The sequence below is a fragment of the Grampus griseus genome (genome assembly GCF_964374135.1).
Source record: "Grampus griseus genome assembly, chromosome: 10".
NCBI lineage: Eukaryota > Metazoa > Chordata > Mammalia > Artiodactyla > Delphinidae > Grampus > Grampus griseus.
The window spans coordinates 22,901,167-22,969,459 of record NC_139004.1 but is presented as its reverse complement, the minus strand read 5'-3'; the positions used below and the strand labels follow the sequence as shown (position 1 = coordinate 22,969,459).

Genomic DNA, 68,293 nt, shown 5'->3' with positions numbered 1-68,293 from the left:
GCAGTTTCCACTGCTGTGAGTTGGGGTGAACCCACCAACAACTTGCTAATTCTCTCCTGAGGCCTCTGTCCCCGGTGGAAGTCGTGTCACTGGCCTCATGGATTCAGAGCAACCCAGCCTTTCAAAGCAGCTCGCCTCTGTCCTCCAAGACCTGTAGGATCAGAGAGCCTTCTATCCTAGACCATGAAAGGGGTATGTGCAGCCTTTGTGGGAGGGGAATTCATGAGAATCTCAGGCTTTACCCCAGGTGTCTCTGCCATGACCCTCTTGAAAGGAAATCTTAGCAGGCTAGGAAGTGTTTCCCTTGATAAAAACAGGAAGCACTTTCTCTCTGCTTCCAAAGGCAGCACTGAGAGTGAGAGTTATCAACCAACACCTTCATTCTTACAAGTAACCCAGGTCTAGAGCAAATGTAAACGGCCTGGAAACTGTGGCTTTGAGTGACCTCCCTCCCCGCCCCTCCCCCCACCCAACAGCATACCTCCTCCTGTCATGCTCTGGGTTCTGCATGTGCTACAACATAATCTCTACCTACCACAGGCTTAATCCATGAGCCTGTAGGATCTGGGCACCTGCCCTCCCTTCTCATCTCTCCCAATTCAATTCCCCTCTCAGTCTGGGAGATTCTTGGGGGCACAGGGTTCCTGCTTGGGGCAAGAAGCATTAGAAAAAGGGGACAGATATGGATGACGTCTCTGGATTTTACTGTGGAGATTCTGAATGCCAAGTGGATTCTAGCATGGGGTTCTCTCATACAACCGGGAAATTCAGCTCGGCGCAGCAGACACCACTCGTGTGCACACACAGCTTCTCTCTGTGATAGTTTGTATGTGTTTATTTCTTAGCTAAATGACCAGCAGAGTCTCCTCTTTCCAGTGTCTGGCAAAAGCAAGAGAGAGGGAGGAAGTGTCTTTCCCAATACTGGCAGAGACCCAAACAAAGCTGGGAGGGGACTCCTGGGGACGAATGAAAGGACACTCAGATCTCTGGTCCCCCAGGCTGGCTTCCTCTGTGAGAAATGTGGCTCTCTGGCTTCAGCAGCCACTTAGAGCCCATTGTGGCTCTCTCTCAGCTCCATGGCCACTGAGGATACCGGTCTCCTCCAGAATCCATTAGGGCTCCACCTAGAGCGGTGGTGGACTGTGTGATTCCCTCCAGGGCCTGGGCCGAGGTTTGGGCCATGGAGTGGATAGACAGCTGTGTCAAAGACATTTCTCAGGGACAGGGAGTTTCTCTAGAAAAAGAAGGCAGGATCATTTCAGAAGTGGATTCTCCTCCACTCCCGAGAAGCCTTCACCAGGGACTCCTTCTGGAATCTTCTCCCCCTTTAAACCATTTCCCTCATTCAGCAGTCCTTCCACCAGTCTTTATTTCTTCTTTTGCTCCCCTTTCCCACAAGTCAATAGCTTCCTCTGCACATTGATTGGCTCCTCTGGTTCTAACTTGCTATGTCTCTTTCGTAACCTTCTCCTGATTTTTCTTTCCTCCCTACTCATCCCTAACTTGGTGGCCCTACTATTCATACCTTATTTCCCTATGTTCCCTATTCCTTCCCCCCAGGCAATTTCCTATATATTAGGCACTCACCACACAGAAGTAGAGCCCAACAAAGAATCCCACAGCCACTGTAACCGAGACCAGAGAGATGAGGAAGATTTCCCATGGCTTCAGGGACCCACTGGGCCCTTCATTCACTGTAGTTCCAGCACTTGTGCTAGTACTGTTGGAAGTTGTGATTATTCCAGTTGTCAAGGGTGTACCAGAGCCTCCTGCAGTTGCACTGGGTCCAGTGTTGGAGGCCGTGGTGGTCCCACTGGAGGTTGTGCTGGATCCAGTACTGGAGGTTATGCTGGTCTCACTGGAGGTCATACTGGAACCAATATTGGCAGGTGTGCTGGTCTCACCAGAGGTCACGCTGGATCCAGTATTGAAGGCTGTACTGGTCCCCCCAGGGGTTGTGCTGGATCCAGTGTTGGAGGTTGCGCTGCTCCCTCCAGAGGTCAGGCTGGATCCAGTATTGGAGGCTGTGCTGGTCCCCCCAGAGGTTGCGCTGGATCCAGTGTTGACAGGTGTGCTGGTTCCTCCAGAGGTCAGGCTGGATCCAGTATTGGAGGTTGTGCTGCTCCCTCCAGAGGTCAGGCTGGATCCAGTATTGGAGGCTGTGCTGGTCCCCCCAGGGGTTGTGCTGGATCCAGTGTTGGAGGTTGCGCTGCTCCCTCCAGAGGTCAGGCTGGATCCAGTATTGGAGGCTGTGCTGGTCCCCCCAGAGGTTGCGCTGGATCCAGTGTTGACAGGTGTGCTGGTCCCTCCAGAGGTCAGGCTGGATCCAGTATTGGAAGTTGCGCTGGTGCCTCCAGAGGTCATGCTGGTTTCAGTATTGGAGGTTGTGCTGGATCCACTGGAGGTCACTTGGGATCCAGAGTTGGTGGTTGTGCTGGTACCACCATAGGTCGTGCTGGCTATAGTGTTGGAGGCTGTCCTAGTCCCACTGGAGGTTGTGCTGGATCCAGTGTTGACAGGTGTGCTGGTCCCTCCAGAGGTCAGGCTAGATCCAGTATTGGAGGTTGTGCTGCTCCCTCCAGAGATCATGCTGGATCCAGTATTGGAGGCTGTGCTGGTCCCCCCAGGGGTTGTGCTGGATCCAGTGTTGGAGGTTGCGCTGCTCCCTCCAGAGGTCAGGCTGGATCCAGTATTGGAGGCTGTGCTGGTCCCCCCAGAGGTTGCGCTGGATCCAGTGTTGACAGGTGTGCTGGTTCCTCCAGAGGTCAGGCTGGATCCAGTATTGGAGGTTGTGCTGCTCCCTCCAGAGGTCAGGCTGGATCCAGTATTGGAGGCTGTGCTGGTCCCCCCAGGGGTTGTGCTGGATCCAGTGTTGGAGGTTGCGCTGCTCCCTCCAGAGGTCAGGCTGGATCCAGTATTGGAGGCTGTGCTGGTCCCCCCAGAGGTTGCACTGGATCCAGTGTTGACAGGTGTGCTGGTTCCTCCAGAGGTCAGGCTGGATCCAGTATTGGAAGTTGCGCTGGTGCCTCCAGAGGTCATGCTGGTTTCAGTATTGGAGGTTGTGCTGGATCCACTGGAGGTCACTTGGGATCCAGAGTTGGTGGCTGTGCTGGTACCACCATAGGTCGTGCTGGCTATAGTGTTGGAGGCTGTCCTAGTCCCACTGGAGGTTGCACTGGATCCAGTGTTGACAGGTGTGCTGGTCCCTCCAGAGGTCATGCTGGTTTCAGTATTGGAGGTTGTGCTGGATCCACTGGAGGTCACTTGGGATCCAGAGTTGGTGGCTGTGCTGGTACCACCATAGGTCGTGCTGGCTATAGTGTTGGAGGCTGTCCTAGTCCCACTGGAGGTTGTGCTGGATCCAGTGTTGACAGGTGTGCTGGTCCCTCCAGAGGTCAGGCTAGATCCAGTATTGGAGGTTGTGCTGCTCCCTCCAGAGATCATACTGGATCCAGTATTGGAGGCTGTGCTGGTCCCCCCAGGGGTTGCGCTGGATCCAGTGTTGACAGGTATGCTGGTTCCTCCAGAGGTCAGGCTGGATCCGGTATTGGAAGTTGCGCTGGTCCCTCCAGAGGTCATGCTGGTTTCAGTATTGGAGGTTGTGCTGGATCCACTGGAGGTCACTTGAGATCCAGAGTTGGTGGCTGTGCTGGTACCACCATAGGTCGTGCTGGCTATAGTGTTGGAGGCTGTCCTAGTCCCACTGGAGGTTGCACTGGGTCCAGTGTTGGCTGTGGTGGGTTCACTGGAAGTTGGGCTAGGTGTGCTCCCACTAATGGAGATTATGCCTAATGATAATCATAGATGATGACATATATTGAGCATATCTACTTTCTGTTCAATGGTTGGTTAAACTCATTACATGGATAATTCTATTTAACGCTCACTACAGCCCAATGAAATAGATATTATTATTATCAACAGCTAAGATGAAAAAATTGAGGCTTAGAAATGTTGACACTTGCCCAAGTTTGTACAGCTAGTAAGTAGTAGAACAGGAATTTGAACCCAGGCCATTGAATCTGCACTTTTAGCTACCATGCTAAGTCACCCTCCACATCCACCCCCAACACCAGGGTTACATGACCTAATTTCACTGATAGTAAGCTTATTCCATCATCTGCTGTACAATATTCAACACAGATAAAAAGTATTATAAAGGAGTTGTAGAACCCAGGTGAAACTAGTGTATATTGATTAATTCATTATTAAAGTGGTATTGCTTCTTTCTTGGAAAATATTTCTGAGTGTTATTCAGAAAACACCTATATTAGAATTATCTGGGGACCTTGTTGAAAATAAAGATTTCTAGGCAAACAACTCCAGACTAAATGAATCAGAGTCTGAGATAGGCCTAGGTATCTGGGTGATTACATATGCATTAAAGTTCCACGGGCTCCTGATTACAAGGCAAAGGTTAGAAAAGAGCAAGTTATATGTAACTTAAATATAGAAGATCTCCCAGGATTAAGGTCTGCAAATCAAGATCTACAGGTATAGGGAAGCGTTTCCCCCTTCTTGAAGGCTCAGCTAGAGTTAAGGTTGTGCCTATTTTTTGCCTCTCACTACCTTGAAGGGCAAAGATGCTTAGCCTCCCCAGATCAACAAAATTTATCTCATTTGTGGCTCATTTTACTATTAATTTGGACATGAGCGCCTAGCACCTCACCACACACGTGTGTAGCTTATTTGAACTAACATAGTATTAGAGTTTAGCTCTATTTGGGGAAGGCCCCCTAAAATCTGCAATGGGGTACAAATTGGAGTTAAGGTTAGAATCATGAGTAAAACTAAATAAGAAACTGAGATGAACAACAGTAAGGGTGATGTGAAAGAGGGAGTGGATTTGATTTGAGAAGTTTTGGAGAATAGAATAGTTGAGTCAAAATTGTATGAGGGTGGGGCTTCCCTGGTGGCGCCGTGGTTGAGAGTCCGCCTGCCGATGCAGGGGACACGGGTTCATGCCCCAGTCCAGGAAGATCCCACATGCTGCAGCTGGGCCTGTGAGCCATGAGCCATGGCCGCTGAGCCTGCGCGTCCGGAGCCTGTGCTCCGCAACGAGAGAGACCACAACAGTGAGAGGCCCGCGTGCCACAAAAAAAAAAAAAAAAAATTCTATGAGGGCTAATTTTGATTCAAAATGATGAATTCTCGGGGAAGTACCCTGATGGCCTAGTGGCTAGGATTTGGCACTTTCACTCTCGTGGCCCGGGTTCAATCCCTGGTTGGGGAATTGAGATTGTGCCAGCCGTGTGGCACTGCGCCCCCCAAAAAGAAAAAGAATTCTCTAAGAAGTCATGCTTCCTAGTTGCACAATAGGAGACGGCCCGAGGAGTGTTTAATAGAGTGTCAGAGGTGCGGAGCAGAGTGGGAGTTAGTTTTGACTTAAATCCTTTTCTCCTTGGCCTGAGGCTGACTGAGGCTGATTGTGGAATAGGGGTTAAGGACACGAGAAAAATTAAGATTTTATAATATAGAAGAGTGATATTTTAAAATAACAGTCAACTCTTCTTGTTATTAATATTTAAACCCCAGCCATATCTCACAGGTTATTACCATTTTATAGATGCAGAAATGGAGGCACAGAGAAGTTAACTCACCCAAAGTGTACCAGTAACAGATGGAGCCATGATTCAAACGTAGGCAATTGGAGACCAGAGTCCACAGTTTTAACCACTGTGCTCTGACTGCCTCCCAGGTGATACCTTATTAGACTGAAGCGATTGGGGTGAAATGATGACCCTCACTCTATGGCAGAGAACCAGTTATTCCTAGTGCCGGTCATCATCTCCCACAATCCCTCAAAAGTTCACAGACCATCCACCTTTAAAGAAAAGCACTCACCATATTCCAAAAGTAGGAGATGCAACAGCAACCAGTACATAAGGCAAATGTTTCTTTTCTGCATCTTGATCTGCCTCTTTGTGGCTGGTAAAAAAGACGCTTGGATCCCAAATGTGGCCAAGACCTAGAAGGCAAAGAACAATATTCTTGAGAAAGGAGAGTTCAAGGTGAAGAGGTAAAGGCTGGAGCTTCCAGGAGCTTGGTTCTCCTACGTATGTGTTCTTGGAAAGAATCTGGAGCCTAGCGGGGTGGGAGACTGGATGCCTGGCTTCTTGAGCTTCTTCCACACAATGTTGTTGCCTCTTTCTTTATCATGGAAGAGCTGCAGGAGCCTTTATAGCTTCATAAAAGGGAGGGGTTGGGAAGTTGCCTTCTTCTTCTGCCAACTATGAGCAGGTAACAAAACAATAATGAGCCTGGGAAGGAATAGACTGGGGTTCAACAGGAAGGTGAGAAAGGAGAATGACATGATCATACTAGGCAGGGCACTGGGATGGGTTTGAGCAGGAAGTAGAATGTGATAAGGGGATCAAGGTTGTCAGAGTGGAAGAGACCCACCCTTGAGGCAAAAATAGGGCCAGAAACCTGTTCCAGTTCAAGACTTTGTTTCCTGGTCAGGAAGTCCTGTGTGCCTGCTTTTAGTATGGAAGAAGCCCTAATAGACTGAGCTGAAGGGTAGGACCTGACATCTTTAAATCAAAAAAAAAAAAGAAAAAAGAAAAAGAAAAAGAGACCTCAAAGAGAGCAGTAACTAGGGATCTGGGCTCCTGGGATATGGGCAGAAGACAGACGGTATATTGCTGAGCATGCAGTAGACACTCAACAATGCACAATGACTGAACAGGAAAAGAGAGATCCATGGGTAGTGTAGCCATCTTTGAGGTCTCTGGCACATGGGGGATGAGGGTGGGGGAGAGTGTTGAATATGCAGGAACAAGCCACCTGTCACACTCATAGCAGGTAAAGCGGTGGTATAGGGCCCCCCTTTTAAAAAATTTTATTGAAGTATACTTGATTTACAATGTTGTGTTCCTTTCTGCTGCACAGCAAAGTGATTCAGTTATATATATATATATATATGTATATATATTCTTTTTTATATTCTTTTCCATTATGGTTTATCACAGGATATTGAATATAGTTCCCTGTGCTATACAGTAGGACTTTGTTGTTTATCCATCTTATATATAATAGTTTGCATCTGCTAATCCCAAAGTCCCAATCCTTCCCTCCCCCACTCCCACAAGGGCCACCTTTTGATTCTCAACCATAAGGATTCCTGTCTTGTTTGTTTTCGGAGTAATTCATAGGACCTTTTCTTCCCTGAGATCCTTCAGATGTTCCTTCTCATCAGCCTTAATGAAACATCTCTCAGCAAGGTATACCACGGGCACCACATTAGGAGACTTCAGGTCTGTTGGGGGAGGGAGATACTTACTTAGTCCAAGTCCTCTTGGAACTTCGAGTTGGGTCTGGATGCAGATATAGCAGCAGAAAGGACACACAGTCAGCTAAATGAGCATGACTGAAGAGACCCAAATGAGTGGAGGGTTGGGGAGTTTATGGGGAAAGCTTCTTGTGACCAGGGTAAGGGGAGTGGGATTGAAGGGAGTTCCAGTGCATAGTCTGTATGACCGAAGTCAGCTGTCTCCATTCCCTGTCAATGAGGAGAAGCTTCGTGGAAGAAACGACATCTCAGGTAGTTTATTTATAGGTGAATGGGTATCCCCGACATGTAAGACCTGCTAGAAAGAAGCTGCAAGCAGGAGGTGGCTGGAGGCATGAAGGAGCTTGGAATAAGTCAGTCTGAGAGTCCGGAGGGACAGAGTGTGCTAAGAAAGGCTTACATGCCTAGCGGCTGCAATGGGTGGTTCCTGAGGTTGAGGTGTGAGGGGCCAGTCAGTGACAGATGGGGTCTTGAACTCCCAGCAATCCTAATCTGTGGCTGTAAAGCCAATAGCACTCTAAGAAAGAAAACTTTTCTTCCCTCTAGAATTAATTGGAGGCAGAGGTCCTGAATTCAAATCCAGATTTCACCTTTTAGAGATATCCTAAAAAAATTTTACATGCATACTTATCAGTCTAAATGTAATTAATATCTTTATGCTCCTTCAAAACAATACAAGGACCTTGGAACTCTTTCATTCTTGTTACCTGTCTCCCAGCTCAAACCCTAACATTATCAAGTATGTTAATTCTATCTTGTTTTTTAACTTCATGAGAAGTTATTGCTATCTGCTAACACACCATAAGAATATAGTCACACAGCTACAGTAAGCTGCAAGAGAGACTGGGAAATATAGTCCTTTGCTGGGTGGACATGTGCTCAACTAAAACTTGAGAATTCTATTTTCAAAGATGGATAATGGATATTAGTAGACAACCATAAAGCTATGACAATATCTATAGTTTTTGCGGATCTGATCCTGTTGTCTATTTGTTTTGTTTTGTTTCTTGCTGGCTTTCACTCATGGTGCCTCATTTGTGATTTGAGATTTATGACTGTAAATTTATTTTTCTTGGGTTGTTATCTATATAAGTCCTTTGAAACCCAAGGTGAGTTCTGATCTTCCACAGTGAATTTGCATGTTTTTGCCAAGCATAGGGAGGCAATACCACTTGTAGATTCCTTTAAATTAAATTATAGGCTTGAGCTCTTTTGAATTACCTAGGTTACATGATTTTGGGCTGCAAACCATGTAAAGTATTGTGGTTACAAGTTATTTCTCAAGAGGTACTTCCCCCATCCTCCCTTCCCTTGCACTGAGTTTAGAGACAGGCAATTTTGCTTGCATTTCCTTAGAGGAGGGGTGGGTTTGTTTTTGTTTGTGTTTTTTAATATTTATTTGGCTGCGCCAGGTCTTAGTTGCAGCACGCGGGATCTTCGTTGCGGCATGCAGGATCTTTAATTGTGATATGCAGAATCTTTAGTTGCGGCACTTGGGATCTAGTTCCCTGACCAGGGATTGAACCTGGGCCCCCTGTATTGGGAGCGTGGAATCTTAGCCACTGTACCAGCAGGGAAGTCCCGGGGTGGGTTTGGTTTTAGTTTACACTCTCCCTGAAGGTTTCAGATTTATGTGAAGGTCTACTACAAGAGTCCTCACCTGGGTTGGTCTGACTGAGGTTGTGCTACCTGAAGCTTAAATTCACTGGTTGGGCAAAAGTTGGCTTGAGTACTCTTACCTCCTTAAGTTCCTACCTTAACTTAGTCTTTACTTTTAGCATTCCTTACTGTCCTGCTGAATCAATGATACTTTTAAGAAGAATTTTTAGTACACCATTTTTAGTTTTTCAGCATATTTTAAGACACCTAGCCCATTATAGAGCCAGAAATTTAAGTCCTCATTGGATTGTTCTGAGAAATAAATGATCGTGTATTTAAAGGCACAGCACAGTGTTTGGTGCATAATAAGCATGCAACAATAAAGGACAAAGGAAGAGCATAAATATATAGATGCCAAGTGTATTTTGCGATTTTAATAGTAGCACGTTGCAGTGATTTTCTCCTTACTTGTCATATAGCATTTGGAAGAGACAAAGAAGTGGGGAGGGAGAATCTTCCCAAAGATGAAGGAGACCTGGAGGACATGTGTAGGTCAAAGATGGCTTTCTGTCTACCTAGTTTGTATGATTTGAAGCTACAAACCCAAATGAAGAATGTTATGCAATTACAAATTCTCAAGGGAGGTTTTTACTCCCCTCCACTCAGTGTCAAGTTTAGAGACAGACATTTGTCTCAGTCGCCAATGTGCAAGGTGGGCAATACAATTTCATTCTAGTTTAACCACTGAAACCTTAACCCTTTTAGGTCCCAGCTTTCTTTAGTCTCCTATTAGACTCCACCCCTTATGCAGGTCCTGGACTTTGTCTCCTGTACCCTAAGTGCTAAGAGGCTGTGAGAAGGTAAGCTTAAATTCACCAGATACGGCAAATGCCCTCAGTGTGACAGCTGGTTCAGAGCTCTCCTTCAGCCTCTCTGAGTCTCTGCCTTCTTTTGGTTGTTGATCTAAATATTACCTACTATCTACCCAGCTAATTGATACTATCTACCCAGCTGATTGATATAGTTACAAAGATTTTTTTCAATATTTTATCCAGTAATTTTTGTTGCTTTCATTAAGAGGGGTGGTTAATGCATCTTGTCCACTATGTTGCCAGAAAAGTAGAAATTCTCAAAAGATTGTTTTAAGATTACAAATTTCAAAATTGTTAAATGATAGTGCATTTAAAATTACGTAGTACAATGCTTAACACATAGCAAGCACTCAGTAACAAAGGGGAAAAGGGGGGGAAAGAATGCTCAAACAGATAAACAAGGAAGCAAGTCATCTTGCCACCACAAATAGTATGAGCTGTGCTTTTTAAGGCTGTAATCATATCTTCCTTCTTCCTACTGGTCACACTGCGTCATGAGGAAATAAAAAAGAATTCCAAAGTGAAAGGGCACAGGTTATTACTTGTGCATTAGGAGAGCAAAGAGAAATTGTTGTGCAGTTGGTCACTATGACTTCCTAAGAGGTTCTGAACTATGGTTAAGCTTAGGGAGAATCTTTACTTGAGCTCAGGTCCAAATCTGATGAGGCTGCAGGCCTCCTCCAGAAACACTCTCTGTTTTTCTGGCTGCCCTGTTGGTCAAACTCTATGATCTCTACCTTGCTCATGACCGTCTCCATGGCCAATTCCCTAAAGACCTTTTGGAAGCCCATCTTGACCCACTTTATGGCCACTGCCTTCTCCTCCATGATCGCCTTCTTCTGCGATATTTCCTTTGCCAGAGTGCCCTGCATTATCCAGTCTATGTCCATACTCCCCCTTCCTCTGTGTCTTCCTTGGCAGCCTCTTCTGTGATCTACTTCATGGCTCTTGTCATGGCATCCTCCATGTCCATGACTCCTGCCAGGATTCATGCCATAACCACGCCCTTGGCTGTGGCTTAATTCATGGTGCACTCCACGGCTTACCCTGTGTCCAGAGCCATATGCTCCTCCATGAACCAGTTCATATTCTAGGCTATAGAACATTCCAGAGCCCAATCCTGAGTCCAGGTCCAGACCATGGAGGTTATAAATGGCTCTGTTTATCAGGGGAAAAGAAAAGTCATTCTAAAAGAGAAAAAAATATATTTTTAGAGTTAAATCCTTTTCTTTCAGATCATTAAAACTTGGATTGTCAAAAATCACAAAATTTCGCTTTTCGTCCATTCTTTGTGTGTGTCTCTCTTCCTCTCATTTATTTATTTATTCACGTCTCTGAGAAAACAGACTTCCTGATTATTGCACTTGCATACTCTCTACGTGAATGCTACGATCATTGCTCTGTACGTTGGCAAATCCACATCCTGTACCTAGAGTAGAGTCTCCCAGAAATAGGGAGTCTTTCATTGAGTTAATCAGCCAAGAAAGTTGCATGTCTATGAGGAAAGGTAAAAACAAGAAACTTATGAAAGTTCATAAAATAGAAGTCAAAATAGTAGTTACCTTTGGCTGGGCAGGTATTGACAGGGAGAGGACACCAGAAACTACTCAGATGATAGGAATGTTCAATATTTTGAACGGGATGGTGGTTATTTGGGTGTGTACACATTTTTAAATGAATCAAGCTGTACACTTGAGATCTGTGTACTTCTTATAAGTTATACTTCAAATATGTTTTTTTTTTAAGATAAAGGAAGCCCCATTAAGAACTAGAGGTTGGAGAACCAGCTTTAAACACTGTGGCTAAGAGAACAGGCTCTCCTGTGAAGCAGACTTGGATTAGAGCCCCAGTTCTGTCACTACCTGACCCTGTGATCTTCAGCAAGCTACTTCAGTCTCTGACTCCAGTGTCCTAGCCTGTAAAATGGGATAATAAGAGTACATGCCCCAAAGGTGGTTAAGCAGAGTTAAGGAGAAACAATGCTCTCTTGCACTTTTAGTTCTGGACCTTGCACCTAGTAAACAGTTAATAAAATGCAAGTTATTATAATTACATGTTTATCTTAAACAATTAGAGGATTGTTCATGGCTGGTGAGTCACATTTTATTCTTGCCACAGGGAGGGATCAGAAGATCTGAAATAAGAAACACAAGTAAGTTGATTATAAATTATGCCAGCCATGGGGCTTCCCTGGTGGCGCAGTGGTTGAGAGTCCGCCTGCCGGTGCAGGGGACACGGGTTCGTGCCCCGGTCCGGGAAGACCCCACATGCCGCGGAGCGGCTGGGCCCGTGAGCCATGGCCGCTGAGCCTGCGCGTCCGGAGCCTGTGCTCCGCAACGGGAGAGGCCACAACAGTGAGAGGCCCGCGTACCGCAACAAACAAACAAACAAACAAATTATGCCAGCCGTTTGTGGCTCGTGTGTGAATTTTTCATTGATTTATTGTGTATTTACTCGGGCTTATCCTACACATGCTGAAGACCACTTCTGGAATACATACTGCCAAAATGGGAAAGTATAAGTATATGTTTTAAAAATAGAACAAGAAAGATATATTAGAATAGGAGATTAAGACCAGGATGTAGAATAGAATGCAGAAATGAAGTCTGCTGCTGGCATGTGGCTGTCACCCCTCCCCTGTCCCCAGAGAACTGCGGGGGGCTTTAGGCCTTGAAACAGGCGAGCTCTCAGAGCATCAGAAGCCTCGCCTACTCAAGGGCAGGAGTTTCTGGGGCTTCTGTCCTTGCTAAGGGTATTTTCTTGTTATCCTCCCTTACTGCGTAGTCGAGTATTTTGAAATGGCCAGCCTATCTGAGCTGTGCTAAGGGGTACCTACAAAAGTGAATTTCTTTTCACTTGGGTAAAATCATAAAAAGAGGGGGAAAGAGCCCCGTACTCTCACCCCAGGAAGTAGCATGTGGTAATATCTATGATCGTGAAAAATCTGTTGGGGGCCCGAATGATCATCACTTTCTAGAGATCCTTTTTCTGGTGCTATATAGTTCCAGCTGTTTTATAATAGATATGCTTTCCCTTATCCTTGCCTCTATCCACACCACATAGACCCATACACGTACCTCTCTCTTGGGCCCCCACCTCACATTTGTTTTCTTTTTTTTCCATTTCTTGCTATATAATCTATTGTTTATATTTTCTGTTTTGCTCCCTCTCGCGGTCTTTGTATTATGCTATGTGAGAAAGTAAAAATCAGACTGAGAAAGTAACAATCTACCCTGCTGTTCACCAGGCTGGGATATAACAATGTGGATCAAACCAGATGCAAAGATTACTGGGAAGAATATTTTCCCCAAGGACACGCTGCAGCCGTAAAACATCAAAACAGCCCCCTTCGTTGAGTGACTTACTCACTTCCAGTGATTTCGTCAGTGAAAAATTTGGTTCTCTAAATAATAGACTATAGCAAATTTGCTGTTTGAAATTGTATCAGTAAGAAGGAAATATCCCATTCTTGTCTGGAGAATCTAAGTTACTTTGGCACAGAGAAGCAGCCTGGATTTCCTACCCAGAGGCAGATGAGTTTCTGAATAACATTCCACATCTCTTGTAACTTTGTACTTTCCAAGGAAACCAGGTCCACGTCACAGTCTAGAGCTGCTGTGGATCCTTGTACACACAGCCCTGCTTTGTTCTGAGCTTATTAAAACTCTGCTTCATTTAACTTTCGCCCAAACTCCACACTTCCCTCAATACTGTAATGACTCTTTTCCTTAGTTGGTAAGAAGCTCCTTAGTCCCTCTAGTGTACAGTCTCCTTTGGTGCAACAAGCCAATAAATCTGACTTTGTGAGACTGCGACTTTACCCCTGCTGCTCTTATGTCGATTGGGTTAGCATATGTGTGACTCGCCACGCACTGACTGCTTTCTCGTTCTGAATATCTTGCTGGTCCCATTCCCATTATTCTATTCCCATTCATGATCCATCTTCTAGGTGGGTTCCCCCCATCTCCATGTACAGTAACTCACCAGGCAAAACTCAGTCTACTAACAGTCCAACGCCAACCATGACTGCAGCCCAAGAGATGAGGATGATGCCTCAGAGCTGCAAATATCCACTTGGTTTAATCACATGTGCTGGTGTGTGGCTCACGCTAACTGTGCTTGTGCCCACGGAGACTGGGCTTGTTTTACGGGAGATGGTGCTGGTTCCAGGAGTGGTGGTTGGCTCATGGGTAGATCCTGTCCTGGTGGTCCTAGTACCTGGCACTGATGTGGTGGATGATGTGCCAATAATGGATGTGCCCAGGGCAGAGGTATTTGGGGCTCTCCCAGGGACAATATTCCTGGCAGCAGGGGATGTGGAGTCCGTTCCAGGAGCTGTGGAGACAGAGATGGGGGTAGTTGGTTTGGTACCAGTGATCCTAGTGTCTAGGAAACATGTCACACAATATGATGCATTGGTAGTGGAGATAATTAACAGGGAGGCAGGTGTCCTTAGAGCAGAGGGGTTGATCTAACACATCTCTGGTGCTGGTGGTTTGAGGAGAGGTGTTGTGGTGGGACGAGAGATGGTAGAAAGTGATTCGCCTGAGGCCACGGTCCCCAGAATAAAGGTGAGTGTCTTACAGAAGAGGAGGTAGAATACGTGCATGGATGGTGCTGTTGATGGTGGAAGCAGAAGATTGAGGAAATGGAACCATGACGCATGTGGACGTGGGAGATCTATTCAATTATGGAAGTGGTCACCCACAGAGAAGAGCGTGGGTTGGGATGAAAGGAATAGGGTCTGACAGTCTTGTGATGTAGTCACTGGGTATAAGGATGGTGCTGGAGGAAGAGATGACAGAATAAGGTTTTTCCATGGATGAGGCAGTGCTCATGGCTTGGAGCAGAGGTGACATAAGCTAACACAATCGTGGTGATCAACAAAGTCGAGCTGAGTGTGCTCGGAACAGATGACCCACGTGAAGAGGCTGGCGACCCCAGGGATGGAGGCGGGGTGGGGGTGGGGGACTCAGACAAGGTGGGAGGACAGGAGAGGCAGTAGAGATGGTGCTGTTGCCAGCAATGGTTGTGTTTAGATGAGACGTGGCTACACTGATACAAGAACAGTGTCCGTCACTGGAATAGCAGAGGGTGGCTCAGAACAAAGTGGGTAGAATCAGTTCCAGTACAACTGCTGATGGCAAGTGCAGAGGTGGTTTTATTCAGAGCAAGTGCCAGAGTATGAAACAAAAATAGTTTGGTCTTGGACTAGAGCAAGGATTGGCAAACTTTTCCTGTAAAGGGCCAGGTGGTAAAATTTTAAGCTGTTTGGTCACAGTCTCTGTTACAGTTACGCAAAGTACCTGGAAAGCAGCTATAGATGTAAACAAACAGGTGTGACTGTGTTCCAACAGCACTTTATTTGGAAAGACAGGTAACAGGCCAGAGCTGTCTTGTGAATTACCGTTTGCATCCCCTGGACCAGGGGTCGGTACGTTGAGGCCACAGTAGTTTCAGAGGCTTTGGTGGGCACAGACTCCACAGTGGTTCCTGAGGCTGTGGTAGAAGCTATGGTGAGTGGTCTCAAAGCCTGTGGTGGTTTCATTGGTGGAGACTGTGGTGGGCACAGATGTCATCATGGAGGCTGAGGTGCTATCAGAGGCTGTGGTGGTCTCAGCGGGCACTGTGGTAGCTGTGGAGGGCACAGAGCTGTAGCTGTCACAGAGATTTTAGTGGAGACTGTTGTGGTATCAGAGGCTAGGCTGTGCTGGCAGCTGTCCTGGTCTCAGAGTTGGTGGTGGAGACCATGGTGGTCTCAGAAGACGTTGTCGTACTCCTAGAGCCAGTGGTGGACGCTGTGGTGGACACATATGCAATTGCTGAGGACGGGTAGTCTCAGACGCTTTGGTGGAGGCCTCGGTGGACTCAGAGATCAAAGTAGAGGGTGTTGTGGGCACGGATGTTATCGTGGAGGTTGTGATGCTCTCAGAGACTGTGGCTGAGGCCAGGACGGGGGACTCGCCCAAAACTCTGCCCCCGCATCAGAGTGGCTTCAGGGTGGGAGGAGGGCATCGGCCGGGGCCCAGGCGGGCCGCTCCTCGGGGGGACGTGGGGACCTGGTGGGATCCTCAGATGAGCCTACTGTCGCCCTCAGCCAGACTCTGCTCTGTTAGGGAGTGAGATTCAGGAGCCACAGGTCAAGTGGAGCCTCCAGGGAGGGAGGGCCACGGACTGGGGAACCCAGAGCCCCCGCTGCCCGGCCCCGGGCCGCCCTGCTCAGGCTTCCCCTCTGCTCTTGCACCTGGAGCCTGCTCTAGCCCTAGGGATCTTGGGTGCCTGCTGCTAGGACGTGCTCTCTCTTCCCCGGGAAGGTGGCCGGGGAGCATTCCCTGCCTTGCCACTCACTCATTAAGTAATTTTTCCTAATGAGAGCCCAGCTCCAGAGCTCGTTAAAGGATTTCCCCTTAGATATCAAAGTGATCACTAGCCCGGGAGAGAGAAGTGGGAAGGGAGGCATTCAGGGCCGTGCCCTGGGGCCCATGGCACCCGCTGTCCCCGTTTGCTTTGGGGAGATGTAGAACCTCCCCCACTCCCCCAAGCACACGCTCTTTGACCCCCAGTGCTCCCTTTTGGTGCCTTGGCAGGGAGGCGTTGGTCGAGTTGGATGTTTTGCTTCATTTTGTTTTGGTTTTTTAATTAGGGTCCAGGCTGGGGAAATTCATGGTTAGAGGGTTAGGGGGTTAGGGGGTATCTGCTTTCCTCCCGGAGCGAGAGACTCTCCTGTCATGGCAGCTGCCACATGCTGCGTCACCATCTGCCCAGAGACTAAAAGCCGGGCAGCTTCCTCCTGTGTCCTATGGCACTCCAGCCCTCTTCCAGAGCCCAGGTGTCCTTCTCTGCCTCAAGGCTCTCTCCAGGGACCTAAGTCTGGGGTCCCTCTGGCACCTGGCTTGCCTCCTTTCTGGCACTCACGCTACAATTCTGCCCTTAGCAGAGCAGATCTGCAGCGGAAGATTCAGAGAGCCCCTCAGGCCTCAGGGCCCTCCCAGCCCAGGGCTGGGTCCTGGCAGATAATCCACTGACATGAGTGTCCGGGTTCGGATCACTGTCCGTGATGGGCTTCCAGCTTCCTGCAAATGGAGATGCCAAAAGTGGCAAAAAGCTGCTCGCGGCCCTGCTGTTTGATTCTGGATAGAGTCAAGGTTAGAAGGCCTGTGGCAAACTGGAGTGCCTTTCTGGTCAGCAGAGATGCTGATGCTATCCTCTTCCACTAAGAGTGAGACCCAAGGCTACGTGGATGATGGGTGGTGGTTCGGTTGGGACTGACATTTGGGCACGGAATGGTTTTGGAGCAGGGCTGCTCTCCTACCATGCGTATGGAACATGGCAGATGTGTATAAGTATTGGGCTTAATTCGTTAGAGTCTTGTTTTATTCTGTGTAGTGCTGCCTTGTGATAACTCGTACTGAATTATTTAATTTTCCTGTATTTGTGTCTCAGATGAGAACTATGTCTTATACTTCTTTGTAATCCTCAACAGAATGTATAATAGGTGCTTAGAAATACTTGCTTATTAATTAACCCATTTTCTCCTCATTTTGTCACCATGCAAATGAGCCAGGCATGAACTCAGGCTGGCTCTTCTGGAAATCCAGGAACGAGCCATTTTAGGAACAGTGGAAATTCAGCCTCCTCTTCCTCGACCCTCCAAAGAATTCCTGTCTTCCAGCCACTCCTGCTCAAGGTCATCTGTAAGGTCACAGCCAGAGCCAGGAACACCAGTCAGGACTTTCTCCCAACTGATAGCCCAGTAATTATGATGCCTTACTTTATAAATATTTTACACTTTATTGTAAAAAGGCCAATAGATAGAAAGAAGTTATCTGCCATCAGCTAACTCTCCCTTACTCCCTCTGCCCAATCAGTAATAAGTGAAAGGGCTTTAGTAAATTGGAGAGAAAATCCAGAAAACATACACAGATGAAATGTCTGCAAGGAGAAAAATCAGAATCTGGGGTGAAGGTGTGGAGAGAATAGGGGCAGTAGAGAAGATGGATGACTCCTACAGAAAAAAAGCCAAGACTCTGGGGCTTTGCAGGGAGAGAGGAAAATAAATGATGAGTGGGGAACACCGTCAAGGAGGGTCTGGGGTGGGGATCCATGAATGAGACTGCAGCCAAACAAAAATCCCTCCCTGTGTGCCCACACACAGTCCAGCAAGGCAAGCCAACAGGATGCCCACTGCAGACGTTTAGGAAAACTAAGGGACACAGGAGGGAGCGGGAAGAGCCGTCTGGGTGACAGATATTTATGATCTTTTCTGGAATTTTTCTGAGAATGGAGAGGGTGGAGAAGGAAATCCTCTTTTCTTCTCAGATCCTATATTTTCATTAAAAAAAAAAACAAAAACAGTCAAGGGCCCTGGGAACTCAGAGACAAGCCAGTTTCCCACAAACTCTAAGTAATAGTAGATGGAAATAATATAGGTTGGTCCTGAAACCCAGAAACTCTGTCTTTCGACTCGCCCTGCCCATAACCCTGACTCACAGTCAGTCTGGAGCATTGCCTTCTAAGGCTCCCGAACTTCCCTTCACTGTGCTGTCCCTCCCAAAACTCAGAGTCCTATATTGATCCCCACTCTGTACATCCATCAGACGCCTTTTCATTTTCAGATCATCATCTTCTCTAGAGAACACTTGCCTGTATTATTCGTTCTTTCTTTTCTATACCCCAAACTCATATCCTTTTTGCTTATCACTTCACCCCTTGACCAGTTTCAATAACACAGCAGTTGAAGGGTTGAAGTGTTAACCATCAGTACTTTGCCCTTCCTGGAGTCCAGGAAATAGGAATTGTGGGTTTCATTTTCCATCCAGGAAAGGGGTAAGGCATGGAAGAGCTGGGGGTTGGCGAGTTCTGAAAGATCATTGTGGGGAAGAGATCTGGGTCATGCCGAGAGTCCGTTGCTCCATCAGGTGGACTGGATAGGAAATGGGGCCCCCATCATCCTCTGGGTCATTGTCCTCAGTGTTCTGGGTCAGTGCACGGTGTGTTCGTGCCAAATAGGAGACCTGTGATTGGGAAGAGAAAGGAGGAGTGAGTACCATCTGCCATGCCATTTACTTTCCTCGACACCCATATCTCAGGTCCTTTGATTCTATTCTCCCTGACCCTGGACGTTGGCTTGCTCCTTTCCCAAGATTCCGTTCAAACCCTAATCCTTATTCCAGCCCCAGATCCAGTACATTGAGTTCCAGACTTCATCTCCAGTTCCTTCCTCTGTCTTATTTTCCTTATTCTAATATCCCCCATTCTCACACCCCAGACTCTATCTCCAACTCCAAAATTTTCCCTACTTTACACCCTTTTGTTCTCAGCCACTGCTTTCTTCCCAATTCCACTTTTCATGTCGCACGCATCTATTTTCTTTTTCCATAGTTTCCACCACCACAATCCCTCTATTACCATCCTCCACACTATGCCTCTTTTCCTAGACTTATTAGTCCCTCCAGTTCTGATCCATAACATCTCCTCAACTCCTTATCCCATGGGTTCACTCCCCTGGGCGTCACTCTCCCTTACCAAGAAAATCAGGCCAAGGAACACCAGGAGGAGAATCACTATCAACAGGACCACGATAACTATGGCCCATGCAGGGAAGGAATCATTCTCCCCCCTCTCTCCAGCATGGAAATCTCCTTGTGAGCCAGCTTTGTTCTGGTGTGGATGGCTCTTGTCAGGGGCTTCCGACATGATCGACCTGGTGGCTGTCGAAGAACCAACTGACACATGACGGGAAACCTCAGGTTTTTTTGGACAAGGAGAGGTAGTACTGATAGACGTGTCTCCTGTGACCTTCACTGGAGGTCTTATACTCTCTGTGGCTGCTGTGACTTTTGTTGAATTTTCTGTGTGTTTAATTGGGGATTTTATGGTCTCAGTGGCCAATGTGGTCTTTCCTTGGTGTCTAGTAGATTCTGCTGGAGCTCCTGAGTTCTTGTAATGGGTCCATTTGGTCTTTCCTCCATGTCCTGTGGGCTTTGCAGGGGCTCCAGTGCTTCCCTCATGGATCGATGTGGTCTTTCCTTCATATCCCATGGGTTTTCCTGGGGCTCCACTGGTCCTCTCATGGCCTGATGTGGTGCTTCCTCCAGGTGCTGAGGGCCTTTCTGTGGCCCCTGAGGTCCTCTCGTGGCCTGACAAGGTGCTTCCCCTGTGTCCCATGGGTGTTTCTGGGGCCCCTGTGGTCCTCTCATGGCCTGATGTGGTCTTTCCTCCATGTCCCGTGGGTGTTTCTGGGGGGCCCGTGGTCCTCTCATGGCCTGATGTGGTCTTTCCTCCATGTCCCGTGGGTGTTTCTGGGTGGCCCGTGGTCCTCTCGTGGCCTGATGTGGTCTTTCCTCCATGTCCTGTGGGTGTTTCTGGGGGCCCCGTGGTCCTCTCGTGGCCTGACAAGGTGCTTCCCCTGTGTCCCATGGGCATTTCTGTGGCCCCTGAGGTCCTCTCGTGGCCTGATGTTGTCTTTCCTCCATGTCCTATGGGTGTTTCTGGGGGGCCCGTGGTCCTCTCATGGCCTGATGTGGTCTTTCCTCCATGTCCCGTGGGTGTTTCTGGGGGCCCCGTGGTCCTCTCGTGGCCTGACAAGGTGCTTCCCCTGTGTCCCATGGGTGTTTCTGGGGCCCCCGTGGTCCTCTCATGGCCTGATGTGGTCTTTCCTCCATGTCCCGTGGGTGTTTCTGGGGGGCCCGTGGTCCTCTCATGGCCTGATGTGGTCTTTCCTCCATGTCTCGTGGGTGTTTCTGGGTGGCCCGTGGTCCTCTCGTGGCCTGATGTGGTCTTTCCTCCATGTCCTGTGGGTGTTTCCGGGGGCCCCGTGGTCCTCTCGTGGCCTGACAAGGTGCTTCCCCTGTGTCCCATGGGCATTTCTGTAGCCCCTGAGGTCCTCTCGTGGCCTGATGTGGTCTTTCCTCCATGTCCCGTGGGTGTTTCTGGGGGCCCCGTGGTCCTCTCGTGGCCTAATATGGTCTTTCCTCCATGTCCTGTGGGTGTTTCTGGGGGCCCCGTGGTCCACTCGTGGCCTGACAAGGTGCTTCCCCTGTGTCCTATGGGTGTTTCTGGGGCCCCCGTGGTCCTCTCATGACCTGATGTGGTCTTTCCTCCATGTCCCGTGGGTGTTTCTGGGGGCCCTGTGGTCCTCTCGTGGCCTGATGTGGTCTTTCCTCCATGTCCTGTGGGTGTTTCTGGGGGCCCCGTGGTCCTCTCGTGGCCTGACAAGGTGCTTCCCCTGTGTCCCATGGGCATTTCTGTGGCCCCTGAGGTCCTCTCGTGGCCTGATGTGGTCTTTCCTCCATGTCCTGTGGGTGTTTCTGGGGACCCCGTGGTCCTCTCATGGCCTGATGTGGTCTTTCCTCCATGTCCCGTGGGTGTTTCTGGGGGGCCCGTGGTCCTCTCATGGCCTGATGTGGTCTTTCCTCCATGTCCCGTGGGTGTTTCTAGGTGGCCCGTGGTCCTCTCGTGGCCTGATGTGGTCTTTCCTCCATGTCCTGTGGGTGTTTCTGGGGGCCCCGTGGTCCTCTCGTGGCCTGACAGGGTGCTTCCCCTGTGTCCCATGGGCATTTCTGTGGCCCCTGAGGTCCTCTCGTGGCCTGATGTGGTCTTTCCTCCATGTCCCGTGGGTGTTTCTGGGGGCCCTGTGGTCCTCTCGTGGCCTGACAAGGTGCTTCCCCTGTGTCCCATGGGCATTTCTGTGGCCCCTGAGGTCCTCTCGTGGCCTGTTGTGGTCTTTCCTCCATGTCCCGTGGGTGTTTCTGGGGGCCCGGTGGTCCTCTCGTGGCCTGACAAGGTGCTTCCCCTGTGTTCTATGGGTGTTTCTGGGGCCCCCGTGGTCCTCTCATGACCTGATGTGGTCTTTCCTCCATGTCCCGTGGGTGTTTCTGGGGGCCCCGTGGTCCTCTCGTGGCCTGATATGGTCTTTCCTCCATGTCCTGTGGGTGTTTCTGGGGCCCCCGTGGTCCTCTCATGGCCTGACAAGGTGCTTCCCCTGTGTCCCATGGGCATTTCTGTGGCCCCTGAGGTCCTCTCGTGGCCTGATGTGGTCTTTCCTCCATGTCCCGTGGGTGTTTCTGGGGGCCCAGTGGTCCTCTCGTGGCCTGACAAGGTGGTTCCCCTGTGTCCTATGGGTGTTTCTGGGGCCCCCGTGGTCCTCTCATGGCCTGATGTGGTCTTTCCTCCATGTCCTGTGGGTGTTTCTGTGGACCCCGTGGTCCTCTCATGGCCTGATGTGGTCTTTCCTCCATGTCCTGTGGGTGTTTCTGTGGACCCCATGGTCCTCTCGTGGCCTGACAAGGTGCTTCCCCTGTGTCCCATGGGTGTTTCTGGGGCCCCCGTGGTCCTCTCGTGGCCTGATGTGGTCTTTCCTCCATGTCCCATGGGTGTTTCTGGGGGGCCCGTGGTCCTCTCATGGCCTGATGTGGTCTTTCCTCCATGTCCCATGGGTGTTTCTGGGTGGCCCGTGGTCCTCTCGTGGCCTGACAAGGTGCTTCCCCTGTGTCCCATGGGCATTTCTGTGGCCCCTGAGGTCCTCTCGTGGCCTGTTGTGGTCTTTCCTCCATGTCCCGTGGGTGTTTCTGGGGGCCCGGTGGTCCTCTCGTGGCCTGACAAGGTGCTTCCCCTGTGTCCTGATGTGGTCTTTCCTCCATGTCCCGTGGGTGTTTCTGGGGGCCCCGTGGTCCTCTCGTGGCCTGATATGGTCTTTCCTCCATGTCCTGTGGGTGTTTCTGGGGCCCCCGTGGTCCTCTCATGGCCTGACAAGGTGCTTCCCCTGTGTCCCATGGGCATTTCTGTGGCCCCTGAGGTCCTCTCGTGGCCTGATGTGGTCTTTCCTCCATGTCCCGTGGGTGTTTCTGGGGGCCCTGTGGTCCTCTCGTGGCCTGACAAGGTGCTTCCCCTGTGTCCCATGGGCATTTCTGTGGCCCCTGAGGTCCTCTCGTGGCCTGTTGTGGTCTTTCCTCCATGTCTCGTGGGTGTTTCTGGGGGCCCGGTGGTCCTCTCGTGGCCTGACAAGGTGCTTCCCCTGTGTCCTGATGTGGTCTTTCCTCCATGTCCCGTGGGTGTTTCTGGGGGCCCCGTGGTCCTCTCGTGGCCTGATATGGTCTTTCCTCCATGTCCTGTGGGTGTTTCTGGGGCCCCCGTGGTCCTCTCATGGCCTGACAAGGTGCTTCCCCTGTGTCCCATGGGCATTTCTGTGGCCCCTGAGGTCCTCTCGTGGCCTGATGTGGTCTTTCCTCCATGTCCCGTGGGTGTTTCTGGGGGCCCAGTGGTCCTCTCGTGGCCTGACAAGGTGGTTCCCCTGTGTCCTATGGGTGTTTCTGGGGCCCCCGTGGTCCTCTCATGGCCTGATGTGGTCTTTCCTCCATGTCCTGTGGGTGTTTCTGTGGACCCCGTGGTCCTCTCATGGCCTGATGTGGTCTTTCCTCCATGTCCTGTGGGTGTTTCTGTGGACCCCGTGGTCCTCTCGTGGCCTGACAAGGTGCTTCCCCTGTGTCCCATGGGTGTTTCTGGGGCCCCCGTGGTCCTCTCATGGCCTGATGTGGTCTTTCCTCCATGTCCCGTGGGTGTTTCTGGGGGCCCCGTGGTCCTCTTGTGGCACGATGTGGTCTTTACTCCGTGTCCTGTGGGTGTTTCTGGGGGCCCCGTGGTCCTCTTGTGGCCCGACAAGGTGCTTCGCCTGTGTCCCCTGGGCATTTCTGTGGCCCCTGAGGTCCTCTTGTGGCCTGATACGGTGCTTCCCCTGTGTCCCATGGGTGTTTCTGGGTGGCCCGTGGTCCTCTCGTGGCCTGATGTGGTCTTTCCTCCATGTCCTGTGGGTGTTTCCGGGGGCCCCGTGGTCCTCTCGTGGCCTGACAAGGTGCTTCCCCTGTGTCCCATGGGCATTTCTGTAGCCCCTGAGGTCCTCTCGTGGCCTGATGTGGTCTTTCCTCCATGTCCCGTGGGTGTTTCTGGGGGCCCCGTGGTCCTCTCGTGGCCTGATATGGTCTTTCCTCCATGTCCTGTGGGTGTTTCTGGGGCCCCCGTGGTCCTCTCATGGCCTGACAAGGTGCTTCCCCTGTGTCCCATGGGCATTTCTGTGGCCCCTGAGGTCCTCTCGTGGCCTGATGTGGTCTTTCCTCCATGTCCCGTGGGTGTTTCTGGGGGCCCAGTGGTCCTCTCGTGGCCTGACAAGGTGGTTCCCCTGTGTCCTATGGGTGTTTCTGGGGCCCCCGTGGTCCTCTCATGGCCTGATGTGGTCTTTCCTCCATGTCCTGTGGGTGTTTCTGTGGACCCCGTGGTCCTCTCATGGCCTGATGTGGTCTTTCCTCCATGTCCTGTGGGTGTTTCTGTGGACCCCGTGGTCCTCTCGTGGCCTGACAAGGTGCTTCCCCTGTGTCCCATGGGTGTTTCTGGGGCCCCCGTGGTCCTCTCATGGCCTGATGTGGTCTTTCCTCCATGTCCCGTGGGTGTTTCTGGGGGCCCCGTGGTCCTCTTGTGGCACGATGTGGTCTTTACTCCGTGTCCTGTGGGTGTTTCTGGGGGCCCCGTGGTCCTCTTGTGGCCCGACAAGGTGCTTCGCCTGTGTCCCCTGGGCATTTCTGTGGCCCCTGAGGTCCTCTTGTGGCCTGATACGGTGCTTCCCCTGTGTCCCATGGGTGTTTCTGGGGCCCCCGTGGTCCTCTCATGGCCTGATGTGGTCTTTCCTCCATGTCCTGTGGGTGTTTCTGGGGGTCCCATGGTCCTCTTGTGGCACGATGTGGTCTTTACTCCGTGTCCTGTGGGTGTTTCTGGGGGCCCCGTGGTCCTCTTGTGGCCTGACAAGGTGCTTCCCCTGTGTCCGCTGGGCATTTCTGTGGCCCCTGAGGTCCTCTTGTGGCCTGACACGGTGCTTCCCCTGTGTCCCATGGGTGTTTCTGGGGCCCCCGTGGTCCTCTCGTGGCACGATGTGGTCTTTCCTCCATGTCTTGTGGGATTTTCTGAGGCTCCTGTGGTCCTCTCATGACTTGACGTGGTTGTTTGTTTTTGTTCTTTAGGTTTTCCTGGCTTTTGTGTGGTCTTTTCAGTGGTTTTGTCTGAGGTGGTACATGGTGTTGTAGTTTTAGCTGGGTTACTTGTTACTGTTGGTCTCTTTTTTGTGCTCTTAAGACAAGTTGTCTTGCTCTTGGGCGCTGGGGTTGGATGTTTTTTGTGAACCGATCCTTTATCTGTGTTAGTGGAGTCATTAGTATTGTTGTGTTTGTTCCCGGTAATTAGGTCTTTTCCTTGAATGCTGGGTGTTTGTTCAGATGTGTGAGGAGGATCTTGAGTTGCAGAGCTTTGGGAGTTATCTACATCCTGGTGAAGCAGCTTGGAGGGGTGTGTGGTATTGCATTGGTGTTTTTGCTTATGGGTTTCTGTAGATTTTGAGCGGTCTGGGGAGCTGTGTTCTGAATGAAGAGCAGTGTGGTCAGAGCGGTTAATAGAAACAGGGCCTTGAGCCAGAGAGGAAAAATGAACAGATGTTGGGTGTTCACGAGTTTTCTGGTGTTCTTGAAGTGTGGTAGCACCTGTGAAGGGAGAGAGGCAAATAAGAAACTTCTTCCATGCTCTTCCCTGCTTCCCTTCTCACCTCATCTCTCGGGGTCCCTTTGTTACCCAAGATGTATCTCCCCAGCCAGTCTCTTCAGAATACTCCGGTATCTAATCCCCATTCTCACCTCCAGTCTCTGGACCTTTGTTGAGGCTGTCCTTTCAGCAACAATGCCACCTCTCTCCTCTCCACCTCTACTCCTCAGTTCTCAAGTTCAGATCTTTCTAGCTGTATGGCATCTTTCCTGATCTTTCTAAGCAGATAAGATCCAGCTTCATTTCAGTGCTCAAAAAATTCTTTGTTAGTTACTCTTTCCTGCTACCTTCAACGTGACATTACAGTTGTTTGTGTGCCTGTCAACCTCCCTGTCCGGCTTATCACATTGTAAGATTTTGAGAGGAGATATTGACTAGCCTTTTGCTCTGCAAGTGCTGTTTTAGAGTTTATATACTTATGGAATGGAGCTGCCTTTCCACTGCAGAGCTGAGAGGAAAGGGAATAAATGTCAGAATCTCTATCTTTCCTTAATAGTCCAGCTCCATCCCAAATGTGACTGTGTGAGAGACTGCGGTGAGACCTCTGGCAAAACTTCCCACAGAGATTAGTAAGTAGACACAGGTGATGCGTGAGAGGATAAGAAGAGGGATGGACGGTAGGTAGAGGAGGGGGATGGGAACCTTTCATTTTGGTGATGAAGATTGACCTGGATGCAGGGAAGCGGATGAGATGACTCAACCCTTATGGTTCCCCACTGGCTCCCCCTCTTCACACACCTGAAGCCATCTGAGATAGATGAAGGTGATCCTTCTGAAAGAAAAGGATATCGACTTGGGGGTCCTGGGAGGTGTGAACAAGGCAGCTGGATTCTGGCAGGGACCGACTATGTTTATGAACAGGGAGTGAGGGAAAACACCCCTATCAATGAACAGATGTGGGCCTTAATTCCATGGAAGAACAACCAGTGGGAACAGAGGAGATGTCTCTGATATCTAACCAGGACAGTAAGAGCCAGCAGAGCGGGAAAAGTGAGAGAGATAGCGTCGTTACATAACTGAGCTTTCCAGACTCTGTTAACTCAAGGTGGCAACCAGAGCCTGGACACACTCCCAGTCACCGGAAACCACAATCCATCCACCTCCCTGCTGACTCCTTAAGAGGGTTGAGGGTTGGGGAACTTAGTCCTTGAAAGAAATACGGGTGGACGAGAAGGGGGTGAGGGTAGGAGGGAAGCCCAAGTCCCTGATGGGATTCAAGGTTGGGGAGAGAGAGGAGGGCTGAACTGCCAGGCCCTCACTTCACCAGGCCGGGTCCATTCTCTGATTCCCTCGGCAGCAATACCGACCGTGGCCCTTGTTTATTGGGCCCCTTCTTGGGGCCAGGAGCTCAGCTAATTGCCTCATAGTCACTCTCTTTCTGGGTTGTCTTCTAAGGTGATTGATCTCCCAGCTCCCCACAAGGCATCTTAGAATCTGTCAGTGTCCCTATTTTACAGCCAAGAAACTTGAATTTCTTGGAGCAATGGTGACTTGCACACAATCCCACAGCCACAGCAATGGCCAACCTTTCTGGAACACTTACTGGGAGACAGGCAGGTCCTACGAAGGAGGGCATGTATTAACTCATTTACTTTTTACAACAACCATTTGAGGTTGAGAACTATTTGTTATTCTCCCTTTTTATAGATGAGGAAACAAGGTTCAGAGAGGTTAAGTAATCTCCCCAAGGACACTCAGCAAGAGGTTGAGACAGAACTGGAACATGCATTCTGGGCTCCCAGGACCAGGCTTTAACCGGTTAAGACCACACTATACAGCCTATAGGTCAGCCCAGTCTCTTGGGGAAGGAAGAACACTGACATTTGTGGAACCTCTGAAAGATGATGTTCATATATTTGTTTAGGGACTTCCCTGGTGGTGCAGTGGATAAGACTCGGCGCTCCCAATGCAGGGGGCCTGGGTTCGATCCTTAGTCAGGGAACTAGATCCCACATGCATGCCACAACTAAGAGTTCTCATGCCACAACTAAGGAGCCCGTGAGCCGCGACTAAGACCCAGTGCAACCAAATAAATAAATAAAGTGTACCACTCAGTGGGTTAAAAAAAAAAAGACCAAAAACATATATTTGTTTATTTAATCTTCACCACGAACTTGTGAGGCAAGTGTACGATCTTACTCTTTTACAGGTGAGGAAAGGAAGTTCAAAGAAGGTGAGTGATTGGCAGAGGCTTTTCACTACACCCCAGATGCTTTTAAATGTGATAGGAGATGACTGAGTATCCATGGAGTGAATAAATGTGCAGGCGGCAGCCCGGAGTGGCTAATTCCACGGGCCTTAAAGAATCAGAGGAGAGGACAGAGTCCAGGCACTACCCCTCACTAGGTTTGCATCCTTACTCAGGTCACTTAAATGCTCCGAAGCCCCACGCCCTCAACGGTAAATAACGATGATGTCAACCTACCAGTTTAGTGTGAGGACTAAAGGAAGTATGGAGCATAGAAGACTCTTTAAAGTGTTTGCTGAATTCAGGTTGTAGTCTTTGAAACAATCTCATACTTTGCTCTGCTCTTCTCCTGGTAGTAAGGGGAGCCTGAGCCTGTGGCCTTGCCGTCCTGTCTTCTGCAGCTCCAGGTGTCTCTCCTGGCTTCCCCACCCCCACCCCATATACTTCTGCGTCTACCTTGACCACACCTTCAATACCCCCCCACCCCCCACTCCCCCACCCCACCCCCAACCCCCCACACACATTCCTGAGCCGCTTCCCCTTGCTGTGTTTTATCAGCATTGCACTCACCAGTTTCTAATGTATTACAAGTGCGGTTTACTTCCCCCAGTGGCAGGGACTTTTATGTGTTTTATTCATTGCCTAGGTCTCCAGCCCAGAGCAATGTTTGACCCACAGGAGGCACTTCATAAGTATTTGTTGAATGGATGAATGAGACAATATTTTAAGACTGATGAAAACTCTTCAGAAGCCATGCCAACAACCTTTCATTATGCGTATTAAGTAAGAAAACAAACATAATTGTGGCCTCCAAAAGCTGGGAGACCAAGGGTAACTTCTGCTGTGTTAAGTAATTGAGCCCTGAGATGAACAGATGTTGAAAGAAGGTCTCTCGCCCACCCGTTTTGGGATATTGGTCGTTATTTAATCACAGGAGCCACATAGTCAATAACTAGACTCAGATAATTAGATTTTAGAATTCCAGCATCACATAGTTGTGGAACCATTGACTATAAAATCTGGAGTTGAAGCTCAAGGGATTCCTTGGTCCTGAGCCTTGAGGCAAATCAGTGACCTAACCCCCAGGTTGAGATGACCATCTCTTCTCCCCAGTAGATCTGTCATTGGTAGCAACTTTCTTTTCCTAGGAAGTTTCCACCATAAGATATTCATTTCACTGACTATAATAATGGTCAGAAAAGAACTGTTTTGGTCACTGAGGTATAGGTAGAGAGCAAAACCTGGCTTTAGCACAAGACACTGGTAGTAGATACTCAGCCTGGATAAAAGAGTAAAAACAAATCCCACAGCATCAAAACTATGTACAGTTCCAAGGGTCTGTTCTATCTGCTTCATGCACTGGTTTGAAAAGAAGATGGACATCCTACTAAGTGACTCGTGCTATGGAGTCTCTGTTAGAGCAGCCTCACGCAAAAGAGTCCCTCAAAAATGGCTTACTCCATTTGCAATAATGTGCATAAATGTTTGTTAAAGTGTCTATACAGTTTAAGTTCAATATGTGACCTAAAACACAGACATAGTAAAAAAAGATGAAAGGGAAAAACACTCAAGTGTTTGCATGGACAACTACAGAGTATTAGAAAAGATTTTCTTTTTCTTTCTAATTTTTTCCATTTTTCAGCTTCTAGATTGAGCATATATTATTTTTGTCATAGAAATTAAATCAAATAACATTTACTATAGGAAAATGTCTTTTTTTAGATTCTCCTCAGGCAGGACCTCAGCCCCATCTGTGCTTTCTTCAGTGATGATTTAATCTAGATGCTGCACCTGTGGTTCTGTGGCTGCATGATGCCGACTCTGGGGTTCTAGGATCTAGTTATCTGAGTCTGGGTATTGACTGGTCCTGTGGATAAGTGACAGGGCATACCCCAGACCTGTGGGCTAAAGGTCTTCATCCACTCCTCTTGTCACTCTTCCCTCCCTACCCTGGCCGCACCGTCTGCTGGACACACTTAGGTGTCAGCCCTGACTCACACTCCACTTGCACCCTGACTCCATTCCAACCCCACCCCAGACTCAAGCCCTCCCTCACCTATCACCCCCTTGCTCTTCTCTGCAGAATCTGAGCGCCCAGCGGCTCTTCCCTCCCCACCCATCCCCTCCATCCCAGCCAGCCAAGCTCTAGCGTGGCTGTCTCCCACACCACACACACAGAGCCCAGAGTGTCCTGCTCCAGAATTCGGATCTTGAGTGTGCCCTGTGCCTGTCCTGTGCCTCAGAGAAAATCTCCCTCAAAAGTGAATGTGAAGAGGGACTTCCCTGGTGGTGCAGTGGTTGAGAATCCACCTGCCAATGCAGAGGGCACATGTTCGATCCCTGGTCTGGGAAGATCCCACATGCCTCAGAGCAACTAAGGCCCCGCGCCACAACTACTGAGCCGGAGCTCTATAGCCCGGGAGCAACAACTACTGAGCCTGTGTGCCACAGCTACTGAAGCTCGTGCACTCTAGGGCCTGTGCTCCGCAACAAGAGAAGCCCCCACAATGAGAAGCCTGCGCACTGCAGCGAAGAGCAGCCCCCGCTCGCTGCAACTAGAGAAAAGCTCGCATGCAGCAATGAAGACCCGACACAGCGAAAAATAAATAAAATTTAAAAAATAAAAATAAAATAAACTGTAAAAAAAAAAAGTGAATGTGAGGGAAAAAAGTGAATGTGTGTGGAGATGATTCAGGACTCATCCCCTTCTGATCCCTACGAGTTCCTCTTCCTCAGCAGCAGCAGGACAAGAGAGGAGGGAGAGCGGCAGGTGAGACAATCAGCCTGACAGGAAGGGGAAGAGAAGGTGCGCGGGACTGGGTGGTGGGCGGCTCAGGGCGGCTCTGATGCCTCTGTCCCCAGACCCTCGAGGTGGGGGGAAGGGCATCAAATCAAGACACTGCTGAGACCCAGCAGAGACAACTTAGAGATTCCTCAGCCCCTGCCCCTGCCCCTGCCGTCCACCATCTGCCCAGTCACCAGCTCGCATCCCCTCCGGCCCCAGCGTGACCCTGAGCTCAGGGAAGGAGAAACTTCCTCTAACATCACCCTCGATCAAATACCATTGGAAGGATAAGCTGCTGCTTCCCCTGCCCACAGTGCTGCCCAGAGCACCCAGACTCACAACCTTCCCGGGCCTGGTTTGGGATCATCGACACTGTTACCGTGGATGACCCTATGCAGTAAGTAGAGAGTCTCTCTGAATCTATTTTTGCCAAGTGTCTACCTTGTAAGACCCTCCTCTGAATTGCCCAGGCCCCTCCAAGCTGCCCCTGTGTTTGGGCATCTCTGCTCCCCAAGTTCAGTCACAAAACTCTCTTAACTAAGTGAACTAATTTTGCAATTTCACTTTATCTTATAGGGTCTATTTTGCTTGTCAAATTTTCTTTTCTTTCTTTTTTTTTTTTTAATGATTCAGCACCTCTTTTTTTTTTTTTTAATTTACTTAATTTTATTTATTTTTGGCTGTGTTGTGTCTTCGTTGTTGTACTCTGGCCCTCTCCAGCTGCAGTGAGCAGGGGTCACCCTTCGCTGCAGTGTGCGGGCCTCTCATTGCGGTGGCCTCTCTAGCTGCGGAGCACAAGCCCTAGGCCTGGGCACCCCAGCAGCCGTGGCTCGCGGGCTCTAGAGCGCAGGCTCAGCAGCTGCGGTGCGTGGGCCCAGTTGCTCCGCAGCATGCGGGATCTTCCCGGACCAGGGCCCAAACCCGCGTCCCCTGCATCGGCAGGTGGACTCTTAACCACTGTGCCACCAGGGAAGCCCTCTTTTCTTAAATTTTGATTGGAGTATAGTTGATATACAATGTTGTGTTCATTTCAGGTGTACAGCAAAGTGAATCAGTTATACATATATGTATATCCACTTTTTTAAAACAATTTTTCCCCCTATAGGCCACCGTCAAACTTTTCTATATTCACTTTCTTACCAAAGCCTTGGGATGTTTCCCAACTGTAAAACGGGGATAAAACCATACACACCTTATCGAGTTGTCGTGCGGATTAAATAAGTAAACACAGACGAAGTGCCTAGAACAACGCCAAGCACATAGTAACTTCATGTCAGCCAGGCGGCATCCTTCCCATTTTACAGAAGCCCAGACTAAGTACATGGGCCAGAGTCAGGGCTGGAGCCCAGATCAGAACTGAGCAGGGCTCTTGGGACAGAAATGCACCTTATGCCCCCTGAGGACAGCGGCGGGGGTGGCATGGTGGAACCCCAGCTTGCCTCTGTGACTTTGGACAAGCCCTTTACCTCTCTGAGTCTCATTCGCCTCACTATAATATGGGACATTACTAACCACCTCAGGGGATTTGAGGACATGAAATGAGATGAAATGCCTCCCTCGAGCGCCTGTGAATTCCCTGCACAGAGCAGGGGCTCAGGGAGTGTAAGATCCCTGCCGCTGCCTACCCAGGACTGCCAGCCCAGCCAGCGTCTTTATCCAGACTAAAAGAAGTCCCCCTCTGGTGGCTGCAGCCTTGCAGGCCATGTCTTGAGGAGCAGCGCATAGGCTGTAATTCACCTCCGACATGCCCCTTAGATGGCGAACTTGAGCAGTGTACACCCCAGGCAGCTGTATGTAGTAGCTCCGAGCCCACCCCCTTTCCTACCACGTAGTCGCTTGCTGTTCATTTCTGTGATCGGTCGTTCAACCGTATGAATGCTAAGAAACAACGCCTCTCTATTTTCTATCCCCCCAAGTGATGATGACCCCTTCGTCTCTGAGGGCACCTTACCTGCCTCCCAGGAAGCTAGAAGGAAGAGGAAGCAGCACTGGAGGCGAAAGATGGAATGGATGCAGTGGGCCGGCTGAGCCATGTTGGAGATGGATGGCTGCTTGAGGCCATGGGCTGGAGTCCCCTCAGCTTATATGGGCCCAGGTTTGACGTCATTGGGGCTGGGGCCCCTCAGGCCTAAATCTTAAACAAATGGAACTGCCCCACCCCACAGGGGTGCCCTGATAACGGGAGACCGCAGCTGCTTCGTCATGAAGTGAGGTACGTGGATGCCTACTGAAAGGGTGGGATCTGGGGGCAGGGAAAGGCAACTGGGAGGGACAGACTCCTGCCCCAGCCCCAGTGGAAGGTGAGGGGTTGGGTGGGCAGCCTCCAGGGTTCTGGGCAGGTGGGGAGCAGATGATGGGTTCCAGAAGGACTGAGTTCTGCCTGGGGCCAGATGGGGAGGGGGCTGGTTGAATGCCTGGATTCTGGGAGGAGGTTCAAATTCTGGTTCTTCTCCAGCTGCACATTCCCCCTCCCACTTCTCTCGTGTCAGCCCAGCTCTCCACACCCCTTACTCACACAAGGTCACTCTTTTTGCCCTGGGTGGAGCTGTCCATGAGTATCAGGTGAAAGAGCAGAGAAGGGGGAAAGCCCTCACATAGCAGAGACAGGTGCTTCCAGGTGTCCAGAGATGACACAAGAAGTGGGGACAGTGGGGGCAGTGGCGGAGACAAGACAGCTATGGAACCCCAGGGACTGACATTCCTCACCAGGGATGCCAGCAGGTCCAGGCCACCCAGAGGCACTGAAGGCAAGATCTTTGGCAGAGATGCTCAGTGGACAGGGGCTCTGCCTTCCCTCTCCCCCCACCCCGTCCTCTCCCACCTCAGCCCAGTGACAGTCTCTTTGCCTGCAAGCCCCCATCCACCCCTAAACAGAAAAGCAGACCTCTCATTTCTAGGAGCTCCCTGGAGTCTCTCTCTCCCCTTTGTCCTGATTCCATGCCTGAAGCAAACATTAGCTCAGAGACTGTCAAAATTCATACACTGCGTTCCCAAGAGACAGTGGCTGAGGCTGGAGTAAGGGGAGGACAGGCTACCTGGGACTCTAAGGAGAGAGAAAGCCATGGGTCCAGGTGTCTCAGTCACTGCCCCTATCGCCCACTTAATTTGTTCACTGTGGGTCTCCGCTACTGGAAGTCAGCACCCTGCAGGTGAGGTCTGCTGCATCCCCAGCACCTGGGACAGGGCCTGGCACACAGGAGACAATCAATAGTGTTGACTCGGCCGAATGGAGTGGAAGCCAGGGCTGGCTACTGCCTCTAGGGGGACGTGGAACAGGCAGAGGGAGTGGAGAGGGCTGGACCCAGAGGGCAGGAGGCCAGGGCCCTGGGGCAGTGGGGCTCATGGGAGGACTAGAGGGCCAATATGTGAATCCGTCTCAGTACTTGGCATGACTGGTCCCTAAGCCCTAGGCAGGGCTGGAATGGGAGGGAAGAGGAGCGGCCAACTGCTCGTTAATGCAATTAATGGGAGATTAATTAAGCTCCATGGAGTCAGGCGCCTAACTGCTCAGAACTGGGCAGCCTTCCTCCCAGGCAAAACGTCCTGAAGGATGGGGAGACTGAGGCAGAGGCAGACCCCCTCCCCTGCGGCTTCATCTAGACGCAGGGCTGACTGACAACTCCTGTTTCCACTAGTCTGCTACCCCACGCTTTCCCCCAAGGACCCAGGCCTTAGTAGAATAAGGGACAGTAATACTGCTTATATCACAGGGCTGCTGTGAACTAAAATATGTACAGTACCTGGCACATAATAAGTGTTATTTAAGTGTTGTTATTATTATACATTATTAGTTATTATTAATGAGGAATATGGAGCACAGAAAGGTTAAGTAACTTGCACGAGGTCACACAGCTATAATGACAAAGCCAGGATTCAAAACCCAGGTTATAAACTAACTTCACAGAGTTGATTCTTCACTGCCTAGAGCTGAATTTAGCACCTCCATGGGCTGGTCAGCCCACAGTGCTCCCAAGCCTCTCTTTCAGTGGCCCCAAACCCCCATTCCTGCTCGGTCAGTGTTTCCTCTCAGCCACCCAAACTGCGGTTCCCTTTTCCCCTCATCCCTCCCTAAGTGTGGCAAGCTGTCATCTTTTACCCTGAAGCCCCTGTTCTTCTCAGAGTTCTGGGGCACCAGGTCCCAGCTCCACTGGCCTCAGGGACCCACACATTTGGACCATAGCTTCACTCACCTTTTTTTTTTTAAGATTTTTTTGATGTGGACCATTTTTAAAGTCTTTATTGAATTGTTTACAATATTGCTTCTGTTTTGTGTTTTGGTTTTTTGGCTGTGAGGCATGTGGGATCTTAGCTTCCCTGCCAGGGATTGAACCTGTACCCCCTGCATTGGAAGGCGAAGTCTTAACCACTGGACTGCCAGGGAAGTCCCCACTCACCTTTTTTTTTTTGCAGTATGTGGGCCTCTCACTGTTGTGGCCTCTCCCATTGCGGAGCACAGGCTCCGGACGCGCAGGCTCAGCGGCCATGGCTCACGGGCCCAGCCGCTCCACGGCATGTGGGATCCTCCCGGACCGGGGCACGAACCCGTGTCCCCTGCATCGGCAGGCGGACTCTCAACCACTGCGCCACCAGGGAAGCCCCCCACTCACCTTTTTGATACCATACAGTAGGCTGACAGTTGCTGCCACCAAAGTGAGAGTGATCAACACAATGGCCCAGTCAGGGACAGAGCCCTTCTCCTGTGGCTTTGGGCCTGAGGAACACAAGGAGACTTCAACCCCCTGACCCCCACTGCCCTCTGTGACTTTCCATCCTTCCTTCTGTGACTCTGACATCTATGTAACTCTAAGACCACGTTTCTCTGTGGAGTTCTGTCTTGTCATCTCGGGAACAGAATCTCAGTGGAGGGGGTTTTAAAGGGCTTCACTCCAAGCCCCAGTCAGCTCTTCCCAACACCTGTGGACATGTCTGTCAGTGTCTAAAGTCCTCACTGACATCCACGTCTCTCCATCTTTCTGAACCTTCCTCCATATCGCAGGCTCTATTGTCCGCGTCTCTCTCCATCTGTGATGTCTCTGCACTGTGAGGGTCCCTGGGTGGGTCTCTCTCCTTCTTCTGAGCCCCCCTGTCCTCCCACCGCCCCACACTAACTCTGATCTCTAAGGGGAGCCAGAGTCGGTTGTGTGTTTTCCCTCCACTCATTTCCTGCCCTCGGACTGCCTGATGGGGAGACTAGGATTGAAGGGGAGGGGAGGAGGGAGACAGAGGGAGGAGGGAGGACAGAATCTGTGCAGGGGATGCTTGTTGCCCTGGAAAGACAGATTGGGCCACAAGGAGTAAAGTTGAAAACCTTTTGAGGAAGCAATCAGGTAACCAGACATCTGGCTGCTGGTCGAACCAGAGGCTTGAGGGGGAACCGAAACCCTTTTAAGTATTGGAGACATCCTCAGACATACTCAAAACACAGTTGAAAGCAGGTCCTAATGCCTGTCCCTACACTCCTCTCCAGGAGCCGAGCTGCCTGCAGGTCAATGACCCAATGCAAACAAGAGCACCTTACAGGTTGGGACGCTGAGCTCAGGTCGGGACGCTGAGCTGGTGGCCGCCCCAGCTGTGGTGGCAGTGGAACTTCCTGAGACAGCTCCACTTGGTGTGGAAGTCCCAGGCACAGGTGAAGCAGTTCCAGGGGCTGTTGTGGCCGAGAAAGATCCCAGAAAGGCAGAGGGGAAAACAGCTAGAGGAGATGTGAGTGAGAACAGAAGCAGAAATTCCATCCAGTGCCCCCTCAATTGAAATCCTAGCAAGTTTTTGGTAGAAATTGACAAACTGATTCAATGAAAATGAAAGGACTGAGAATAGCTAAGACAGTCTTAAAGAAAAACAAAAGTGGAAGACTTACACTAGCAGACCTCAAGTCTTGCTGCAAAGCTGCAGACATTAAGGACTGTGGCACTGGAGTAAGAACAGACAGAACAGGAGAGAGTCCGGAAATAGACCCACACATACATGGTCACTTGACTTTTAATAAAGGGACTCACACATTTCAATGGTGGGGAGAGAGGGAGGGTCTTTGAAATGAATTGTTCTGGGGCAACTGGTTATCTGTAAGGGGAGAAAAGGAATCTTGACCCCTACCTCACTCCATACACAGAAATTAATCTGAGATGCATAATAGGTTTAAATTTGAAAGCAAAAATAATAAAGTTTCTGGAAGAACATGTAGTAGAATATCTTCATGACCTTGAAGTAGGCAAAAAAATGTCTTAGGCAGGATACAAAAGGCACTAAGAGAAAAAGTTGATGAGTTGAAAAGCAGAAGGGGAGCCTTTTTATAGCCACCAAGGCCAGGATACTGCTTCAGTGAGGTTCCGGAGAACTAACAACTTACTCAGGGCTGAACACAGGAAGCCCCCACCCAACGCCATGGACCAAGCCAAAGAGTTCTTCAGAGATGGACTGAGCAACAGAAGTATCACCTGGCAAAGCTGATACCACTCCTGTCGTGCTCCCCAAAATGGTCAGATCTAAAGTCTGAGGACTGCTGGGCAAAGCCCCAGATGTTGAAGAAACTGAGAAGCTCACAGAGATGGTAGGGAGACCTGCAGAGTTATCCCCAGAGGCAGTTGGGAGACCAGCAGAGACATCCCCAGAGGTGATGGAGATGCCTCCAGAGTTAGAGGTCCCCAATGGGATCAGCTGAGCTGTTGGAAGAAGAAGAAAGACGATAAGATGGTGTTAGAAGAGTTGGTCATCTCCCTGGGTCCAGAGTCCACATCTTGATCCCAGTGCCTCACGTCAGAGCCTAGGTGCTCACCGTAGCCAGCCAAGGCCTGCAGGCCCAAGAGTAGCACCAGTGCAGCGTCCATGATGCCCACTGAGGTGCGTTTCCAGGACTGTCTCTCCGCCTCTTTAAAGGCCTTGAGGCCTTATTACAAGTTTCGGGAGAGCCAGGTGTGCCGGGGCCTCCAACAACACCAGGATCTCCATCCCCAGGGAGAGGCCACCAAGGTGTCCCTAGGGGACTAACCTGTCCCAGCCTGATCCCAGGAAGCCCTGGGTGAGGGGGAGAGTGAGTAAGATCCTGAGGACTCCCCTACCAGGCTCTCAGGCTCTTTCCGGTTTAGGGATCTAACCCCCAGGCCCAAGTCAGTCCCCAGCCGAGGCCCTCTTCAAAGGGAAGAGACCCAGGTGTCCTATTTCCCAAGGTCCTCTTGCTCCTAGAAGTATAACCATTGTGGGTGAGGATATACGGGTCCCTTGTGGAAGCAGGATTTGGGAGCTGGGTGTGGGTGGAGAACGTCACTATCTAGGGACTGCATCTGACTCTTAGGAGAGCCCAAGGCAGGGCAGGAGGGTGAACACCTGAGTCATCCTTCATTCCCAATGGCTGCAGCCCACAGAGCTTTCCATTTGTTTGGCTGAGAAGGGGTGACTGGAGAAGAGAGACACCTGGTAAGACAATCATCATGTTCAGAGACAGTGCAATGAGCAAGTTCAGAACCCAGCTCTAAATCCACCGTGCTGGAATCCACCACTTCTAAGCTGTGCAGGCTTGGGCAAGTCACATGACCTATCGAAGTCTTTGTTTCTTCACCCCTAAAACTGGGACTTCAAAGGGCCATAATAAGCATTAAAGGAAATAATGTTTCTAAGGTGCCTAGCACGCAGAAGCCTCAGCTATGATTACATGGAAAGAAGAGGGCCAGCTGAGAAAGACATGGGCATGCTCCCACTCTCCTCTTAAGAGGACTCGGATGCCCCAAGGCATCTCTCTATGTTCCCACCTTCTCGCCCTTGCTCTTACCTCCTATGTCTGATGATCTTTTTGTCTATTAATTCTTCCCACTCTGGGCTTCCTGCTCTCCAGTACAAGTCTGGGAGCCCTGGGATCACACTTTGTTTACTTTTATGGGATAGACAGTGTCTCCCTCCATCTCTCCATTTCCCTGGTCCTGCTTTTTTTGTGTGTGTGTAACATTTTTTTTTTTTTTTTTTTTTTTTGCGGTACTCAGGCCTCTTACTGTTGTGGCCTCTCCCGTTGCGGAGCACAGGCTCCGGATGCGCAGGCTCAGCGACCATGGCTCACGGGCTCAGCCGCTCCATGGCATATGGAATCTTCCTGGACCGGGGCACGAACCCGTGTCCCCTGCATCGGCAGGCGGACTCTCAACCGCTGCGCCACCAGGGAAGCCCTGTAACATCTTTATTGGAGTATAATTGCTTTACAATGGTGTGTTAGTTTCTGCTTTATAACAAAGTGAATCAGTTATACATATACATATATTCCCATATCTCTTCCCTCTTGCGTCTCCCTCCCTCCCACCCTCCCTATCCCACCCCTCTAGGTGGTCACAAAGCACCGAGCTGATCTCCCTGTGCTATGTGGCTGCTTCCCACTACCTATCGGTTTTACATTTGGTAGTGTATATATGTTCATGCCACTCTCTCACTTTGTCACAACTTACTCTTCCCCCTCCCCGTATCCTCAAGTCCATTCTCTAGTAGGTCTGTGTCTTTATTCCCGTCCTGCCCCTAGGTTCTTCACGACCTTTTTTTTTTTTTTAGATTCCATATATATATGTTAGCATACAGCATTTGTTTTTCTCTTTCTGACTTACTTCACTGTGTATGACTCACTCTAGGTCCATCCACCTCACGACAAATAACTCAAATTTCGTTTCTTTTTATGGCTGAGTAATATTCCATTGTACATATGTGCTACATCTTCTTTATCCATTCATCTCAACCTAAGCAACTTAGGTTGCTTCCATGCCCTGGCTATTGTAAATAGTGCTGCAGTGAACATTGGGGTGCATGTGTCTTTTTGAACTATGGTTTTCTCTGGGTATATGCCCAGTAGTGGGATTGCTGGGTTATATGGTAAGTCTATGTTCAGTTTTTTAAGGAACCTCCATACCGTTCTCCATAGTGGCTGTATCAATTTACATTCCCACCAACAGTGCAAGAGGGTTCCCTTTTCTCCACACCCTCTCCAGCATTTATTGTTTCTAGATTTTTTGATGATGGCCATTCTGACTGGTGTGAGGTGATATCTCATTGTAGTTTTGATTTGCATTTCTCTAATGATTAATGATGTTGAGCATTCTTGTGTTTGTTGGCAATCTGTATATCTTCTTTGGAGAAATGTCTGTCTAGGTCTTCTGCCCATTTTTGGATTGGGTTGTTTGTTTTCTTTGATATTGAGCGGCATGAGCTGCTTGTAAATTTTGGAGATTAATCCTTTGTCAGTTGCTTCATTTGCAAATATTTTATCCCATTCTGAGGGTTGTCTTTTCATCTTGTTTATGGTTTCCTTTGCTGTACAAAAGCTTTTAAGTTTCATTAGATCCCATTTGTTTATTTTTGTTTTTATTTCCATTTCCCCAGGAGGTGGGTCAAAAAGGATCTTGCTGTGATTTATGTCATAGAGTGTTCTGCCTATGTTTTCCTCTAAGAGTTTGATAGTGTCCGGCCTTACATTTAGGTCTTTAATCCATTTTGAGTTTATTTTTGTGTATGGTGTTAGGGAGTGTTCTAATTTCGTTCTTTTACATGTAGCTGTCCAGTTTTCCCAGCACCACTTATTGAAGAGGCTGTCTTTTCTCCACTGTATATTCTTGCCTCCTTTATCAAAGGTAAGGTGCCTGGTCCTGCTTTTGACTTTTCTCCCTGACTCTGCCCAGGGTCCTCTCTGCCTCCATCCCTCTGTACAGGGGCCCATTGGTTTTGGGGGGAAGAGGGAGAAGATGAAAAGGGAGGCAGCTAAGAAGACAAAGGGCATGTGCCTTTGTGCATTCTAGAGGGTTTACATGACAAGTTTATCATTCTGTTGAGCTTACCCCTGTGTCTGGCAGAATGACGGATGGGTTCTAATCTCTCTGCTACTGACTGTGTGACCTTAGTAAGTCATTTACCCTCTTTGAGCCTTTGTTTCCCAGTTTTTAAAGAAAGAGGGTAAAGTAGATGGGCTCCAAATTCCCTCTACAAATCTGTCCTTGTGTTTGCCATTCTGAGTGCCTTATGAAAGGGTGTTGGCTGGGAGGATGAGGGAGTCCCTTTTGCCGTGAGTGCACAAGGCAGGGGGTGGGGCGGATATCTGATGAAATTCGTGTCCCTGCCTGAGTAGCTAGGATATTTTAGAACAACTAAAACAAAATATTCAAAGACGAAAGTTCCCCCTTACCCAGATTTCTCACCTAGAAGGCCACTGTGGCTGCGGTAACAGAACACCTGGGTTTGGGAAGAACTTGTCCTAATCCACCCCTCCATTTTGGGCCCACATTCCTGAGCCCTTCGGTGACATGGATGATAGAAATTAATTGCAGTTAATAATTAATCCCTAAAGAGCAATGAGAGGCCCAGGCTTGGGTGGGGCCCAGACACCTGCACAGAGGGACACCCTCAGCTTCCCTCTCTGTGTGACCAGGGACCCACCCCCTCAAGCCTCGAGACATGGGGGAGAAGTGGGGCACAGGATCGAGCAGCAGCCCAGTGAATGGCCCTCTCCTGGGTCCTTAGAGCCAAACTGAGAGAACTGGCAAGTCCAGTTACCCAGCTTCCCCCTCCCATCTCCCCACACACACCTGTGCTAAGGATTGAGTGGGGAGTAGGAAGGCAGGCCAGTTAAGGAGAGACCAGCAGGCCTTCAGACATCTCTTCTGTCCATCTGAGAAGCAAGAAGCGATAGAGCCGCGATGGGGGCTGGGCTGTCCCTCTTCATCCTCCTGACCCTCCTCGCCAGCTCACAGGGAACAGGTAAGGTCTGGAAGGCTAGACACCTGGGTGCCCAAGACAAGGGTCCGAGAAAGGGAATGAGAGAGATGGAGGCACCCTAGTCCTGAGCTCCTGAGTGTTCGGGGCTGAACTCCTGCAGCGAGAGGGTCTGGAAGGGCCTTGTCAGGGAAGAGGAACTCGGGTGGGCGTGGGGCAGGAGGGGTTGCCCGCATCTCTGAGAGAATCCAGCCCTGGTGGCTGGGCCCTAAGCTGTGCTTTTGGATCCCTAGGGTCAGAAATGACTTTGCAACTGAAGATGAAGGACTCCTTTCTGGCAAATTCCTCCTATGATTCCAGCTTCCTGGGACTGCTCGAGAAGGTAGTCCTTGGGGAGGGAAAAGGATGGGGCTGTGTGAACTTGGAGTGCATTTGTGAGTCAGCTTGGGCCTCTGGCTGTCTCCGGGGTGTGAGTGAGACCATCTCACACCTCGCCCTCTATCTCTTTCTCTCCCTCAGCTCTGCTCCCTCCTCCACCTCCCATCAGGGACCAATGTCACCGTGCATCATGCAGGATCCCCACACCACGTCACCTGCAAAGTCTGAGAGCGGTCGAAGCCTGTGCCCTTCTTGGCTGGGGCATCCCGTCCCTGGGGTGCAGGTGCAATGCCTGACCCCGTCTTCCAGCAGGCCCGCACCCTGCTGAGTGGCAGTAAATATGCTGAGCTCAGAGACTTGACTTTGTGGGTTCATGAGCAGAGGGGCCGGCAGCAAAATGGAATTGGACACTCAAGTCTCTGACTCTCCCTTGTTAAGCAGAGGGTTTCCAGGGTGGGTGCTCTCTCCTAACACCAGTGTCAAAGGCCAGAAGGAATCTGGAGAATTAACTGCTTGGACACACACACACACACACACACGCCACACACACATACACATGTGCATATACACACACCCTTCAAGCTGAGTTCTTCAGAACACCTGGGAATAAAGAAAAGGAACATTTATTGAAGTCCTGCTTTGTTCCAGGCGTGAGGCTTTCCCATTTCAATGCTTGCAACAATCTTGCCTGTAGCATAATAGGTTTCATTATCCGATTTTACAGATGAGGAAATTGAGGCTTAGCGAGTGTAAGTCACTCACTGAGGTCCATTAGCAGTGGAGAGATCTGACACCGGACAAATGCCTTAGCTTAAGCAAGGTTTTAATTTCATCTCCCCCTGCTTAAGCTTTGGGACTGGGGGCTCAGGAACCTCAGACAGGGAGGTGAGCAGAACACCCCCAGGATATGGGCCGCCTGACCAACGGATCCACACAGGTCAGTCTGGGTAGGAGGTGGCGTGGGGGGCCGTTCAGGTGAGAGATGAGGGGTTCAGCTTGTGGGAGGATGGCCAGCCTGGCAGAGTGGTGGGGAGAAGAGGATGGGTGCTCTTGTGCTGGTAACTATGGGAACGTGTAGTCCCACAGGCCCACTCTTAAATCCTAGGTGAGTTTCTCGTTCTCTTAGAGCCTCCATTTCTTTACCTGCCAGATGAGGATAATGATAGTACCTGCTTCCTAGGATTGGTCTGAGGATGACCTGGATAAGTTACCTAGGGCACTTGCCATGGTACCTGTCAGAGAGTGGACCTGGGAGGTAAGGATCGTTATTAGGGTGGAAACCTGGTCCCAGCACATAAATCCTAGTCCCCCAGGGGTCCTCATTCTCCTGCCTTTTTTTTTTTTTTTTTTTTTGGCTGCCCAGCTTGCCGGATCCCAGTTCCCCGACCAGGGATTGAACCCATGCTCCCTGCAGTAGAAGTGCAGACTCCCAATCACTGGGCCGCCAGGAAATTCCCATCTCCTGCTTTTCTTGAGGCAGGTACACATCTGACTCCACACTCAAGATGATCTTGACTTCTTACCGGCTGTCTCAAAATGCAAGCATGCTGCCCAGACTTGACCATGTGGAGGGCATTGGTATGATTGCCTCCTGTTGTCCACAATACCTGTCCTACCAACCCCGCTCCCCCTCCCCCGCACACCATCACCACCATATGAAACTAGAGACTGACTCCTTCGGAGGGAGGGGAAGACAACAGTTCCATATGGAGTATCCCTGAAAATGAGAAAGCATAGTAAAACAAAATTCCTTTAGTTTCCTTGACAATTGTCCTGAGACTATTGGCCTGGAGGAGAGGTAGCTGGGGGCTCCAAAGGGCCCCAATATTTCATGACTGGCCCCTAGCCTGCACTGGTGGGCAGGTGACACCCATGGGTCAAGTGAATAGGCCCCAAACAAGTCAAGGGATTAAATGTCTGGATCTCCAAAAGGCTGGAGGAGCAGACAGCTAACTGCTTCTTTTAATTTTTTTTAATTTTTATTTTATATTGGAGTATAGTTGATTAACAATGTTGTATTAGTTTCAGGTGTAAAGCAAAGTGATTCATCCATACATATACATGTATCTATTCTTTTTCAAATTCTTTTCCCATTTAGGTTATCAGAGAATATTGAGCAGAGTTTCCTGTGCTACACAGTAGGTCCTTGTTGGTTATCTATTTTAAATATAGCAATGTGTACATGTCAGTCCCGAACTCCCAAGCTAACTGCTTCTTAACCTGGTTCTCGAATCTCAGGGCCTGGGATCACAGGGCTGTGATTTCCAGATTCTTTTCTCAAAGAATTCTCTTCCCAGACTCAAGGCAGAGCGGGGCAGTAAAAAGAATGCTTTGGGGTTCACTAGACCTAGGGGTGGCAGAGGCTGCTAACTTTCCCCTAATAGTCATTCCCCTCCTTTTGGATAGTCATGTAAATATTAGCTGAGCACATGGCTATGTTACATTTCCCAGCCTCCCTTGCAGCTAGGAATGGCCTTGTGATCAGGTTCTGTCCAACAGGTTGCAAGTAGAAAGGAAGTATGTATACAACTTCCTGGTAATATCTTTGACAGGAAAGTCACTTCCTTTCCTTTCCCTTCTCCCAGAGGGAAGAAAACAAAGTCTTTACAAAGGCCTACAAGGTCCTAGACCAGCACTTTACAATAGAACTTCTCATCATGATGGAAATGTTTTATATTATAACCTGCACTGACCAATATGGTAGCCACTAGCCACACGTGGCTATCAAATACTTGAAACGTGGCTAGTGTGACTGAAAAACTGAATGTTTAGTTTTATTTAATTGAGATAGTCAAGTGGCTACCATTTTGGACAGCACAGGTCTAGATGATTGCCTTGAGCCTTCCCTGATCCCTACCACATCCCTTACCTTCCTGAGTTCACCTCTCACTCTCCCCACCGCCCCCTACCACCTCCTTGCTACTCTTTGAGCTCTCCAGGTGTACTCCCATCTTACTGTTTTGCTCTAGCTCTTCCCTCTACCTGGAACACTCTTCTCCCAGACATCCACTTGGATGTCTTTACTTAAACCCCAAGTCTTTACTCCTGCAAGTCTCTACTTAAACCTCACCTTTATAATGAGTTCTGCCCTGACCCATTTCATATTACAACCTGCCTCCCCGCAACACACATATGCACCGGAGCCCCCTACCTTATTTCACCCTTTTCCCCCCTTGCATTTATGACGTTCAGACACACTAGTTTATTTATTTACATGTGTTATTTCTGACTCTCCCTGCTAGAATGAAAGAACTACAGTGGCAGAGATGTTTGTTTCATTCATTGATGAATCCAACGGTCCAGAATACGGCCCAGCATATAATAGGTGCTCAAGAAATACTTGTTGAACTGGGGGAAGGGAAAAAGGAAGGTGCTCACTCCCTCCTTTTCCTTTCCCTCTGGGTGGGATGTGGATATAGTGGTGGGAGAAGATCTTAGACCCAGAGTTGGGAAGTGTATCAAAATGTCAGGAAAGTAAGATCAAAAGGGGTATGGGACCCTCTATCTCAGTCCTGCACTGCTTCTGCCCAGCAAAAGAAACACCCATCTCGTCTGAGCCATTTTCTTTGTTGTTTTTTCTAAAATAACTTTTTTAATTTTTGAGTTGAAGTATAGTTGATTTACAATATTAGTTTCAGGTGTACAACACAGTGATTCAGTATTTTTATAGATTGGCCACCATTATCTTTAAAGCTTGGTTACAGCAGTTAGAAAACTTGCACCTAACTTACTGGGTTGAATCCCAGTTGACACTTCGGACTAGTTACTTTTATTCCCTGAGCGCGTTTCTTCAACTCTAAAATGGAGCAAATATCCACCTCGTGAGGTTCTTGGGAGGATTCAGTGGCACCACAGAGGACCCAGCCCAGTACAGGCCCGCACATACAGCAGTTTCTCAGAGCTGCTGGACAGAATGTCACTTGGGTGTGGAAGGGCCAGGCCCCTGAATTCCACCAATGAGACAAGGTGCTGGAGGTGGAGGTGGCTAGGTGGGCATCTGCGCATGTGTATATCCCTGCCTGGGGCTGGGCGGTGTGTCCCTGGCACTCTGGTTTCAGGTACACGGAAGCAGGGGGGAACTCAATCCCCAGCACAACCTACAGCTCCCCTGAGGCCTGCAGGAAGTCCCAGATCCTCTCAGAACCCTTGGCGATAAGGCCAAGAAGCAGGGAAGCTTCCTTCTGGTGAGAAGCAGAAGAGGAACGGCCTGCAGAAGTCGGGCCATTGTCAGTAAGTGCAGGAAGTAGGTGGAAGCCAGGTCACTGTTCCCAGGCCCTACCGAGAGCTCCTCCTTCCTCCAATGAGGGAGCCCCGCCCAGCACCCACACTCCCACTGTGGCCCAGAACCCAGCGCTAAGAGGCCACCCGCCTCTCTCCCAGACCAAAGTGTCAGGGAACAACCAAGAGGCAGAAAGTCACCGCTGGGGGAAAGAGGGACAAAAGGACCACAAGCAGACATGTTTGGGTTTTTTAGTTTATCTGAATTTCCTCATTCCTAAACTTCCAGGTGGGACTGCATAGGACGGAGGCTGGGGCAAAAACGTGAGCGTCTCGAGGACACCCAGTCACTCTGACCAAACCAGTCTGTTTTCTCATTGACGAAGGAGGGAACTGGACCACATGGTCTCTGAGGCTCCAAGGCACCAGGACAGCTGCCGAATCTGTCCTCAAAGGCGGGTCTGGGAGGGAGGAAAGCTACCAGGGATGGTTAGAGCTCAAAGCTCCCCAGGGCTGGGAGACACATCCATCAAGTGCCGGAGGTGAGAGGCCGCCTTGTCCAGTTTTGACAGTTCCAACTGGAGGGAAGAAAGCTGGGCAAGGAGAGAAGCAGGTGAGGACAGAGGTAATAGCCTCCCCCCACCACCCCTGTCCCCAGCCCACATTCCCTTAGGGAGTCAGGCATCCTGGGTGGCCTGCCCCAGACTCACCCTCTGCTGCCTCTGAGTCTCTGCCTCTCCCTCTGATGGGGTCCGGGCTATGAGGCCATCAAGCTGCTTCTGCAACTTGTGTCTTCGGGCAGCTAGCCGAGGTAGGTGGGTCTGGGGGTCCACCAGGCCCTGCAGAAGAACAGAGAGAAGGCTCAGACATCTACAGTCCACCCAGCATGCCCTTCCCCCCATTCTAAGATCTCTCCTCACTTCCCCCCCCCCCGCCCACCTCACTTTTATAGAACCCGCCCCTTGCCCTCCTCCCAACATCCTTTTCAACCCCACCCCTCCCTCCTCCAGCCTCCTCTGGTCACCTGCAGCTCCATGTAGACCTGAACGGTGTCACTGAGAGCGGCCTGGGCCCAGCCCGAGGGAGCTGCTGCAGCTGGGGGTAGAAGGCCCACGGCCCCACAGTGGCCCAGGGTGCCCAAGGGCTCCAGGAAGGCCTCAAAGAGGCCCTGCTCTCCTGGCTCTGAGCTCTGCAGCAGCACTGGGGAGGAAAGGAAACTGTCAGGGTCAAGAGAGCAGCTCCTCATCCTGCACCTCCCAACTCTGGGCTCTGTCCTCCAGGCTCCCCCTCTTCCCCACCAGCCCCTCCTGTCTGCAGAGACTCAGGAGCCCAGGGCCCGCCTCACCTCGGGGCCGGGCCTTGGTGAGCTGGTACGTGGCACGGAGAGCCCTCAGCGCCTGCACAGCCTCCTGGACCCGGGAGAAGTGCCGCTCCAGCTCGGGCTGGTGCCAGTGCTCCTGGAGATGGGCACCCAGAGTGGGTAAGCAGGCACCTGGGGGACTCGGTCTCAACTCTCCTGGCTCTAACCTCCACCCGCCCACCCCTATCTCCTTAGAGCAACGATCTGCTCTCTCCACCACACACATAATTCACCACCTCAAGGAACGGAACATGGCAAAAACCGGGGTGTCATCTAAGAAGGTCTTAGATGATCGCTGGTTAATGTCTGTTTAGTCGCTCTGACTGGAGATGACAAACAACCAAAAATCAGAATTTAAAAGGTATTATTCAAAACTCACAAAACCAAGTAAGTAAAAAAGAAATTGAGTTAAACTTTAGAATTACTTTTTGGGTGAGTTTGTAGCATTTTATCCTTCTCAAGTTATTAAAGCTTAACACTGCACTAAGATTTTTGGGATATCCTATCACTACCAACTAATCTCATCACAACCATGACATGTACTATTACGAACCGATACACGGTCACACGGCTAGTGTCAGTCTGGTGACAACATCCTACTCTAACCACTTGCTAATACTGCCCCCAACACCCTGGAGTTATCCCAGCCCTACAGGAACAATCCATCCTCCCAAAGACTCCACGGCAAAATACAGACCACCACTGTCAACGACCCCACAGCAGCAAGCCCTTCTAGAAGACTGCTCCCCAAGCCTTGACCAGAAGTCCCACTCCAAGACTCCATGGACGTGACTCACCAAGCTGAGGGCACTGGGGTAGGGGGCAACACAGATGCTGGGGGCAGGGGCGCCACCAGGCCTGGGGGGCAGCCTCTGCCAGAGCTCTTCAGCCAGGAAGGGCATCAGCGGGGCGAGGAGGCGGAGACCGATGTCAGCGCAGGAGAACAGGACCTGAAGAGGCCCCAGGGGGCGGGGCAAGTGCAACAGCACTGGCTTCACAGCCTCCTAGGGAGGAGGCCAAGGGGTCAGGGGCCGTCCACGGCCATGTCCTTCCTCCACACGCTCGCCGCCCTATCAGTGGGGATGCTGTGGGTAAACACGGGCAGGAGCACCCAGCATCTCTGAGACCATCAACTGTCCCTGGACACAGTGTGGAGCGTGTGACAACGGGAAATCTAGGACAGCGACTCTCAGGGATGGGTGGGGAATAAAATTGTTAGGGAGGTTTGTGTCGTTTAGGATGAAAAGCACTGAGTTTTTTTTCATCAAAAAGAGACAGAAATTTTTTTAAAAGTTGAGAAACAGAAATCTAGGGCAGTGGTCCTGGGCCATCAGTGTCAGCATCACCTGGGACAAGAAATGAACATTCTTGCCAGCCACCCCCCAACCTGCTGGCTGAGCTGCTCTGGGGGTGGGACTGACACTCCGCAGTTAACAAGCCCTCCCTCTGAGAGAAGCCCTTGGTCTAAAGACCCCTACTCTTCCTCCCTGTCTGCTCCCAGCTCCCAGCCTGCCCGGGATCCAAACTCAGCAATCACAGGGACTAAAAAAAATCTCCATCTGCCTCCCAATCCTGCTTTGTCAGACTTGGTTTTCTAGAAATCTCCCCTCCTCCTCCTCTCTCTTCTGGTGACAGGCAGGGAACAGCGCCCGGGCCAGTCCCAGGGAAGAGGGGAATTAGGATTTCCCCATCTCATCTGTCTTCCTGTCCGGGGGGAAGAATTAGGAACCCAGTTCAGAGCTCTCCGCCAGGGCACAGGAAGCAGGTCTGCAGGGGGAGTGCCCTCGCCTCACTCACCAAGTAGACGTCACAGAGGTTGTGAAGCCAGAAGTGGTGCAGGGCGTGGGTGACGAGCGCGAGCTCGCGGGTGAGGAAGCCCCGCTCGCAGTCCCGGGCAGTGCGGGCCAGGCAGCTGAGGATCCAGGCATCCATGGGGGAGGCGGGGGACAGCTGCGGGCAGAAGGGGCTTCAGGGTGGGACAGCTTGACTCCCACTCCGCTGCCTCTTCTCCTTCTAGACGCCTCCACCAAGCCTCAGATGTCGGACTACCCAGTTCCCAAGCACCCCTTTTTTCTCTCTTACCTCCTCTGCAGGCTGGGGTATGAATTTCTCCCCAAGAGCATTCAGGATAAAGCGCAGGGCATTCCAGATCTTATTGCAGAAATGTCTGAAGCTCAGGACCTCAGAGACAGACAGGTGCAAGTCGCCCCCTGGGAGGGAGACGCAGGAGGGAGCATGCACTGGTGGTGGCTGCACGGGGAGTCCTTGGCCCTGACCCACCCTGCCCCACTGCACAGGGGCTGCCACCGGCTGCCCTCACCCGGGCTTACCCAGGGCCCCATGGGAGCACAGGGCGAATCTCAGGGCATCTGTCCCACACTCGGGGATCCCATGAGGAAAGTCCTTTCTCTGCAACCAGAAAGAGAAGAGGGGTGGCAGCTGCCTATGAGGCTGCAGGGCCAGAAGCTGGGTTGCAGAGGAAACCAGTGGCCACGAGCTAGAGGCTGGGATGGGTCAGACACTGGCGACTCACCTGTGCTGAGGCCGCGATCACCAGCTCTGCGGGGTCCAAGTTCCCATCCCTCAGCTTCTCCTGCAGCACCTGGGGTGGGTGAGTAATTCACTGGCCTCAGTGTAAGACCCTGCCCCTACAAGGGTCCCGCCTACTGACCCTCCCAGCTCCAGCCCACCCTGCCGGCCCCTCCCCTGCCTTCCTCTCTCCTGAAAACTCCATCCCTCTTCGGGCCCTTCATCCTGACCTGCAGCTCCACCCCATTGATGATGTCCCGTGGGTCCAGCACATTCCCCAGTGACTTGCTCATCTTCCGGCCCTGCCTGTCCCGAACCATGGAGTGCAGCAACACCTGGGGGCATGGAGGAGGTCAGCAGAGGGGGGCCTGGAGAACTTTCCCCTGGAGGATCCCCTGGCTGTCCTCCAGGCTTTAGGGGTTAGGCTGGGAAGTGAATCAGGACAAAGGAACTGGGAACACAGAAAACCCCACATTAGGGGTTAGAATGGACAACAAGGCTTGGGGAAGACTGGGGAGTCACAGAGAGGGGCAGGGCACCAAAGGGCCGGGCCGTTACCTTGCTGAAGGGGAGCTGCCCTGTGAGCTGGGTCCCCAACATGACCATGCGGCCCACCCAGAACAGCAAGAGGTCACCACCCGTTTCCAAAAGTGACAGGGGGTAGAAACGAGCCAGGTCTGGGGTCTAGGAGAAAAAGATAAGCAGTGAGAGGCCTAAGCCCAGGGCCTCCAGCTCTTCTCGAGACTCCCTGGAGGCCCTGGGGCCCACTTCCTCATCCCCACCTTCACTCTCTTCCTCTCAACCCACCTCACCTCTTGGGGCCAGCCCAGGGCAGAAAAGGGGAAAAGAGCCGAGGAGAACCAGGTATCCAGGACATCGGGGTCTGGGAAACAGAATGGGGAATGGGAACAATTGGAACCTCAGCTTCAGAACCTCAGCCCACTGCTACCCACCTTTCCAGCCCAAGCCCCACCCACAGAGACCAGGGGTCGAGCCCTCTGCCCCATTCCCAGCTTTCCCGACCCTACCTTCTCTACCTCAGTACCTGTTCCCTCAGTACCCAGAAGCCCTCCCCTGCCCTCCCCAGCTCCGGTACCCACCCCTCTCCAGGGTCAGCTCCGCCCCTGGTCTCCCTGTCAATTCTGCAGCTACTTCTCTGGCCTCAGCCTCTGTCCGCCCGACCACCCAACAGTCCTTCGCGTCGCCCTGCAGAAGTAAGGGGTAGGGAAGAGTGAGGAAGACCAGCACCTGATGGGTGTGAAACACCACTGAGTTTTCATGTTCTCAGGTGGTCTGAGAATGGCTGGCACCCTCTGGTGGTGAGATGAAGAATCGCCAGCCCAGGAGCTCTGATCACACAACAGATGTTTACATGACCAAGACCAGAAAGCACAGCGAAGGCAGAGAGCTGGGACGGACACTGGAAGTCCTTGGACTCCTGTGCTAAGGCTCTTTCAGCCACACCCAGCCCTCCCCTCCACTTCTTCCTACCAACCTGTGTGTGCTCCTCTACAACCAGGTAGGCTGGAATCTGATGACCCCACCACAGCTGCCGGGAGACACACCAGTCCCTGCCGGGAGGACACGAGTGATTTCCTAGCATAACCAGTGGGCCCCTCCCCATCTCCTGAGAGCCCCCCTTCTCCTTACCCAGTGTGGGAAAACCAGTGCTGCCAGTTCTTCTGGTGGAAGGAGGGACTGAGCTCCAGGGCCCCTGACTCCACAGCCTGGAGGGAAAGGACCTTTAGACAGTGCTTCCCTACCTGCACCCCTCAACCCCCCAAGAATGGGACAAGTGGTCTCTGAAGTGGTTCTAAAACTCAGGAAGAACCTCCCAAGCCTCCTGAGAAGATTCTGGGCTTGAGTGAGGATGCAAGCCAGCCCTTTCTGGGCACCAGGCCTCCATCCCCACAGCTCTCCTCTCAACAGCACAGCTAGAGAGGTCTGGGGGGCAGAAGGGCCCCCAGCCTCCCTGTTTCTTCATTCCACTGCTCAGGGAGTCCCCCAGCCCAGGCCCCAGGCCCTCCTCACACTGCAGCCTCACCTTGGCAGCTCTGTCCCCCATTTCCCGGCAGCAGACAAACCACTGGCTCTTCGGTAGGTATTCTACCACATCCCCGGAACGGCTGAAAGGGACACAGGACTCGACTACGTGCCAGGCCCTCAAGCGCTGAGGATACAGCAGCAAACAACACTGACACAGAGCTCATATTCTAGCATAAGGGGTGCACAGCTCACCCTGTGGTCACTCTTAAGCTTCATCCATTCCCATCTGGGGGTGGTCCCTATGGAAAGGAGTGAAAATGAGGTTACCTGCAAATGGGCAGCACCATAGGGTGGTCCTGGAATCCCCGGAACAGGCCCCGTTCCCTCAGTGCTGACAGAATCTTTTCCCGGGCCACAAATCGGTGCAGACCCTGGGGAAAAGCAGCAACAGGAAAGCTTAAAGGCTGCTAGGAAAACAAGAAAGTGGGAGAGGGGAGATGGGGCAGAGGGTGCCCCCAAAGAACGGGGTATCACTGAGCTGGCACTACCTGCAGCCAGTCCCCGCAGAGGGAGGTCATGGTCCCATCCTCCGCAATGACACTCAGGGGGCTCAAGCCGTGTCGGGCCCCCAGCTCAGCATCGGCAGGGCTGTGAGCTGGAGTCACCTTCACTGCCCCTAGGGGAGCAGAACTGATGTAAGCACTGAACCCTGACCTTGGCTTTTCCAGATGTATCGTCATCGCCCACGCTACCCTATCCCTCCCTCCTGTCCCCCAGGAGCCCTGACTTCCTCTCTCTCCCCTGCCCCCACTCACCTGTGCCCAGGTGTGGCTGAACAGCACAGTCTGTGATAAGGGGGAGAAGCTGCCCCGTCAAGGGATGACGAAGTTGTCGTCCATGTAGATGCTGAAGGGAAGGGAGAGGGAGCAAGGACAGGCACGTGTGTGGGATGGAAGGGCCTGGGGTGGGCATGAGAACCCTGGGAATATGAGCCCCAGAGCAGGGCTCCGTAAACTTTTTCTTAAGGGGCCTTAAGCTTTACAGGCCAAGAGGCAAATTCAGTCTCTGTACAACAACTCCACTCCACCACCATGGCCGAGTTAGATAATACATGATGTAGGTGCAGACAATACACAGGGAACGAGGGTGGCTCGTACAAAAACAGGCAGCAGGTGGATCTGGACCACGGGCCATAGTTTGTCAGCCCCTGAGCTGAAGTGTAACATCAGGAAGAGAAGGGAGTAGACTCAGAGCCACTGGAGAACTGAGATAAGGTAAATTTTAGGAAAAGGAAGAGAAAGCGGAGAGGAGGAGCTGCCATTCTAAAAGGAAGGGAAGGGCTTCCCTGGTGGCGCAGTGGTTGAGAGTCCGCCTGCTGATGCAGGGGACACGGGTTCGTGCCCCGGCCCGGGAAGATCCCACATGCCGCGGAGCAGCCGGGCCGGTGAGCCATGGCTGCTGAGCCTGTGCGTGCGGAGCCTGTGCTCCGCAATGGGAGAGGCCACAACAGTGAGAGGCCCGCGTACAGCAAAAAAAAATAAAAGGAAGGGAAGAGGATGGGGGTGGGAAGGCCACGTGGCAGAGCGCGCGCTGTGTATTACTGTGTATCGGGAGTCATCGGGATGGATGGCCACAGCCACGTCTCCAGGCAACGTCTCTGGCCTCGTGGTTCCTACCACAACCTCTGCATCTGAAGACAAAATTCAAGCACTTCAAGTTGGTCCTCGCCCTCACCCCACACTCGTGACAAAGCTAAAGCCAGGAGAACTGGCAAAGGGAGGGGACAGGGATGGTCAAAGTTGAGCAGGCCCCCAGGAGTAACTAGAAAAAACTAGGACCAGTGTCTACGGGAGCCTGAGGTTTCCCCCAAGCTAATGACCAGAGGCCTGAGGGGGTGTCGGGTGCTGCGGAATTCCTCAATAACTTGCTTGCGAGACAAGGACAGAATGTTAATAAATACAACTAGAATCCTTGCTGGGTGCACAGAGGACACTGGGAGTTCTCGGTGCCCTGATCATAAATACTGTGCATTCTTTGGGGCAAGCAGCAGCCCCTCCTACAAGAAACCTCCTCTGACTATTCCAGCTCATCTATCTTCCCCTTCTCCAAACTCTTGGGAACAGTTATTGTTCAAACCACACTTCAGAACTGATCTTTTGTCTCTTCTGGGGGTAGCAGCCTCCTGCAGAATTATGCTAAGCTCCCACAGGGCAGTGACCACGTGCACTTTTCTTACATGGCCCGGGATACCCAGGGTGAGTGCCCATGAGGACGCAACACTACCAAGGTTCCTTATGTCATGTGCGAGACAGGCTGGTGGGTTCCCTCCATCAGCCCAACATGGGCTTGAGAAAACGGGAAGCAGAGGCAAGTGCGTGACCTTTCCGAGGACTACCCTCACCAGGCTCTCCATCCACGGGGAAGGCCACGGAAAAGAGGAGGCCAAAAGACACAGGGGTGGGGGAGTCAGGCAACCGAAGCTCCGTGCAGCCAGGGAGGGGCCGGCTCTCCACCTGGAGGCGTGGAAAAAGCAGGGTCAGAGAGCAGCCTTTCTGCAAGGCTTGCACCCGGCTTCCCACCTCCATTCATCCACGGCCCCGCCTCCCTGCAACCCATCTAAAAGCCACTCGGAGGATTCAGGAGCCACCTCCCTTCCCTCACCTAATCCTTGTGCAGCCACAGTTACAGAAAATATTCACCAAGCACTGAAACCACGCACAGGTGTTGTGCCGAGCACCTTCCAGGAGTTCTCACTGAATTCTCACAACACCCCCAGGACACAGGCATTTACATCACCCCTAATTTACAGACTGAGGAAACTGAGGCTGACAGAAGCTAACAGCCTGCCAGGAGCCACACAGCTGGGAGGTGGCCAGACTCAGATGTGAATCCAGGAAGTCTGGCTCCAAAGTCCAAGCTCTCCCCCTGCCTCAGAGCTCTCACAAACCCGCCTCTCCTTCTCTGCCTCACCTCAATATCCGAGATGGCAGAGCGTAACGCACACGACCAGTTGACAAGCTGCCGGCTCCGGTACAACAACCCAGCCTTGTAGAGCCGCACGAAAGCTTCTGTCACAGCCACTGAGGAGGCCTAGAATGATCTGAGTGTCCACATCCAACCGCCCCTTGTCAGCCCATCACCCCACTCAGGGACCCAGGCATCCCACCCTGCTACCCCAACACACACAGCAACCCGCCTCCCTGCACAGAGCTCTAAACACCTCCCCGACACCCACAGGAACCACGGCACGGAACACTCACGGCATCCATGGTAAAACACTCTCGGTCCCAGTCCAGGGAGGCCCCCAGCACTCGGAGCTGCTCACATATCTCTCCACCTTTCCTGGAGTGAGTATGACATTGGTTTAGCCTCTAGAAGCTAATGGACACAGACAAACCCAGTATGGGGCCTTCCATGACACTGAAAGAAGCATAAAGTTCTACAGTAACAGGGGAAGGGGCAGCCGATTTGTGAGAAACCCAGAGAAGCTTTACAGAGAAGATGGCACATGTTAACAGACCTGGAAGCAAGAGGGTAATTTCAGGGGGATGGAAAGTGGGAATGGCTGAGGAGAGATGATGAAATCTAAGCAAGGGAAAATGGGATAAATAGAGGGAAAAACATACATATATACATACACATATATACGTACATATACACAAGTATCTACATTTTAACGTATACAATACACACACACACACATATACACAAAGCTTGGAGACCCCACCAAATGCTAAGGGGCTTCAGAGCTTAAGTCACCACAGGAAGTTAGGACTGAATGGAAAAAACCTGGACTACATGTTAGGAGAGAGGGGCTGGGAAGCAAGGACCCAAACCTGCTGTCTCGGCCCCTCCAGTCCTGCCCACCATACTCACTCCTCCTTCCACTTCCACACCTCCCTAAGGAAGTCTTCCCGGCTCAGCTCGTGTCTCCTCACTCCTCGCTCCTTCCACAGCTGTTTCTCCACCACAGCCTACAGCAAGATGAGAGGGCAAACAGAGAATCAGGTCGCTTTGGGGGAAGAACTCTCTCACCCAAGAAAAGGAAAAGTGGCGAAAGACATACTTGAGTAGCAATCCCTGCATGATCTGATCCAGGGACCCACAGCACCTGATCCCCACGCATCCGGTGCCTGCAAAAGAAATACCGTCATGGGACTTCCCTGGTGGCACAGTGGTTAAGACTCTGCGCTCCCAATGCAGGGGGCCGGGGTTCGATCCCTGGTCAGGGAACTAGATCCCACATGCATGCCACAATTAAAAGTTCGCGTGCCGCAACTAAGGAGCTGGCAAGTGCAACTAAGGAGCCCGCGAGCCGCAACTAAGGAGCCCACCTGCCGCAACTAAGATCCGGAGCAACCAAATAAGTAAATAAAATATTTTTAAAAAGAAAAGAAAAGAAAAACCCTCACAGGAATCCCTGGTCTTACATGTTTGTTTATCCTCACTCCTTCCCACTTTCTCCTTCCCCTCCAAGAACTCAAGCAGCCCCATTCCCGTCTCACCAGCGCACGAGGGCGTCCTGTATGGCTACGGTCAGCGCATGCCCAATATGCAGGGAGCCTGTGACATTGGGAGGTGGGATACACATGGAAAAGGTCTCCCGTGTGGCCTGGGGCAGCCTGGCCTAGAGGAAGGGAAAGTCAAAGGGCAAGACAGGGCTGCATGTTCCCTGGGGAAATAGCACACTCTGGTGTCTCCAAGGCAGAAAGAACTGCATGAAAAACAGTCGGGCAAATAACAGGGAAGGGGAAAACCTGTGGACACCTTGGAGGCACCAGAGGGAGAAGGCAAGCTCTCCCTGCTTTTGGCAGCCTCTGCAGTGTGGCTGGTTGCGAGCTCCAGACTCATGCCCACCAACCTCATGGGCCATTCTGCCCTGAGGACCATTTAGCACCCCTCCCTACCAGGTACTAACCTGATATTCTGGTTTGAAGAAGCCCTCTCGCACCCACCAAGGGTACCAGGCAGCCTCAACATATTGGGGACTGTATGCAGGAGGCAGGGGCCGGGAGACATCTATGGAGGAAGAGGAGAGCTCCACTAACTCCCGAGTTTTGTTTCCAGGTTGCATTTCGGCAGACCAAATGGGCAACCAAAATGTGAGGGAAAAGGCCTTCAAGCGTCCTAGTTACCTTTCTTTTCACCATGTTCCGTGGGGATTTCATACAACACTATCTCCTTAGGGGTCCAGGCCTTACTGGATTCGGCAGGTGACTGCGGAGAGGAGGAACCAGAAGGCGGGATGCAATTCGAATATACCTCAGGTATCTGGATCCAGCCAGTCTCTCCTCCAGCTCCCTCCCAAGATTTCTCAGAGAACCAAGGACCAGCTGTCTGACCCCTAACCTTGCTCTTCTGAGCGATTCCAGCCTCCAGCGCCGCCTGCTTCTGTCGCAGGCGCTTCTGTTTGGCTTCACGGTTCCTCTGGGAGATGGCTGATCCATTGGGCTCTGACTGGGTGGAAATGGGATGGGACCTGGGGAGTCCCCTTGAGGGCCTCAACCCCCAGAGTGGTGGTCGAAAAGAGGCCAAAGGCAAATGAGGCATCTGGAGTACTTGGAAAGGGGCCAAGGTCTGTTCCAGAGAGAACACACTAGGAAGTTAGGGGGGTGAGGGAGGGTCACACCTCCCAAAATCACATCCTCCTCCTTAGTCTCTGCCTCCCTCCAAGCACTGGTCTGTTATTTTAAGTATCTATCCCATCCGTCACAACCCCTCCTCTGTGAAGACTAGATTGCATGGTGTCGACAGGGCTCTTCCAGGACAGGGTAGGACTCTCAGGCCCTCAACCTACTCATCTGCGACGTGGGGGTGACCGCGGACACAGAGGAGGAGAAAGGACTCAGGGATCCTGGCAGATGATGGACATTTGCGCTCCCGAGAGCCAGCAAGGAGTCCCGCCAGGGTTATTACTTGTCCGCCTGCCCCAGAGGCCGTCCGCACTGCCCCCAGCCAGCGCGTGCCAGGCCTTCCCGCCCGTCCCGCCGCGTGGGTCCTGACCCTGCAGCACCTCCCACTCCCCGAAGGCCGGCCCGCCGCGCGCTCACCCGGTGAGCCCGCCGCTATCCCAGGGCGCCCCGCGGCTGCGGGCGATTAGGGCGGCGACAGCAGGCGCTCGAGCACCAGCTAACGGGACCCCGGAACTTGACTCGCGGTCACCGCGGCGCTGGGAGGCGGGTCCCCGCCCGGGCGCATGCGCGGTAACTGGCCTCGGCCCCACCTCCTTCCCCTCCAGGTCCAATGGCTGTCGACACGGAGAGGAGGGCGTTCTCCGCGGAGCTGGGTAGCCTCTCGGGGAGGCGCCGGGGGTTGCATGGTTCACTTTAACAACTTTATTAAACAAGAAGAGTCCCGACGTGTGAATAAAAAAACTCCTGAGTTCCGAGGCCGCGCCCGCTTCCACGCGGCCCGCCCTCCCGGGTCCGGTCCCCCACTCTCAGGAGTTGTGCTTCTGCCGCTTCCAGAAGCGCTTGACGTCGCCGTGCCCGGCCGGGGTCACCACCATGAGCCGCTTGGCCGAGTTCTCGAACACCAGGACGCCCAGCTCCCGAGCGTGGGCCAGCAGCAGCTCAAAGTCCACTTGCGACAGGAACTGGTTATACAGGACGCCTGGGGTCCGCAGGTCAGGAGCGACAGGGGAGAGAGAGGAGGTGAGAAACTGAGGCGCGGCGCCCCTGGGTGGCAGCCTCAGGGCAGCGGTCTGGGCTTGCCATCCACCACGTTTAAATACTAATCTATGTTTGCCTCCTCCAGGGCTCATTCTAACACTAGTGTGATCCAGGCATATTCAGGAAAGCAATATAATACAATAAGAAAACCCATTAATGCTTACCAAAACCAGAGAAATTACTATGAATTATCCCTCCCAATTTCCCTCTTCTAGCTAAATCTAAATTGCACTGATTTGAGACAATTTATTTACTGCCACCGAGTCACCCCAAAATAAAAAGTGCATGCGTTTACCAGCCCATGCAGTAAACAAAAATTAAAATGCATGAATAGCTTTTTCAGTTCATCAAGACTGAATTGTCCTTCCTCTGGCCAATGACCAAGAATCAACTGCCAAAAGCCACTCACCTTCGGTGAACCGGAGTCTGTCCCTTTCCAGCTCCCACAGCCGAATCTGGTCCGTGATGGTGGGGGGCAGCACAGGTGTCTGCAGGGGCAAGGGATGGCTGTAAGATTCAGGAATACTACTCCAGACAACCCTAGCCCTCCACTCATTCCCCAGATTTAGGTGCCCCTTTCTCTTTTCCATCACTTCATCGCCAGATGCCAAGAGCTGTCAGCCTCCAGCAGCTGTCTGTACCTCCAGTCTCCTGTTTGTACCTGTTTAAGCATCACTGGGTGGGCCCTTGTCCTTAGGAAATGGATGATCTAGGAAAACAGACAAGAACTGGGATCAAGGGCTTAAGAAAGAAGGAAAGCTAGCTAAGCTGTCACCTAATGTCACTGAATAGCAACTGTTTAAAAAGTCATGGGCACATGCCTGTCAACAGTTCAACCCATCCCAGTTTAGCTGTTGTCCCCAGGTGCTGTTCCCACTGGTGATGTCTGCTACTCCTTCTTTGACACATCTGTCCTTTCTATAGTCTTGTTTTTCATTTTTTTATCTTTAAAATAACAACAACTATTATTTCTGAGCACTTACTGCATGGCAGGCTCTGAGCTAAATTATTTACCTTTATTTCACTGAATCCTTCCAACAGCCCTATGAGGTGAGAACTCTCATTATTTCCAGATGAGGAAACTGAGACTCAGAGAAGAGAAACAACTAGGCCATCTATGCATCTAGGAAGTGGTGGTGTCCTTCTTCCGTGTCTTTTCCCCTCGCCGGTCTACCTATTCCCACACCTAGCGCCTTGATTTCTCGTGCGCCTGATGCTCAAACATAGACAACTCACCACCACCTACTGTAACAGACCCCATGCTAGCCTTCCATGAGGTGACCACCCTGTACCCCACAGGCCAGGTGCAGCCTTTCTTCCCACCTGCACCTTCCCCAAGAGGCAATACCTGTTGGGCTGTGATGCCACTAGCAATGGCCTGCTGCACACTCTCCCGGGTCACCTGTGCCACCACCATGTTGGGGAAGCGATAGAGCATCTCAGAGAAAAGGGCAATGAGGGCGATCTGCAGCTCCGACTCTGACCCGAGGATAGGAAGAGAGTAATGATTAGGAGGCTCCTCTACACCCAGAGCTCAAGCCTCAGAGAACTCTGTAAACCACCAAGTTTACATGACCAGAAACTGGCAGTCCCTCCTCCTTTCCCCTTCCCCACTCCCCTCCCCAGCCTGCTCTCCCAGGGGCCCTCTGTCCAGCCTCACCTGTGTAGGCATACAGCCGGTAATTGGTTTCCACGACAATGAATCCAGGATGATGTGCAGTGCCCCCAGCCCCAGAAACACCTGACGAGAGATTGATGGCCAGTCGCGTGGGGTAGTAACGCCGAGATTTCCTCTGGAAAGGAGAAAGGAAAGGCAATAGGCCCTCTCTCCGGCGTCACTGCCCTTCATCTTCCTCCTCAGACAGTATAGATTCCTTCCAGTGCACAGAACCTCAACTCCCAATTTCTCTCCCGAGGGACCCAAACATTCAGTCCTGGCAACTGCTTCCTGCCTCCCGAGACCCCGCTCCTTTTTAAGGCCAAGGCACCATACCACCCTGCCTCTTCCCTAGAAGCCATGTATCTGGGTGCTCATACCTTCCTCTGGAAAACAAGCCCAAACTCACGCAGATGTTGCAGGAAGTTCAACAGAGAATCACTCATACCTTCCACAGAGTAATCCTAGGGAAGAGAGATGGCCAGCTGGGGTCCAAAACACATCTCATCCTCCCTTTCCCAACCCCATACACTCACTCCCTCTTTCCCCATCTTTGTTCATTCTTATCTTTCACTGTTTTGCCCCATAACCTCATTTCCCTTTCCCATCTCTCTACTCTTTTCCCATCTTGCCCACCCAAGCCCCCAGCTTACCTTGCCCAGAGTAGAGAAGCTGAGCTGGAAGAGAAAGGAGAGAATCTCCACAAGGTCCATGCCCCGACTCTAGGGAGGAATGGGCAGAGACAAAGGGGGAGGGATGGGAGGGAGGAAATGAGGAGAAAAAATCAGGGAACAGAGTCTACGGGCAGCAGTCTCTCAGTGGGTCCTGGGAAGAGCAGAGCATGCCGGCAGGCAGCCCCTGACCTGCTCACCTGTGCTGTCTGCAGATACTGTAACATAAAGTACCAGAGCTGGGCCGGGGTGTCCAGCAACAGGAACTGGAAGCCGGCAGAGGTAATGCAGGGCGGCTCTCCAGGTTCAGCACTAGAGACAGAGAGGGCCCATGGCAGAGGTGTGCAGAGAAAGGCCACCATCCCACCTGTGTGATCACATTTTTGGGGGTTTATCTCTGGCCGTGCTCTGCTCAGCTCTCCTTTTACAGCCAACCCTCTGCAATCCTGACCCGATGTGGACACTCAATTTAGCAGGCACCCAAGCAGACGGCAAAACAGAGCCGCTGTACCTCTGGCTTCCTCACCTCTTCATGAGCCCAGCCTGGCTAAGGAGCTGAGCCAAGTCCTGGCTGACGGCTGCGCTGGGGGATCCCACCATGAAGTGCAGGACCACCTGAGGAACGGAAGAGAACAGAGAGTCGGACGCCTCTAAAGGCCGTGGGAAGTAGGAGCACAAGCAGAGACACACACAGAGTCCCAAGTCCTCACCTCCCATCGCTCCTCGGCATACTTGTCAAGTGAGGGGACATCCCGGGCGTGCTTGTCTGGTCCCAGCTGACTTGTGTCATCAGACCAGGCCTTGCCCCTATGCCAGGACGGTCGAGAGTAAGGAACCCTGCCTGTGTTCGCCGCCAACCCTTCTGCCCTTTTTCCACCTTCGTCCCCAGGGGCCATGAGTGGGAGACATTTCCTACACCACGTAGCTATGTCTGGTCCAACTTATTCCTAAAGGAGCTTCCAAAGTGGAGCCCACAAGCTTCCAGAGAGGCCCCCTCAGGAGCTTCCCCTCCAGCAGTTTAATGAGCAGTTTAATCACTATTTCCCCTGCCCATCTTAGGAAAAGGTGTGACATACCCACCCAGAAGGGCGATGCGGAGGTTTTGGCGGAATATGGGGTTGAGGATGAGGCCCTGGAGCCCACCAGGGAGCAGCTGGGTGTGCCAGATACGGAGGCCGCTCAGCAGCCCCGTGCTTTCCTCCTGAGCTCTGGAACAGAAGCAGAGAGGTGAGGGGGATGTCTGGAGAACAGAAAGAAGGAGGCCCATAAAGGCTTCCATTTCTGCCTGTTCTGAACTGGTGATCTTTGGAACACTGTTTCACAGAGTAAGATCAGTGTCTTCTTAAGGCAAATTTCTTTACTGTAACACCTACCAGAGCCTTCTTACAGACCTCAGAACTCTCCAAGAGGCAAAATACAGTAAACGGAATTTCCCAAAACTTGCTTAATTACAAGTTTTGTGGTGTTCCCATCAGTATTTCTTGGAAGTGTCCCAAGAACAGCAGTTTGGGAAACTTGGCTATTAAGAAATTTGTATCTGACTGAGAATGCCGGAGACACTCACTTGCTGAATTCCTTCTTCACCCACAGGGCTACAGCAGCTTGCGGCAAAGGCTGCTCCAGAAAGAGCATCCGCATCACCCAGTTCTTAGCCAAAGATGGGAGCTCCCTGTAAGGCAGGAGAGGGAAACTGTTAATATCAGAGCTGCCTGAGAACTGCATCCCTGCTCTCAATGGCCTCAAACACCTCACCTCACCCCCCACACTTTCACCAGTCTTGCTGCCCCCACTACCTCCATCTGGTTTGGCACACTTCAATCTCCAAGCCCACCAGGGCTAAGCTTCTACCCACGAGAACTTATTCCAGTCTGCAGGCCTTATTACATTTCCCCACCATGGTCCCTGCCATGAAGGGTGTCCTCACCTGAAGACAGCCAGACAGGTGGCAGGGTGCCCATACAATCGGTCCAATACCCCAGGGCTCAGGCTCCCTAGGAATTCCTGCAGGTTCCTGCATTGTAGGTGTACTCGACTCAGTCCACCCCTGGAAGGGGTGCTCTCCATCACCTGAAAAGTGCAAGTGTTAGCGTTCCCCCACAGTCCATGCCAGTATTGCCCCTCAACTTTCTCACTCCGGCTCCAGAGCCACTGGCCCCCACAAAAACGCATCTTTTCTATGGTTTCCTTTCTCATGTCACTCATCTCCTCTTGTTTCTCCCAAATCTGACCAACCTCCCCTCTTTCCTGCCTCCTCGCCCCACTGCTGGCCTCAACTCCAGTCTTCTCTAAATTTCTAGATGGCAGAATTGTTAACTGTCCCATATTTGCAAACTTTGTATTTCAGTGACTGGTCTCATCTTTACCTAAGCAGTGACAAAGAGACTTGCTGGAACCCAACCCTCTCTCCCTTCTACCTCTCCTGGTCTGAGCAGCCTATAAGCTCCAAATCTGTCCGTTCTTCCCATCTATTTCTTGGCCCCATTTCTCGTGCTGGGCACGGCAATAACTACCTTACCCCTCCATGTCTCCCAAATCCAATTCCACCTCTTTCCTCTTCCCGCCCCCAAGACTACTTCACCCCATTCAGCCTGACCCACACCGCTTGATCTCCTAACTTGTCCCCTACTTTCCTCCCAGTCCTCGCCTCTCATTCAACTCTCTCCCTCTTATACCTCCGCCACCGCTTCTCTCCCAGCCCCCTTACCACTCAGTGTCGATCCTCCCTCGTGCACTCCAAGTCTCGTCGCTTAAACGGAGCCAATGTCTCTCATTGGCTCCGGGGAATAGGGAAAAGGATGGCGGAAAATGAGAGGAAAAAATGGGAGAGGGACGAAGGATTTCACCGACAGGAGACCAGAGTGGAGGATGCAGAAAAGAAGGGAAGGAGTGGAGAAGCAGGGAGGACAAGAGTCGGCGCTGCGCCCGCCGGCCGCAGGGCATACTGGGAATTGGAGTCTTGTCTTTCCCCACCCGGGGGCAAGCTGAAGCGCGTCTGACTACAACTCCCAAGAGGCACCGCGGGGAAGCCTAGAGGGGAGAGGCTGGCTTTTACTTCAGAGAGTCGAGGGCACCAGAGGTTGGGCCGCTTTGTTCCGCGTAGCTCTCCGCCTTCTCGGCCAACGGCAAATCTAACCGACCTGAGCTGGAGTGGGGACGCTGGGAGTAGAAATGCCCTGAGAGCTTCCTGGCGGAGGTGCAGAAAAGACATGGTGGTGAGGCGCTTGAGTTTGGAGACGCACGAAACTGGGTTCTTTGAGCTCAGTTGCTCCCCGTGAAATCGGAATAATGCACTTTCCAGAGCATTTTCTCGAATTAGGAGTTAATTCGATCCAGTGCGCTTTCCTCGGCACGTAAGTACTCAATAAATCTTAATTGTCACGTCCTCCATGCTTCCACCCACCTCCCCACCTCCCGTTTAATTAGAAGATCCTAATAAATGCAGATTTAAAAAGAAACCAATTGTTTGGTCTGATTTATGAAACTACTGCGGGGTAAGGGAAGGGAACGTCTTCAGCAAAGCCAGAGCTACACGTTTCCCCACATTCCTATAAGGCAAGTTTTGTTATTCCCACTTTGCAGACTAGAAGACGAAAGCTCAATGAGATTAAGAAATTTGCCCACAGCCAGACATCTAGAAAGTGCCCGAACTGGGAGTTGAAGTTCATTTGCCAGTGACCAGGAATCAAAATGGTAAGAACTAAGACTTTGTTATAATTTGTAGCCCACCCATGCTTGTTTTGTTGGTCCGTTTCTTTAGCAATGTTTAAAATCCTCAAAGAATGAATGACACAAAACTGACAAAGCTTCCTTACGGCAAACGTTGGGTAAGGTTAGAAGACAAATTGCAATCTGGGAAGAAATATTTCATAAAATAGACAAAATACAAAGAGCTCTTATAAAGCAATAAGAAAAAGAACACAGTAGAAATATTAAGAAATAACAGGCAATAAACAGAAGAAATACAAGTGCCTTGTAACCAAATGAAGAAACTCTCAACTTCATTCTTAATTAAGGAAAAGTAAATTAAAGAAATAATAAAAAGTCCAATTAGAAAAAAAAAAAGGATTGACAACCTCATTGTTGGCTTGAGTATACATGAGCACTTAACCATACTCATATTTTTTTTTCATACTCATTTTTGTGGAGGGTTGACATAGGCACACCTTTCTAAGGGTAATTTGGCGGTATGTACCAGTGATTTTAATGTAATTACCCTTTGACCTAGCAACTCCCCCATTAGGAAAGTAGCATTCTGAAATTCTGCCACATGGGTACAAAGGTATACATGCAAAGATGTTTATTGAAGTGTGTTTGTTGTTGTAGCATGAAAACAATGGAAACAGTCCAAATGTCCATCATTGGGAGCTGGTTAGATAAAATGTGGGTAGAGTGCAATGTAGAATACTGGGCAGCGCTTGCAGAGGAGGTCACTGTCTGCACACTGGCCTGAGCTATGTGCCACCTATCATGACGGGGACAAGAGCAGATTACAAAATGGCATGCCTAATCCAGTGCCATCTCTGTAAAAGAGGCTTTTACGTGTGTGTTAAACTCAAATAGGCCATATGCTTCATTTTGACTAGAGCAAGCAAGGGGGAGCTGGGCAGACTGGTTGCAGTTCCCTACAGTGTAGGGAAAACTAGGGCTACACTTCCAGAACAGGAGCTGCTAGTCACCTGTGGCTATTTAAATTTAAATTAACTGAAGTAAAGTTTTCAGTTTAGTTCCTTGGTCACATTAGCCCCATTTCAAATACTCAACAGCTACATGTGGCTAGTGGCTACCTATTGGACAGTGCAGATATAGACCATTTCCATGATCACAGAGTTCTCTTGGAGAGCCCTGCCCTAAGGGATGCAAGGTGTCTGATGTCAGGCTGAGCGCAGGCTGAGTTCCTGGAACTGGCCTTCAGAAAGAAAATCAGCCTGGGCTCCTAGGAGCTGAAATTGTGGAACGAGCTCCCTGACATAGGGCTATCCACCCTGTGCTTGAAAACGTCCTATGTTGGGTAATGGAGAGCTCATGCCCTCCTCCCCTCGGGTAGCATCCTGGAGAGAAAGAACAGAGCCAGGAGCTGACGGGCCTGTTTTCCACCAGCTTCTCCATTTCCCGGCTGTGCTGCCTTGGGCATGTTGCTAACCTAACAAGAGAGGTTTTCTTCTCTGTGAAATGGCAATAAGTTTAACTACTTCCTGTGTTGTATTAAATAAGATACAATATGTAATAAGTATGGTACCTGGCACAGAGAGGGTGCTCAGTAAATAGCATCATTTTATAAAAAACCAGTCAGGGCTTCCCTGGTGGCGCAATGGTTGAGAGTCCGCCTGCCGATGCAGGGGACACGGATTCGTGCCCCGGTCCGGGAAGATCCCACATGCCGCGGAGCGGCTAGGCCCGTGAGCCATGGCCGCTGAGCCTGCGCGTGCGGAGCCTGTGCTCCGCGGCGGGAGAGGCCACAACAGTGAGAGGCCCGCGTACCGCAAAAAAAAAAAAAACCAGCCAAACAAAAAACATGTAAATTTGCACCTGTAGTATGTCCTACAAATAAGAGAGTCGTGCTCAGAGAGCATCAAGGGCATTTGACCTGATCGGGCAAGTCAGGGAAGATTGCTGAAGGACCAGCAGGAGTTAACAAGGCAAAAACAGCAGGGAATTATGTCCCAGGTGGAGGAACAGCAAGCTATAAATGCCATGTGGCAGGAAGGACTGAAAGAAGGCCAGTGGTGCACAAAGCGGGAGGAGGGGCAAACTTGACCAAGAACATTTTGTTCATTTTAAGGTCAATGGGAAGCCATTAAAGGGTTTAGAATAAAGGAGTGGGGTCAGATTTGTGTGTTTAAAGATCACACTGGCTGTAGGGCTGTAAACAAACCAGAGAGGAACAGAAACAGATCCTGGGAGACTACTGCAGTGGTCCAAGCAAGATGGAGGTGGCGTGTGCTCCGATGGGGATGGAGACAGAAATGATGAATTTAAGGGAAATATGGAATCAAAGGCAACAGAGCTTCTTGATAGACTGGACTTCGGAGGTGAGCGTAAGGGAGAAGGGGTGTCAACGATGATGCCCAGGTTTCTGGCTTGCGCAGCTGAGCTGCCATTCAGTGAGTCAGAGAACCATGGAGGAGTAGCAGGTTTGAACATGCTGAGACTGAAATTCAAATGAACCCTAGGTGGTTGTGCAGGTCTAGAGCTTAAGAGTTCTAAGCTCAGAAATTTGGGAGTTCTCGGCTCACTGCCATGGCTTCTTTTGCTCACCATTGTGGGTTCTGGCCTCTAAACTATTGTCAGTGCTTGTCTTAAATTGTGGGTCACAGTGGTCTGACCTGTGTAGGTTCCAGCAGGACTCAGACCTGTGACCTGGAACCCCAAGGGCCTATCAATACAACCGAAGATTAAATTATCTTTATTGCCATCCTCATTACCCAGTTGGCTCATTTTGTAAATGTCATCAACTGAGACCCCAGGGTCTTTATTTCACATGAACTGCCATCAGTATGGGTCTGCCTTTTCCCATACTTGCAACTGATTTTTTTTTTTTCATTACAACCAAATTTGAACTCTGTTAAATGTTTTCCTGGCAGCTGTGGCTCATCCTTCCAAGCCTCTGAGATAATTTAGGGTCTTGGCTTGGCTCTCAAACAATTCAAACCTATTGGTTATTTGAACACTTGATCAGTCTAATACAGGGATTCTCCTCCTGGGACTTCCAGACCCTGGGGTGCAGACAGCGGGAGAGGGTTTCCTAGAATTTGGGCAAGAAGAGAATTACATCTCTATTTTTATTAACTTCTAACTGAAATTTAGTATTTCCTCCAAGTATGAGTATGAGCAAAACCCCCAGTATATTAGCAGTACCTGTGACTTGTCACTAACAGACACCACAGCTACTCTCACATCCCACTACAGCTGTAGAAATCTCAGAATATCATTTATGCTCATTACTTTCTGAAAATATCAGTAATTATTACACCTGCTACTAGGTCTTATTATTAAATATATTTAAAAGAAGCACATGTTACTATATCATTTTTTTAAAATTTTGGTAAATGCTTTGATTTCCTGTTACACATGTGTAATCATAATTGTATATTATATATATATATGAAATATTTTTAAACGGGTTTTAAAACATAATTCTGAGGAGGAATCAGTAGACCTCTCCACACTGCCAAAGGGGTCCATGGGTCAGACAAGGTTAGGACCGCTGGCCTAATCCACCTCCTTCCAGGTCTCCTGCAGAGCTCCATATTCATGTGGGACCTTAGGTCCCACAGGCGAGGGCCTGGCTTATGCAGAAACAGAACGCTATGCTGGGAAAAACACATGTTAGGAAATGGAATGGGAAGAAGAGGGAAAAAGAGGGGAAGGAAGAAAGGAAATGGGTTTGGGGGGGGCAGGAGGCAGATTTCACCAAAACCCCAAGAAACCCACTCATAGCTGTGGAAAACTCAACCTTTATTATTACCTGCCTAGTGCAGGGGATTAAAATAGCATTGAGCTAGATCCATATATTAGTGTAAAAATCTGTGTCTCTCCCCCCCAAAAAATGTACAAACCCCAAGTGATTATAGAAAAACCAATGTGGCAGCTACCATAGAGATGTCCAACCCCAGGGCCATGGGCCATTGCTCTCTTTCCCCCCTAACCCCAATACTTATTCCACAGAAACATACAGGCTTAGAGAAGTTCTACCTACAACAGGGCAGATGGGAAGTGGGTAGGCTGGCAGGGGTAGGGATCACCCCCAAGTCCAGTGTTTCATAGGATGGAGGAGGGAGGCCAAAGCTGAGGGCAATCCCAGGAGGAGGCACAAGGGAACCCCTTTCTCCCTTTCTTGTCCTCCT

The 68,293-nt window shown here is 50.9% G+C and overlaps 5 protein-coding genes across 9 annotated transcripts in view; 1 reads left to right on the top strand and 4 right to left on the bottom strand.

Moving 5' to 3' along the window:
- Positions 1-1,045: 1,045 nt before the first annotated feature.
- On the bottom strand, positions 1,046-5,908 carry MUC21 (mucin 21, cell surface associated; the record flags this gene model as incomplete). Its single annotated transcript, XM_082664821.1, has 5 exons — positions 1,046-1,234; positions 1,588-1,720; positions 1,905-2,365; positions 2,410-3,788; positions 5,845-5,908. The coding sequence occupies 5 exons, from the start codon at positions 5,906-5,908 to the stop codon at positions 1,046-1,048; spliced, it is 2,226 nt and encodes a 741-aa protein (XP_082520947.1).
- A 34,837-nt stretch (positions 5,909-40,745) lies between these two features.
- SFTA2 (surfactant associated 2) lies at positions 40,746-41,683 on the top strand. The gene is made up of 3 exons (XM_082663564.1): positions 40,746-41,024; positions 41,273-41,361; positions 41,499-41,683. The coding sequence occupies exons 1-3, from the start codon at positions 40,964-40,966 to the stop codon at positions 41,583-41,585; spliced, it is 237 nt and encodes a 78-aa protein (XP_082519690.1). The 5' UTR covers positions 40,746-40,963; the 3' UTR covers positions 41,586-41,683.
- A 4,152-nt stretch (positions 41,684-45,835) lies between these two features.
- VARS2 (valyl-tRNA synthetase 2, mitochondrial) lies at positions 45,836-57,631 on the bottom strand. Of its 2 annotated transcripts, XM_082664571.1 has the most exons (30): positions 57,501-57,631; positions 56,800-57,027; positions 56,586-56,667; positions 56,369-56,469; positions 55,956-56,077; positions 55,517-55,583; positions 55,327-55,424; positions 54,711-54,792; positions 54,421-54,540; positions 53,852-53,963; positions 53,052-53,140; positions 52,266-52,356; positions 51,999-52,126; positions 51,778-51,881; positions 51,509-51,590; positions 51,115-51,191; positions 50,960-51,035; positions 50,565-50,670; positions 50,277-50,347; positions 50,023-50,148; positions 49,695-49,799; positions 49,469-49,537; positions 49,266-49,344; positions 49,018-49,145; positions 48,733-48,885; positions 47,733-47,939; positions 46,921-47,032; positions 46,600-46,775; positions 46,286-46,414; positions 45,836-46,168 (listed from the first exon to the last, which is right to left on the bottom strand). In XM_082664571.1, the coding sequence occupies exons 2-30, from the start codon at positions 56,998-57,000 to the stop codon at positions 46,073-46,075; spliced, it is 3,189 nt and encodes a 1,062-aa protein (XP_082520697.1). In that variant the 5' UTR covers positions 57,001-57,027; positions 57,501-57,631; the 3' UTR covers positions 45,836-46,072. The 2 variants fall into 2 exon arrangements, with proteins under 2 accessions (XP_082520697.1, XP_082520698.1); XM_082664572.1 differs by lacking the exon at positions 57,501-57,631 and having other exon boundaries at positions 56,800-57,122.
- Positions 57,632-57,758: 127 nt separating this feature from the next.
- Positions 57,759-63,306, bottom strand: GTF2H4 (general transcription factor IIH subunit 4). The gene is made up of 14 exons (XM_082664322.1): positions 63,154-63,306; positions 62,374-62,516; positions 62,014-62,118; positions 61,526-61,657; positions 61,160-61,256; positions 60,976-61,064; positions 60,650-60,761; positions 60,432-60,500; positions 60,159-60,242; positions 59,782-59,914; positions 59,470-59,600; positions 58,783-58,830; positions 58,531-58,609; positions 57,759-58,062 (listed from the first exon to the last, which is right to left on the bottom strand). Exons 2-14 carry the CDS (start codon positions 62,511-62,513, stop codon positions 57,890-57,892), a joined length of 1,392 nt encoding a protein of 463 aa, XP_082520448.1. The 5' UTR covers positions 62,514-62,516; positions 63,154-63,306; the 3' UTR covers positions 57,759-57,889.
- A 4,502-nt stretch (positions 63,307-67,808) lies between these two features.
- The window catches only part of DDR1 (discoidin domain receptor tyrosine kinase 1), a 15,474-nt gene continuing 14,989 nt past the window's right edge, over positions 67,809-68,293 (bottom strand). For all 4 annotated transcript variants that reach the window (XM_082663951.1, XM_082663953.1, XM_082663950.1 and 1 more), the window contains one exon: positions 67,809-68,293. This exon is cut by the window's right edge and continues 585 nt beyond it. The gene's annotated coding sequence lies outside the window, so the exon portion shown is untranslated.

Excerpts from the sequence above, each read along its gene's own strand:
- SFTA2 (XM_082663564.1), top strand. The coding sequence starts at position 40,964 with ATGGGGGCTGGGCTGTCCCTCTTCATCCTCCTGACCCTCCTCGCCAGC. Across the intron at positions 41,025-41,272 it reads CGCCAGCTCACAGGGAACAG|GGTCAGAAATGACTTTGCAA; the intron begins GTAAGGTCTGGA and ends TTGGATCCCTAG. Across the intron at positions 41,362-41,498 it reads TCCTGGGACTGCTCGAGAAG|CTCTGCTCCCTCCTCCACCT; the intron begins GTAGTCCTTGGG and ends TCTCTCCCTCAG.
- VARS2 (XM_082664571.1), bottom strand. The coding sequence starts at position 57,000 with ATGCCTCATTTGCCTTTGGCCTCTTTTCGACCACCACTCTGGGGGTTG. Across the intron at positions 53,964-54,420 it reads CTGCCATCTCGGATATTGAG|GTGGAGAGCCGGCCCCTCCC; the intron begins GTGAGGCAGAGA and ends CCACGCCTCCAG. Across the intron at positions 50,671-50,959 it reads TTGTAGAGGAGCACACACAG|GGCGACGCGAAGGACTGTTG; the intron begins GTTGGTAGGAAG and ends TTACTTCTGCAG.
- GTF2H4 (XM_082664322.1), bottom strand. The coding sequence starts at position 62,513 with ATGGAGAGCACCCCTTCCAGGGGTGGACTGAGTCGAGTACACCTACAA. Across the intron at positions 62,119-62,373 it reads ACCTGTCTGGCTGTCTTCAG|GGAGCTCCCATCTTTGGCTA; the intron begins GTGAGGACACCC and ends CCTGCCTTACAG. Across the intron at positions 60,243-60,431 it reads GCTTCTCTACTCTGGGCAAG|GATTACTCTGTGGAAGGTAT; the intron begins GTAAGCTGGGGG and ends TCTCTTCCCTAG.